This window comes from Somniosus microcephalus, unplaced genomic scaffold, assembly GCF_052327205.1.
Source record: "Somniosus microcephalus isolate GS21.2 unplaced genomic scaffold, FLI_Smic_1.0 unresolved_chr4, whole genome shotgun sequence".
In the NCBI taxonomy this organism is placed as follows: domain Eukaryota; kingdom Metazoa; phylum Chordata; class Chondrichthyes; order Squaliformes; family Somniosidae; genus Somniosus; species Somniosus microcephalus.
Window position 1 is genome coordinate 5,810,359 of NW_028225182.1, and position 72,089 is coordinate 5,882,447.

The following is a 72,089-nucleotide window of genomic DNA, read 5'->3' on the forward strand; positions in this document are numbered from 1 at the left end:
CGGGCTCGGAGCAGTGGCGAGAGTCCCAGTGACCCAGAGATGGAGAGCCAAAGGAAATGCACGATTGTACTGTTCGTTATATCAGGGAATTTCATACTGTTATGGGTGGTGTTTATGGTCTGTTCTATACTGAGGCGGTTGGATTACTTGGGATATCCTGTCCCTCTGCCCACGTTTGTACCTGAAATCGGCTTCATGCTCCAGCTCCTGAGTTGCTGCACCAACACTTATATTTATGCTGTGACCCAGAGGAAATTTAGAGAGGAATTGAGGAGAGGAGTGAAGTATCCCCTCGCAATGATGAACAAATTAAATAGATGAGAAGGCCTAACACTTTTTAACAATATCCTGTATTTTTGTTTCATGTGTAGATTTCACTGGGTTCCATTTGGCCTTTATATTTTCGGAAACATTTCACAATCTGGTCCAGTGTTAAAACGCAAGTTAATATCATAGTTCGGGACCTTCTCGCCTTTTTGCGCAAGGACAGGACCCGGACACAAGCTATCTACAGCTGTGGTTTTAGTAGATACTCGCCCAGGAGTGGGTAGCTGCTTTACTCAGTCTCATGCTGAGGTCGCAGTACAAGGGTGTTTTGGGAATGAGTCCTTGTTGTGACTGATTCCAAAAAATAGACAAATCGTGTGAAATTTCCCGACACTCAGACCGGGTTTAGATCCTCAGAGTTGACAGCTTTATCCGATCTGTGCTAGTCTGTAAAGGAAGACTTGTTTTAAAAATAAAGATCAGAAAAATTTAAGGCAGCAGGATGGTTGCGATATATATTAATCTCTGCCTCGTCACTGGGAAAGATATTGAAAAGGAATCAATCTATATTAAATTCCAGTCAACCCCGTGCGTTCGTCTAAGCCTGTTCTTCATTTTGTACATTTCCGGGCAGGTGCCGTTCTGATTAAAGTGAACATATTGCATCCCATTCAGTGTTATGTGTGTTTTACCTGTTGTTGAATGAAACAGAATGTGACCTGAAATAAATGACATTTTGCCCAGTGATAATTTCGTCCACATATAGAGTTCTTGCCAAATTAGTTGGGAATAATGGCCCGCATTTTCCAATCCCTACGGGTGTGTACGAGTTGTGTACACACCTGTCGGGACCTCATAAGTGCCGGATTCACGCATGTGAAGCTCATGCCCTGAAAACCGGCCCTTCCGATCTGTCAAGCATCCTCTCGGCTGATCATGTGCCTACACAAGAGAAGGGCCACTGCGGGCAGAGCGTTCCGCTTTCTGCAATGTCTCCGCCCGCTGAAATCTCTTTAAAACCTTTTGCCTGGTAAAAGGAGGCGTAAGGCCTGCTTTTACCAGCAAAGAGTTTAAAAAAGTAAAAACATTTTTTTTCACTCATTTATCATTTAAAATACATTTAAAAAAGGTAAGTTTATTTTAACCCCGTAAAATTTATATATCTTTTTGAAATAATTACATTTTTGTTTAAAATATTTAATTTAATGTAATTTTAAATAATTTTAAAAACGTGATTTAAAAAAATATATATTTATTGTTCTGATATATTTTTTCATTGATGCCCATTCATAATTTTGACAGGTCTAAGCTGAGAGACCTGTCAAATATATGAAGGGGGATTCCCTTCTTTCATTGGTTCCCCATGGCGCACGTGATCCCAGGGACGCTTGCGAACCGCGTGTGCCCGTGGGAGACCTGGGCCCTACGCATTTCGTAGAGCAGAGGCTCAGGAGCGGAACTGTCCGGACCTCCGGAGCCCTCAGGTAAGGGCGCATGCAGGAATCCTCTGATTGGAAAATACGGGCCGACATTGCTTAACAACTGGGTTCCTGTGCAGCACACTCCTTGGTCCCAGTATGGGAAACTACCGTGTCCCGTACTGCACATTCAGTGTTACCATTACAGCACTTCCCCATTCCCAATACCGCATACTCCCTGATTCCGAGGCTGCACACTCCCGGATACCGTTACAGCACATTCCCTGGTCACATTACTGCACATTTCCCGCTCCTGCTACAGCAGTAATAGAAAACCACTTGTAGTTCTCCTCCGGAAAAAGCAAGTTACCGGATTTCTTAAGGAAGTGACTAATTTAACTGAACAGCAGTAGACACCTGCAGCAGACCCGAGTTGGCTAGAGTTTGCAAATTTAGATAAGCGTCATACTCTCTGTAAAATGTATATAATGTCTGTGTATTCATTAAACTACTGTTAACACATTATCATGAAATCTTTTAAAATTTTCATTAAAAAAATCTCTCCAGAATAAACTCATTCCACCATCCCTGTTGTTATTTGTGCCGAATCTCAAATATCGGTGTTGGCATCAATAGTCCAGCAAGACTTGAGACTGTGCCTGTTATTATACCTGTCTATGTTGAATAGCTACATACCCGGTGTGTTGAATGGGTTAATACCCAGTGTGTTAAATGGTTATTACCCAGTGTGTTAAATGGTTATTACCCAGTGTGTTAAATGGGTTAATACACAGTGTGTTAAATGGGTTAATACCCGGCGTGTTAAATGGGTTAATATCAGGTGTGTTAAATGGGTTAATGTCCAGTGTGTTAACTGGGTTAATGTCCGGTGTGTTAAATGGGTTAATGTCCGTTGTGTTAAATCGGTTAATACCCGGTGTGTTAAATGGGTTAATACCAGGAGTGTTAAATGGGTTACTACCCGGTGTGTTAAATGGGTTAATACCCGGTGTGTGAAATGGGTTAATACCCGGTGTGTTAAATGGGTTAATACCCGGTGTGTGAAATGGGTTAATACCCGGTGTGTTAAATGGGTTAATACCCGGTGTGTGAAATGGGTTAATACCAGGTGTGTTAAATGGGTTAATGTCCGTTGTGTTAACTGGGTTAATGTCCATTGTGTTAAATCGGTTAATACCCGGTGTGTTAAATGGGTTAATGTCCGGTGTGTGAAATAGGTTACTACCCGGCATGTTAAATGGGTTAATACCAGGAGTGTTAAATGAGTTGATACCAGGTGTGTGAAATGGGTTGATACCCGGTGTGTTAAATGGGTTAATATCAGGTGTGTTAAATGGGTTAATACCAGGAGTGTTAAATGGGTTAATACCAGGAGTGTTAAATGGGTTAATATCAGGTGTGTTAAATCGGTTAATGTCCAGTGTGTTAAATGGGTTAATGTCCGTTGTGTTAAATGGGTTAATACCAGGAGTGTTAAATGGGTTAATGTCCGTTGTGTTAAATGGGTTAATACCCGGTGTGTTAAATGGGTTACTACCCGGCATGTTAAATGGGTTGATACCCGGTGTGTTAAATGGGTTGATACCAGGTGTGTGAAATGGGTTGATACCCGGTGTGTTAAATGGGTTAATACCCGGTGTGTTAAATGGGTTAATACCAGGTGTGTTAAATGGGTTAATACCCGGTGTGTGAAATGGGTTAATACCCGGTGTGTGAAATGGGTTGATACCCGGTGTGTTAAATGGGTTAATACCAGGAGTGTTAAATGGGTTGATACCAGGTGTGTGAAATGGGTTGATACCCGGTGTGTTAAATGGGTTAATACCCGGTGTGTGAAATGGGTTAATACCAGGAGTGTTAAATGGGTTAATGTCCGTTGTGTTAAATCGGTTAATACCCGGTGTGTGAAATGGGTTAATGTCCGGTGTGTTAAATGGGTTGATACCCGGTGTGTTAAATGGGTCAATACCAGGAGTGTTAAATGGGTTGATACCCGGTGTGTTAAATAGGTTACTACCCAGCATGTTAAATGGGTTAATACCAGGAGTGTTAAATGAGTTGATACCCGGTGTGTTAAATGGGTTGATACAAGGTGTGTGAAATGGGTTGATACCAGGTGTGTGAAATGGGTTGATACCCGGTGTGTTAAATGGGTTAATACCCGGTGTGTTAAATGAGTTGATACCCGGTGTGTGAAATGGGTTAATGTCCGGTGTGTTAAATGGGTTGATACCCGGTGTGTTAAATGGGTTATTACCAGAAGTGTTAAATGGATTAATACTAGGTGCGTTAAGTGGGTTGATACCCGCTTTACAATAGCAGACTGTGGAAAGTAAATGAGACAGACTCACTGTTCAGAAAATAATTTCCCAGAATGCCATAATCGAGCTCAGAAGTGTAACCTGTCCCGGTCTTTTCAGCATCCCTGTTCTTCCTGCCAGTGGCTTCTAAGCCAGGGCTCAGAGGAAGGAGCAGTGGAACCCGGGAGAATTAACATAAATATGGGGGATAAGTATTAAGGTAACGATCTAAGGTTATATAAAAAACTGGAACTGTGTATCAGGAGATAGTCACACCAATTAGATTAATTAATTCAGATGTAGTCCGTGGCCAGGGTCAGGATGGTGTGACTAGAAGTGAGGCAGGTACGGGGATCCAGGAGGTAGTGTTGGAGGAGCCGCAGCCCTTGCACTTGTCCAACAGGTTCGAGGCTCTTACTCCCTGTGAGGATGGGAACAGGGACTGTGGGGAGGATGAGAAACCTGGCCACAGCACCGTGGAGCGGGGGACCATTCAAGTGGGGGGAGTTAAAAGAAAAGTTGTAGTGGTAGGGGATAGTATCGTTAGGGGGATAGATAGAGTTCTCTGCAGCCGAGAGCGAGAGTCCCGAAGGCTGTGTTGCCTGCCCGGTGCCAGGGTTAAGGACATCTCCTCTGGACTGGAGAGAAACTTGGAGTGGGAGGGGGAGGATCCAGTTGTCGTGGTCCATGTTGGTACCAACGACATAGATAGGACAAGGAAGGAGGTTCTGCTGAGGGAGTTTGAGCAGCTAGGGGCCAAATTAAAAAGCAGAACAACAAGGGTAATAATCTCTGGATTACTACCTGAGCCACGAGCGAATTTGGCTAGGACAAATAAAATTAGAGAGTTAAATGCGTGGCTCAAAGACTGGTGTGGGAGAAATGGGTTTTGCTTCCTGGGACACTGGCAGCAGTGCTGGGGCAGGAGGGAGCTGTTCCGTTGGGACGGGCTTCACTTGGCCAGTGCTGGGACTAGAGTCCTGGTGGATCATATAACTAGGGCTGTAGAGAAGGCTTTAAAGTAACTAGTGGGGGGGAGGTTCCTAGAGAGCAAATAATACAAATGACAACAGAAAAGGTCATAGACTTAGGTAGCAGTGGGGAAATTAAAAACCAGAGAATGTCAGGAAGGGGCAGAAGGTATGGAGTAAAAGGTAAAGTAATAAAAAGGCCAAAAGCAGGAACTAAGTGTCACAAAACATCTTTGAAAGTTCTCTATCTGAATGCACGTAGCATTCGTAACAAAATAGACGAGTTAATGGCACAAATAACTACATATGGGTATGATCTTGTGGCCATTACAGAAACATGGCTGCAGGGTGACAATGCCTGGGAATTAAACATACCAGGTTATTTAACGATCAGGAAGGACAGGCAGGAAGGAAGGGGAGGTGGGGTGGCAATGTTAATAAAGGAAGGAATCACTGTAATACAGAGAAATGATATTGGGTCAAAAGATCAGGACAATGAAACAGTTTGGGTGGAGGTAAGGAATAATAAGGGGAAAAAAACACTAGTGGGCGTAGTCTATAGGCCTCCGAACTGTGGCAACTCTGTTGGACGGAGTATCAATCAGCAAATAGTTGAGGCTTGTAATAAGGGAGCATCTATAATTATGGGGGATTTTAACTATCATATTAATTGGAGAAATCAAATTGGGCAGGGCTGCCTTGAGGATGAGTTCATTGAGTGTATTAGGGATGGGATTCTTGAGCAGTATGTAACTGAACCGACCAGGGGGCAAGCAACCTTAGATCTGGTCCTGTGTAACGAGACAGGATTAATTAAAAATCTCCTAGTAAAGGATCCTCTTGGAATGAGTGACCATAACATGGTTGAATTCCATATTCAATTAGAGGGTGAGAAGGTTGGATCTCAAACAAGCCTGCTAAGCTTGAATAAAGGAGACTATGAAGGTATGAGAGCGGAATTGAGTAGAGTGGATTGGGAAAATAGATTAAAGGGTAAGACGATACATGATCAGTGGTGTACATTTAAGGAGTTATTTTACAACTTCCAAAAAATATATATTCCACTGAGAAGAAAAGGGTGTAAAAGAAAAGACAGCCATCCGTGGCTAAGTAAAGAAATTAAGGATAGTATTCGACTAAAAACAGGGGCATATAAGGTAGCCAAATCTAGTGGGAGGATAGAGGATTGGGAAAACTTTAAAAGAAAGCAAAAAATAACAAAAAGATTGATTAAGAAAGGGAAGATAGATTATGAAAGTAAATTAGCAAAAAATATAAAAACAGATAGTAAGAGTTTTTATAGTTATATAAAAAGAAAAAGGGTGGCTAATGTAAATGTTGGTCCCTTAGAGGATAAGACCGGGAAATTAATTGTGGGAAATATGGAGATGGCAAAAACACTGAATGAATATTTTGTATCAGTCTTTACAGTAGAGGACACTAAGAATATCCCAACGCTGGACAAACAGGGGGCTATAGGGGGGGAGGAGCTAAACACGATCAAAATCACTAAGGAAGTGGTACTCAGTAAATTAATGGGACTCAAGGCGGATAAATCACCTGGACCTGATGGCTTACATCCTAGGGTCTTGAGGGAAGTGGCGGTAGGGATTGTGGATGCATTGGTAATAATTTTCCAAAACTCCCTGGACTCAGCAAAGGTCCTGGCAGACTTGAAAACTGCTAATGTAACACCCTTATTTAAAAAGGGCAGTAGACAGAAGGCTGGAAACTATAGTTAGCCTAACATCTGTGGTAGGTAAAATTTTGGAGTCCATTATTAAGGAGACAGTAACAGGACATTTGGATAAACATCATTTAATAGGACAAAGTCAGCATGGTTTTATATGAGGGGGAAGTCATGTTTGACAATTTTGCTGAAGTTCTTTGAGGAAGTAACATATAGGGTGGATAAAGGGGAACCAGTGGACATAGTGTATTTAGACATCCAAAAGGCGTTTGACAAGGTGCCACGCATAAGATTATTGCTTAAGATAGAAAATCACGGGATTGGGGGTAATATTCTGGCATGGATAGAGGATTGGCTATCGAAGAGAAGGCAGAGAGTTGGGATAAATGGTTCATTCTCAGACTGGCAATCAGTAACTAGTGGTGTTCCGCAGGGGTCAGTGCTGGGTCCCCAACTCTTTACAATCTATATTAACGATTTGGAGGAGGGGACTGAGTGTAACATATCAAAGTTTGCAGATGATACTAAGATGGGAGGGAAAGTAGTGAGTGAGGAGGACATAAAAAACCTGCAAGGGGACATAGACAGGCTAAATAAGTGGGCCGAGATTTTGCAGATGGAATACAATACTAGAAAGTGTGAGGTTATGCACTTTGGCAGGAAAAATCGTAGAGCAAGTTATTATCTTAATGGCAAGAAACTGGAAAGTACTGAAGTACAAAGGGATCTGGGGGTCCTGGTGCACGAAACTCAAAAGGTTAGTATGCAGGTGCAGCAAGTGATTAAGAAGGCCGATGTAATGTTGGCTTTCATTGCTAGGGGGATAGAATATAAAAATAGGGAGGTATTGCTTCAGTTGTACAAGGTATTGGCGAGGCCGCACCTGGAATATTGCATACGGTTTTGGTGTCTATACTTAAGAAAGACATACTTGCTCTCGAGTCAGTACAAATAAGGTTCACTCGGTTAATCCCGGGGATGAGGGGATGGACATATGAGGAGAGGTTGAGTAGATTGGGACTCTACTCATTGGAGTTCAGAATAATGAGAGGCGATCTTATTGAAACATATAAGATTGTGAAGAGGTTGGATCGAGTGGATGCGGGGAGGATGTTCCCGATGATGGGCGAAACTAGAACTAGGGGGCATAGTCTTAGAATAAGGGGTTGCTCTTTCAAAACTGAGATGAGGAGGAACTACTTCAGTCAGAGGGTGGTAGGTCCATGGAATATGCTGCCCCAAAAAGCTGTAGAAGCTACATCATTACATAAATTTAAAACAGAAATAGACAGTTTCCTAGAAGTAAAGGGAATTAAGGGTTACGGGGAGCGGGCAGGAATTTGGACATGAGTCTAGGTTCGGATCGGTCATGGCCCTGTGGGTAGCGGAGCGGGCCCAGGGGCCGTGTAGCCTGATCCTGCTCCTATTTCGTGTGTCTAATTCTGTTAGATTCAGGAGATGGTTCTGTGATTGTAGATTGGCAGTTAGGATCAGATCAGCCATGATCTTATTGAATGGCGGAGCAGGCTCGAGGGGCCGATTGGCCTACTCCTGCTCCTATTTCTTTTGTTCTTATGTTCTTATGTTCACTGAACCGTGCTCTCTAAGAGATACTTTATCCAGAAGTCACTGATCCCAATAAGCATTTATCATTCTGGAGGTTGCACCTAAATAAATCTTATGCAGAGCCGCTGGTGACCTCGGAGACTCATCAGAATGTGTTATGCTACAGACAGAGGCTGTTACACAGGAACATTTTACCAATAAATACTGGACATGTAAGCTGGCAATTCTAATAAACCCTGGAAAGCAAAATATATAGGCTGTTGATCCCAGTAAATCCCGACAAACCCAATAATATAGCTGGTAATCCAAGTGAACCCAGATAAACCCAGATATCTTGGCTGGAGTTTACAGTAAATTACGATTAATCCATATATATATATAGGCAGTTGTTCTCAATGAGCCCTCATAATCACAGATATATTGTCTGTCGATTCTAGTAATATGTCATAAACCCAGAAATATAAGCAGGCGATCCCGAATAAACCTGTTAGGAGCACAGGAGCATAGCAACAGTAGTAGTAGCCATTCAGCCCCTCGAGCCATTCAAGGGGATCACGGCTGATCTATTGCCTAACTCCATTCACCTGGCTTTGCCCCATATCCCTTGATAACTTTGGGTAACTGAAATCTAATAATGTCAGATTTTAAATTAACAATTGACCCCACATCAAATGTTTTTTGCGGAAGAGAGCTTTATGAGATATTGTATTGAGTGTTTTGCTGAGGTAACAGAGAGGGTGGGTGAGGGCAGTGCATTTTCTGTTGTGTATATGGACAATACAAATCTTTTGATAAAGCTCCATATATTAGGCATGTGAGAAAATTTGAAGCCCATGCAATAAAAGGGTAAGTAGCAGCATGTATATAAAGGGGGCGAAGGGATAGAAAGTAGCGAGTTGTGGTGAAGGGCTGTTATTGCGTAATGTTTGGAGGTGAAAATTGGTGTTCCCTCGGGTTAACTACTCGGACCACTGCTGTGCTTGGCATACATTAACGTCATGGACATGGGGGTATAGGCCCAATTTTGAAAATTGCAGAGGATACAAAATATGTAGCAGTGAAGAAGATAGTAAGAGACTTCAATTCGTGGTGATTGAAGGTCAATCATCACAGCCCAGGACATCGCTGCAGGATTTCCTCATGGTAGTGTCCTAGGCCCAACCATCTTCAGCTGCTTCATTAATGACCCTCCCTTCAAGATAATGTCAGAAATGGGGATGTTTGATGATAACTGCACAGTGTTCAGCGCAATTCACAACTTCTCAGATAAGAAAGCAGTCCAAGCCCGCATGCAACATGACCTGGATGGCATTCAGGATTGGGCTGATATGTGGCAGGTAACATTCGTGCCACAGAAGTGCCAGGCAATTACTATTTCCAAAAACCGAGAGTCTAACCACCATCCCATGATATTTACCAGTATTACCATCGCCGAATCACCTACCATCAGCATCCTGGATGTCACCATTGACCAGAAACTTAATTGTACCAGCCACATAAATACTGTGGCAACAACAGCAGGTCAGAGGGTCGGTATTCTGCGGCGGGTGTCGCACCTCCTGACTCCCCAAAGACTTTCCACCATCTACAAGGGACAAACAAGGAGTGTGATGGAATACTCTCCACTTGCCGGGATGATTGCAGCACAAACAACACGCAAGAATCTCGACACCATCCAGGACAAAGCAGCTCGTTGATTGGCACCCCATTCACCATCTTAAACATTCACTCCCTCCGCTACCAGTGCGCCGTGGCTGCAGTGTGTACCATCTATAAGATGCTTTGCAGCAACCGCTAAGGCTTCTTCGGCAGCACCTCCCAAACCTGCGACCTATTCCACCTAGAAGGACAAGGGCAGCAGGTGCATGGGAACAGCACCACCTCCAAGTTCCCCTACAAGTCACACACCGTCCTGCATCGTCGCTGGGTTAATATCCTGGAACTCCATCCCTAACAGCACAATGGGACTACCTTCACATCACGGACTGCAGCGGTTGAAGAAGGCGGCTTGCCACCACCTTCCCAAAGGTAATTAGGAATGGAAAATAAATGCTGGTCTTTCCAGTGACGCCCACATCCCATGAAATAATTTTTAAAAAGGATGACATAGACAGGCTGTTGTAATGGGCGGACACATTTAGATGAAATTCAATGCTGAAAATTGTGAGTTGATATGATTACAAGCTAAATTGAATAATTTTAAAAGGGTTAACGGACAGATATCACTGGGGGAGTTTGTGAACAATTCGTTGAAGATGGCAGAACAGCTTTAGAATGCTGTTAATAAACCATGTGTGATCCTTGTTTATATAAATAGAAACATAAAGTCCAAACGGCATGAAGTTGTGGATAACCAATATAAAATACTAGTTGGGCTGCAGCTGGAGTATTGAGTCCTATTCTGGGCGCCGCACTTTCAGAAGGACATGAAGGGTTTGAAGAGAGCACAGAAGAGATTTACTTCATTGGTTCCAGTGATGAATGATTGCCGTTAAATGGATAGACGAGAGAAGCTGGAGCTGTTCTCCTTAGAGCATAGACGGCTAAGAGGAAATTTGACAGAGGGTTTTAAAATCAAGAAAACGATTAGATAGAGTGAATAAACAGAAAAGATGAATGAATACAAAAGACAAAGCTGAAGTGTCTGTAACCATCCTGAGAGAAGCCAGACTTCATTCAATTCGATTAATTCCAAGCGATATTAAGAAACAGCTGAGCTCATTAGTTACAGCAAATGCAATGAGCTCCGACAACACTCCGTCTGCAGCACTCAAAGCGTGTTCTCCAGAACTAGCCACGCCTCGGGGAAGCGGCTGTGTTAAGAGATTGAGTAAACTAGGCCTGTAATCTCTTGAATTCGGAAGAATGAGAGGGGATCACATGAAGCATGCAAAATTATTACAGGGTTTGATCGGTTGGATGCTGGGAGAATGATTCCCTTGGCTGGAGAGTCTAGAACCAGCGGACACAGCCTCAGGATAAAGGTTAGGCCATTCAGGACTGAGAGAAGACATTTCTTCACACAGAGAGTGGTGAATCTTTGGAATTCTCTTCCCCAGAGTGCTGTGGAGGCTCAGTTATTGGGTATATTCAAAACAGAAGTGGGTGATTTCTGACTGGTAAGGGCATCAAGGGATATGGCGATAGGGCCGGTGAATGGAATTGAGGCAGGAGATCAGCCATGATCTCATTGAATCCCCTGCACTGCTTAAAAATCTGTTCCATTACCTTTTTTTTCCAGTTCTGACGAAAGGTTATCGACCTGAAACGTTACCTCTGTTTCTCTCTTCGCAGATGCTGCCTGACCTGCTGAGTATCTCCAGCATTTTCTGTTTCAATTCATATTTCCAGCATCTGCAGTATTTTCTCAGTTCGCATTTCTTTCATTGTGCAAAACAAGGATATCGCTTAATTAATGACGCTTTGAAAGCAACATAAAAGTTTAACAAAATAACTACCGACCAACTGGGGGCTCGAACCCACGACCCTGAAATTAAGAGTCTCATACTCTACCGACTGAGCCAGCCGGGCCTGTTGAAACAGCATTGCCTTGTCGCTGATTGCAGTCAGGAACCTTGTGGCTCCGGCCCGGTCATAACAGCATGTCTGAGCCGCGTTTCTGCAAACTACGAAACAAGTTCTCCAGAAGCCCAAGATGTATAAGGAACTCAAGCAGCAAAATCCCTTTCATTAACCACAGGGGTTCAGGCAAATTTCTGATCGCAAATCGCTTTAGTCCTTGTCAATATCTCTTGTCTATTTCCCGGAGATTCCCGATTCTGTCTGTCTCTCTGGCTCTGTTTATTGTGTTTGTGGCCACCTGCGGGTAGATTTTGAACGAATACCTGTGTTTGTGTCTGCTTGTTACTTTAAACAAATGAGGGCATCAGGCGCTTCTGCGCATGACATTGAGGAATCAGGAGAAGGCAGGAGGAATGAAACAGTGTTTGTGGAACGTGTATATATACAAACTACGAACATCTGTGCTTATGTTGTGGACCTGATCGTGCAACGGTAGCGCATCTGACTCCAAATCCGAAAGTCTGCGTGTTCAAATCTAATCGATCTTCCAACTGAGCTATTATCAGCGTTCTATGGTGGCAATTCAAACAGCCCCAAAATGCACTGTTTCCTGACCGGGAATCGAACACCGGGCCGCGGCGGTGAAAATGCCTGAATCCTAACCACTGGACACCAGAAAAGCTCCAGCAAGCACAGCAACGCAGTGTTTCCTGCCTGCTCCTTTGCAATTCAGATCCTTTCGCGCCAGGCAAACTGTTCGGACAAAATGATATTTTTTACATGAGAACACAAAAGACGTGCTCGCGAAAGCACGGCACCAAGTGCGGGTAGGCATCCACTTGAAATCGATTTCCTTCAGTGGTTTTCTCTGGATGTTGTCTCTCTCGGTGCCGGCGAACATTTCATTGATGCATTTGTCCTGAACTGAAGCCTTTTGCCCATCTCGCGGGGTCAGAGCTGCTCTGTCTGTCTATTACCTGCCTGTTACCCTTATCGGGAACAGGCCGCCTGTTCAACAGCAAACCCAGAAAGACAAATAAACAGAAAGATGTGTCTCTCAGCCCCGGTGGCAAAGGTGCAATGGATGTTAATCCAAATAAATCCCCCGTGAGAGTCTGTGTGCATTGGCTTCCTTATAAAATTTGTATTTGAAATGTGCTGGAAAAGCGTAAAATTGGGGAAACATCCTGATGGCCAGTACGGGGATCGAACTCGCGACCTTGTCGTTATTAACACCAGGCTTTCGCCAACTGAGCTAACCGGCCACAATACTCTGAGTTGTCCAAGCTCGAACCCACACTGCGAGATTGTCTTTCAGCCTCACACTGGGTGACCGAGTTACTGCACAATCATTGAACACACCACATCGGTTAAACATTGTTAACTGTTCGTATATACAACTGGGCAGAGTGTAAATCGAAAGTAACAGAAAGACAGCTCTATGGTCTAACAAACCTCATTCTAAAATTTATTATCGCACCACAGCCCCTCCCACAAACACTGTTCCTGTATAAAAGCAGACGGCGGGACCCCGACTGGATTCGAACCTACAGCGGACGGTTGGAGCCGGATATAGCATGTCCGATGTGGTTTCACTCCCATTCGTTTGGGAAACGCGGCATCAGGAGCGTAAAATTTCTCCTCATTCGCTCCTCTTGTAGTGAAGGAGACAGAAAGTAACTAAAACCTGCCGAAATCCGGGACCTTTAGATCTTCAGTCTAACGCTCTCCCAACTGAGCTATTTCGGCTTTACATCAAATGCAGTATTCTGTCGTTCTTTTGGAGGATTTTGTATCCCCGGGTGGAATTGCCCCTCTCGCTCATTCCTCACTTCGGGCAATGTGACCCGACCAGATCGCAGAGCTCAGGTTGTGTTAATGTAAAGCTGCAGTGTTGATAAAGATACAAAGCTGACACAGCACGGGGGGCCTCACCGTGTTGGACACAGCGTGAAATGCAATGACATGATCAAATAAAGTTACAGAGCACAACACATGTGTAAAATTCCCTGTTCTTTTCTCCACAATGATGGGTTGTGAAGGGAGAGACGGGCCGATGTCTCACTGAGGCGCACTGATCACGAGCCATATCAAGTTCAATCTTCAGCTGCAGGTACGGTGCTGAGCCCGACACAGAAGTGAAAATGCCCGTGGTTCTTAGTTCCTCACACAGTGGGCTACTGAGCAATACAGGAAGGGCTAATGAACATCTTAATGCTCAAGTGATCACGGGCCACGGACACTCTGATTCCAGGCTTGCACACGTTGATAAGTTTCAAAATTTGCATTTTTCACACTGGCAATGAATTAATCGATAGCCGTGCCTGTGATAAGCTAAGTTTGTTGGGAGGTGCAGTGGGCAAGAAGATACACGGAAGACTGATGAAAACCGTGACTGCCCTGACACTGTGAGCTGCAGTTAAATGTTGGCAACATTTAAAGTCAGCCAGTCTAAATTTGACAGAAATCATTTCCTGCTGACTTTGAGACAGCACGCATTTTACAGAAATCAAGGATGTTTATTTTGTATCACTGTATGAAGAGTGATGTGGAGCAGCGGTGTGGAAAGTTGAATTAGGGGCGGAGCATTGTTCCGTAAGGGTGCATTGCATGGTGGCAATTCAAACAACCCCAAAACGCACTGTTCCCTGACCGAGAATCGAACCCGGGCCGCGGCGGTGAGAGCGCCAAATCCTAACCACTAGACCACCAGGGAAGCTGCAGCCAGCCTCCTGGCAGCAAGCACATCAGCGCAGCTTTTCATGCTTGCTCCTTTGCAATTCAGATCCTTTCGTGCCAGGCAAACTGTTCGGACAAAATTATATTTTTTACATGAGAACACAACAGACGTGTTCGCGAAAGCACGGCACCAAGTGCGGGTAGGCATCCACTTGAAATCGATTTCCTCCTGTGTTTTTCTCTGGATGTTGTCTCTCTCGGTGCTGGGCGAACAATTCATTGATGCATTTGTCCTGAACTGAAGCCTTTTGCCCATCTCGCGGGGTCAGAGCCGCTCTGTCTGTCTATTACCTGCCTGTGACCCTTATCGGCAACATGCCGCCTGTTCAACTTTCAACAGCAAACCCAGAAAGACAAATGAACAGAAAGATGTGTCTCTCAGCCCCGGTGGCAAAGGATGTTAATCCAAATATATCCCCCGTGAGAGTCTGTGTGCATTGGCTTCCTTATAAAGTTTGCATTGGAAATGTGCGGGAAAAGCGTAAAATTATGAAATCATCCAGATGACCCGTACGGGGGTCGAACCCGCAACCTTGAGCGTTATTAGCACCACGCTCTCACCAACTGGGCTAATCGGCCACAATGCTCCCGTTGGCCAGGCTCGAACCTAGGCTGGGAAATTGTCTTTCAGGCTCACACTGGGTGACCGAGTTACTGCACAAACATTGAACACACCACATCGCTTAAACATTGTTAACTGTTCGTATGTACAACTGGGCAGAGTGTAAATCCAAAGTAACAGAAAGACTGGTCTAACAAACCTCATTCTAAAATTTATTACCGCACCACAGCCCCTCCCACAAACACTGTCCCGGTATAAAAGCAGACGGCGGGACCCCGACTGAATTTGAACCTGCAGCGGACGGTTGGAGCCGGATCCAGCATGTCCGACGTGGTTTCACTCCCATTCGTTTGGGAAACGCGTCATCAGGAGCGTAAAATTTCTCTTGATTCGTACCTTTTGGAGTGAAGGAGACAGAAAGTAACTAAAACCTGCCGAAACCCGGGATCGAACCAGGGACCTTTAGATCTTCAGTCTAACGCTCTCCCAACTGAGCAATTTCGGCTTCACGTCAAATACAGTATTCTGTCGTTCTTTTGGAGGATTTTCTATCCCCGGGTGGAATTGCCCCTCTCGCTCATTCCTCACTTCGGGCAATGTGACCCGACCAGATCTCGGAGCTCAGGTTGTGTTAATGTAAAGCTGCAGTGTTGATAAAGATACAAAGCTGACACAGCACGGGGGACCTCACTGTGTTGGACACAGCGTGAAATGCAATGACATGTTCAAATAAAGTTACAGAGCACAACACATGTGTAAAATTCCCTGTTCTTTTCTCCACACTGATGGGTTGTGAAGGGAGAGACGGGCCGAAGTCTCACTGAGCCGCACTGATCACGAGCCAAATCAAGTTCAATCTTCAGCTGCAGGTATGGTGCTGAGCCCCACACAGAAGTGAAAATACCCGTGGTTCTTAGTTCCTCACACAGTGGGCTACTGAGCAATACAGGAAGGGCTAATGAACATCTTAATGCTCAAGTTATCACGAGCCACGGACTCTCTGATTCCAGGCTTGCACACGTTGGTAAGTTTCAAAATTTGCATTTTTCACACTGGCAATGAAAATAATCGATAGCCGTGCCTGTGATAAGCTAAGTTTGTTCGGGAGATGCAGTGGGCAAGAAGATATACGGAAGACTGATAAAAACCGTGACAGCCCTGACACTGTGAGCTGCAGTTAGATGTTGGCAACATTTAAAGTCAGCCAGTCTAAATTTGACAGAAATCAAGTCCTGCTGACTTTGAAACAGCACGCATTTTACAGAAATCAAGAATGTGTATTTTGTATCGCTGTATGAAGAGTGATGTTGAGCAGCGGTGTGGAAAGTTGAATCAGGGGCGGAGCATTGTTCCGTAAGGGTGCATTGCATGGTGGCAATTCAAACAGCCCCAAAACGCACTGTTCTCTGACCGGGAATCGAACCCGGGCCGCAGCGGTGAGAGCGCCGAATCCTATCCACTAGACCACCAGGGAAACTGCAGCCAGCCGCCTGGCAACAAATCCATCAACGCAGCTTTTCATGCTTGCTCCTTTGCAATTCAGATGCTTTCGCGCCAGGCAAACTGTTCGGACAAAATTATATTTTTTACATGAGAACACAACAGACGTGTTCGCGAAAGCTCGGCACCAAGTGCGGGTAGGCATCCACTTGAAATCGATTTCCTCCTGTGTTTTTCTCTGGATGTTGTCTCTCTCGGTGCTGGGCGAACAATTCATTGATGCGTTTGTCCTGAACTGAAGCCTTTTGCCCATCTCGCGGGGTCAGAGCCGCTCTGTCTGTCTATTACCTGCCTGTGACCCTTATCGGCAACATGCCGCCTGTTCAACTTTCAACAGCAAACCCAGAAAGACAAATGAACAGAAAGGTGTGTCTCTCAGCCCCGGTGACAAAGGATGTTAATCCAAATATATCCCCCGTGACAGTCTGTGTGCATTGGCTTCCTTATAAAGTTTGTATTGGAAATGTGCGGGAAAAGCGTAAAATTATGAAAACATCCTGATGACCCGTACGGGGATCGAACCCGCGACCTCTGGTCCTATTAGCACCACGCTCTCACCAACTGAGATAACCGGCCACAATGCTCCAGTTGGCCAGGCTCGAATCTAGGCTGGGAAATTGTCTTTCAGGCTCACAGTGGGTGACCGAGTTACTGCACAAGCATTGAACACACCACATCGCTTAAACATTGTTAACTGTTCGTATATACAACTGGGCAGACTGTAAATCCAAACTAACAGAAAGACTGCTCTATGGTCTAACAAACCTCATTCTAAAATTTATTATCGCACCACAGCCCCTCCCACAAACACTGTCCCGGTATAAAAGCAGACGGCGGGACCCCGACTGAATTTGAACCTGCAGCGAACGGTTGGAGCCGGATCCAGCATGTCCGATGTGGTTTCACTTCCATTCGTTTGGGAAACGCGTCATCAGGAGCGTAAAATTTCTCTTGATTCGTACCTTTTGCAGTGAAGGAGACAGAAAGTAACTAAAACCTGCCGAAACCCGGGACCTTTAGATCTTCAGTCTAACGCTCTCCCAACTGAGCTATTTCTGCTTCATGTCAAATGCAGTATTCTGTCGTTCTTTTGGAGGATTTTCTATCCCCGGGTGGAATTGCCCCTCTCACTCATTCCTCACTTCGGCAATGTGACCCGACCAGATCTCGGAGCTCAGGTTGTGTTAATGTAAAGCTGCAGTGTTGATAAAGATACAAAGCTGACACAGCACGGGGGACCTCACCGTGTTGGACACAACGTGAAATGCAATGACATGTTCAAATAAAGTTGCAGAGCACAACACATGTGTAAAATTCCCTGTTCTTTTCTCCACACTGATGGGTTGTGAAGGGAGAGACGGGCCGAAGTCTCACTGAGCCGCACTGATCACGAGCCAAATCAAGTTCAATCTTCAGCTGCAGGTATGGTGCTGAGCCCCACACAGAAGTGAAAATGCCCGTGGTTCTTGTTCCTCTCACAGTGGGCTACTGAGCAATACAGGAAGGGCTAATGATCATCTTAATGCTCAAGTTATCACGGGCCACAGACTCTCTGATTCCAGGCTTGCACACGTTGGTAAGTTTCAAAATTTGCATTTTTCACACTGGCAATGAAAATAATCGATAGCCGTGCCTGTGATAAGCTAAGTTTGTTCGGGAGATGCAGTGGGCAAGAAGATATACGGTAGACTGATAAAAACCGTGACTGCCCTGACACTGTGAGCTGCAGTTAAATGTTGGCAACATTTAAAGTCAGCCAGTCTAAATTTGACAGGAATCAAGTCCTGCTGACTTTGAAACAGCACGCATTTCACAGAAATCAAGAATGTGTATTTTGTATCGCTGTATGAAGAGTGATGTTGAGCAGCGGTGTGGAAAGTTGAATCAGGGGCGGAGCATTGTTCCGTAAGGGTGTATTGCATGGTGGCCATTCAAACAGCCCCAAAATGCACTGTTTTCTGACCGAGAATCGAACCCAGGTCGCGGCGGTGAGAGCGTCGAATCCTAACCACTAGACCACCAGGGAAACTGCAGCCAGCCTCCTGGCAGCAAGCACATCAACGCAACTTTTCATGCTTGCTCCTTTGCAATTCAGATCCTTTCGCGCCAGGCAAACTGTTCGGACAAAATTATATTTTTTACATGAGAACACAACAGACGTGTTCGCGAAAGCACGGCACCAAGTGCGGGTAGGCATCCACTTGAAATCGATTTCCTCCTGTGTTTTTCTCTGGATGTTGTCTCTCTCGGTGCTGGGCGAACAATTCATTGATGCATTTGTCCTGAACTGAAGCCTTTTGCCCATCTCGCGGGGTCAGAGCCGCTCTGTCTGTCTATTACCTGCCTGTGACCCTTATCGGCAACATGCCGCCTGTTCAACTTTCAACAGCAAACCCAGAAAGACAAATGAACAGAAAGGTGTGTCTCTCAGCCCCGGTGACAAAGGATGTTAATCCAAATATATCCCCCGTGACAGTCTGTGTGCATTGGCTTCCTTATAAAGTTTGTATTGGAAATGTGCGGGAAAAGCGTAAAATTATGAAAACATCCTGATGGCCCGTACGGGGATCGAACCCGCGACCTCTGGTCTTATTAGCACCACGCTCTCACCAACTGAGATAACCGGCCACAATGCTCCAGTTGGCCAGGCTCGAACCTAGGCTGGGAAATTGTCTTTCAGTCTCACACTGGGTGACCGAGTTACTGCACAAACATTGAACACACCACATCCCTTAAACATTGTTAACTGTTCGTATATACAACTGGGCAGAGTGTAAATCCAAAGTAACAGAAAGACAGCTCTGTGGTCGAACAAACATCATTCTAAAATTTATTATCGCACCACAGCCCCTCCGACAAACACTGTCCCGGTATAAAAGCCGGCGGCGGGACCCCGACTGGATTCGAACCTGCAGCAGACGGTTGGATACGGATCCAGCATGTCCGATGTGGTTTCACTCCCATTCGTTTGGGAAACGCGTCATCAGGAGCGTAAAATTTCTCCTGATTCGTTCCTTTTGTAGTGAAGGAGACAGAAAGTAACTAAAACCTGCCGACATTCGGGATCGAACCAGGGGCCTTTAAATCTTCATATCTAACGCTCTCCCAACTGAGCTATTTCGGCTTCACATCAAATACAGTATTCTGTCGTTCTTTTGGAGGATTTCCTATCCCCGGGTTGAATTGCCCCTCTCGCTCATTCCTCACTTCGGGCAATGTGACCCGACCAGATCTCGGAGCTCAGGTTGTGTTAATGTTGTAAGGGGTTTTCTTCGAGAGGTTTCCCTGAGGTTTCTCTCTCTAGAGGCCTCTCTCTCTTGCACAGTAAAACTTAGAGTGGTTCGACCCACTCACCCCTTAGATTCTATAATCTGGACTTAGGTGCAGGAACTGCAATGCACAGAAGACTCTTGTAGATCAAGTTTGATGAATAAAAATGAAATTTTATTGCAAATGGAAAAATATCAAATCAAAATGCAACAAAGACAAGAGTACGGTACATGGGAGGGAAAAACAAATACAAACAAATCATAACGTCATTATACTAACTAAGGCAAATATAGGCATCTTATACTCTACAAAGATCATCATGAAATAAAGAAACACATGGAGCATCGAGGGACAACAACTCATGTTAATTGTACACTTAAATCCACCCCCTTATTAAACTTAACTAGATCTGATTGTGAAGGGCCAGAAACATGCTCACCAATCCCGCTCGGAAGTGCAAGGTTTTGAAAAAGAGGCTGCTGGGGCTGCAACGACTGTCCGATTTTAAACTGTCCTTTTCTCCGCTCTCTTTGTGACTGTCCGAGCTTGTTGATTCAAGCTTCCTCCAAAGTCTTCTCCCAAGCGGTGTCTTCCTCCTCAAGCTGCGTGTTGTGCCTCAATAATTCCGAGACTCGATGTTAGCGAAACAAAACAAGGCTTTTATTAACTTAGAAAGTTAGAGACCGAACTTCCTCAATCGAGTAGCGTAAGTCACGGGACTTTATGAAGTGGAACAGCCGCGTGACCCCTGGGTGGCAGAGGTCGTTGTGGAGGGTCTGTAGCCGATCCCCGGTGGCGCTGGCACACATCCCTCGTGAGAGGGCGTCAGGGGATTAGTTAAGGGCCCCTGGCCGGTAAATGATGTCGTACTCGAAGGTGGAGAGCTCGATCCGCCACCTAAGAATCTTATCATTTTTAATCTTCCCCCTCTGTTTATTATTGAACATAAACGCTACCGACCACTGGTCGGTAAGTAGGGTGAAGCGTTTGCCAGCTAGGTAGTGGCGCCAGTGGCGCACTGCCTCCATGATGGCTTGGGCCTCCTTTTCCATGGAGGAGTGTCTGATCTCGGGACCTTGGAGGGTCCTCGAGAATGAAAGCTACGGGCCGCCCCGCCTGGTTGAGGGTGGCCGCCAAGGCGAAGTCAGACGCATCACATTCCACTTGAAATGGAGTGTTCTCGTCCACTGCCTGTAGCGTGGCCCGCTCAATATCCTGCTTAATGCTTTTGAAGGTGGCGTGGGCCTCAGCAGAGAGCGGAAAAGAGGATGCTTTCAAGAGGGGGCGGGCTTTGTCGGAGTAGTTGGGGGCTCATTGGGAATAATAAGAAAATAACCCCAGGCACCTTTTCAGGGCTTTGGAAGTGTTGGGCAGGGGCAGCTCCCGTAGGGGGCGCAATCGGTCGGGGTCTGGTCCGATTTCCCCATTCTCCACCACGCTGCCTAGTATGCAGAGTCGCGTGGTGTTGAAAACGCACTTGTCCTCGTTGTAGGTGAGGTTGAGTTTTTGTGCGGTTTCCAGGAACCTCTCGAGGTTCGAGTCGTGATCCTGCTGATTGTGGCCGCAGATGGTGACGTTGTCGAGGTAGGGGATGGTTGCCTGCAAGTGGTGGTCATCGACCATGCGGTCCATCTCCCTCTGAAAAACCGAGGCCCCATTCGTCACCCCAAAGGGGACTCTGAGGAATTGGTAGAGGCGTCCGTTCGCCTCGAAGGCGGTGTACGGGCGGTCCTCTGGTCTGATAGGGAGCTGGTGGTACGCTGACTTGAGGTCGATGGTGGAGAACACCCGGTATTGGGCGATTTGGTTCACCATTTCTGATATGCGGGGTAGCGGGTAGGCGTCTAGTTGGGTGTACCTGTTGATCGTTTGACTATAGTCGATCACCATCCGTTTCTTCTCGCTACCCCTTACCACTACCACTTGGGCGCGCCACGGGCTGTTGCTGCGTTCAATAATGCGCTCTTTCAGGAGCCTGTCTACCTCGGTCGCGATAAACCGCCTGTCCTCCCAGCTGTACCTCTTGCTTTTGGTCGCTATTGGCCAGCAGTTAGGAGTAAGGTTCGCGAATAGCGAAGGCGGCTTTACCTTCAGGGTAGCCAGACCGCACACTGTGAGGGGCGGCTGGGACCCACCGTACTTGAGCGTGATGCTTTGGTGGTTGCACTGGAAATCCAGGCCCAAGATCATGCTCGCACATAGGTTCTTCATGATTAATACTTTAAAATTATCGTATACAGTTCCGTTAATGCCCTATTGTACCGTGCAGTAACCCAGAATGGTCGATGTCTGGGTTTTATCAGCCATAGAGATGGTACCCTGAGCAGGGACCACCTTTAGGGAGAGTTGCTGTGCCAGTTCAGGGTGGATAAAACTCTCCGTGCTTCCACTGTCAATTAAACATTTAACCCGGCACCCGTTTACCTCGATGTCCACCATTGATTTGGATAGCGGGTGCGGCCTGGTCTGGTCCACTGTGACCGATGCCACTGTAGGGCCCTGATCGATACAAGATGGCGTCCACGCTGTCTGCTCATAAGATGGCGGACCCCACGAGGTCGGGCAAGATGGCGTCCAAGATGGCCGCTCCCACGGCGCACACGCGCCGGTGGTGGGTTTTCCGGCGGTTGGTTTTCCGGCGGGGTTCCCTCTGCACACCTTCCCGAAGTGCCCCTTCTTACCGCACTTAAAGCAGGTGGTGCCTTTCGCTGGGCACAGGTTTCTGGTGTGTTTTGGCTGCCCGCAGAAGTAGCAGTTGGGTCCCTGACGCGTCGCGGCTGTCGTAGGGCTTCTGGGGGGAGAGCGGGGCCCCGCCGGTGTCGGGCTGCTGGGCGGGGAAGATGCCTTCCAAGATGGCGGCGCCCTCGGTGCACACGTGGCGGCGTAGACGGCGCGGGCTGAAGAGTAGGCGTCCGAGTTTCTCTGGGCCACATCCAGGGATCGCGTGGTGTCCGCAGCCTGTTTCAGGTCCAACCCCATTTTTTCCAGCAGTCTTTGCCGGATGTAAGTGGAGCTGAGGCCTGTGATAAAGGCATCGTGAACAAGATCGTCAGTGTACACTGCGGCTTTTACATCTCGGCACTTGCAGTCTTTGCCAAGCATTTTCAGGGTGCTTAGGAACTCCTCCACCGATTCCCAGGTCGCTGTGCGCGAGTAGCGAGCAGATGCCTAGCATACACCTCATTCGTCGGCTGCTGGTAATGCGCCTTTAAGATGTCGCAGGTGGCCAGGTACGTATCGGCGTCTTGGATGAGGGGGTAAACCCGGTGGCTTACCCAATTCCGCAGAATACCGAGTCTCATCCTCGCAGCGTCCGTAGCGTCTTTGATGGCTGCGGAATTGTCCAGGAAGAATTCCATACACTCAAACCAGTGTCCGAAGCGTGCTGATGCGTCCAGAGCATGTTGATCCAAATCCAAACATTCGGGTTTCAGGAGTTGATCCATAGTGTTGAAAAATAAGTTAATAAAATTGATGTGCCTCAATAATTCCGGGACTCGATGTTAGCGAAACAAAACAAGGCTTTTATTAACTTAGAAAGTAACACGTAAGAGAGAGAGGTATCTTCCTTCTGGAGACTGAGGCCAGACTGAGCTAGCTTACAAAAGGGGCCAGGTATGGGCGGAGCCCTACACACACTGCACATTCCAGCACATTCCAATAAACAATACAATGAGGACTGGGGGAAGGGAAATGACACTGAAACCGACCACAGTCACAGGCAGTGATGAATGGAATATTTCATCACACTGCGTTCCGGGGTGCTGCGTCCTGGTCCTGTGTCTCAACTCGTCCAAGCTGTCCCTGGGGTCGTTGCCCCTGTCGAGTCGTGTCCCACTGCCGTGTCCTCCAAGCTGCTTGTTCAGCTTGCCTCGAGTGTCGCTTCCAACCCGGTGCTTCTGCTTGTTTCAACTGCTGAAAAGTCTCTTCAGTTATACCTTTCTTCCCGAGGCTTCACTTCCCCCCCCCAAAATCAGGTGAGTCTTTGTTTTAACTTTTGGTGGGCTTTGAGCACAGCGGGGCAGTTATTATATTTTAAATCATTTTAAGCGGCTGGTAACAGGCCCATCTCTGGTTTGAAATGCCTTTCATTGTTGTTAAATTTCGTGCTGATCCTGTTACCGAGCCCTTGGTGTTGTCCTCATGAATAAGTTATTGTCTCTTTCATCTGGGTCAACATTTAGATGGCCTCTGTCTCCAGCCAGATCTTGAGTGGATCTGCATCTAATCCATATGCAAGCCTGTGGGTCTGGCTTTGTCCTCTCAGAAACAGCTTCCAGAACTTGCTATGGGTTCAATCCACATAGTTGTCTGAGGTTGTGCAGGAACCATTTTAAAGTGTCCTAATAAGCGGGTCACATGATACGGCGGCCATTTTGTATGCCCCTTTTTCTGGGCTTCTTTTAAAAGTCTTTAAAATCATGGCCTCTTCTGCCCATTGATCCTTATTAATATGAAATCCAATTTTGCGAATCCTACATTTGCAAGCTGCATTCGGCTGGCATACTTGTTGAAATTGAAAGCAGTGCTTCTTGAAACGTAGGCATTGCACTTCGTATTCTCGAAAAAAGTTAATAATTGCTTATCTTTCGTGCAGCAGTGCCTTGCAAAGATTACACACATTTTACCTGGCAGGACTGCAAGACAAGCTGCTATGAGCAGTATGAAAAAGAAGCAGAGATTTGTGAACCGCTAGCCATCAAGGCAGCTGTGTGATTTGCTCAGAACCGAGGCTTAGCAGAGGGGTAAGTGAGCAAGCTGAAGTTAAGGATGAGAGCAGGCCGAGACAAAGTATAATGGTGGTACGGTAATGTTGTTGATTTTGAGAAAAGAATCTAATGACTTTTTCAGCAACGGTTCCATGGTGTTATGGTGAGCACTCTGAATCCAGCGATCCGAGTTCAAATCTCGGTAAAACCTGAATTCTTGTTGTCCCAGCTGCTGGAAATTTGGGACATACAAGCTTGGCATCTGCATACCAACCACGGTTACTGGACCGTTTGCTGCCTGAATCAATGACGGCTGATTTAATTGTTCTCAACATCAGATGATAGGCTCAACCTCTCATTCCCAGTTCCAAATAAGCGCGGCAAGCAAAATGTGTGTTGTCCAGTGCTTCGTTTGACTGCACAGCAGATTGCTCAACATTTTCTTTGCAAACTGTATTCGGCTGGCATATTGTTGAAATTGAAAGCACTGCTTCTTGAAACGTAGGCATTGCACTTCGTATTCTCGAAAAAAGTTAATAATTGCTTATCTTTCGTGCAGCAGTGCCTTGCAAAGATTATACACATTTTACCTGGCAGGACTGCAATACAAGCTGCTGTGAGCAGTATGAAAAAGAAGCAGAGATTTGTGAACCGATAGCCATCAAGGCAGCTGTGTGATTTGCTCAGAACCGAGGCTTAGCAGACGGGTAAGTGGGCAAGCTGAAGTTAAGGATGAGACCAGACCGAGACAAAGTATAATGGTGGAGACGGTAATGTTGTTGATTTTGAGAAAAGAATCTAATGAACTCTTCAGCAATGGTTCGATCACCTTATGGGCCATCAGAATATTTTCATCATTTTATGGTTTTTCATAACATTTGAAATATAAAATTTATAAGAGAACAAATCCATACCGTATCTCACGGGGGAATTATTTGGATGAACATCCATTGCACCTTTGACACCAGGGTGGAGAGACACATAGACCATAGAATCATAGATTAATACAGCACAGATGGAGGCCATTCGGCCCATCAAGTCTGCACTGTTACATTGGAAGAGTTCTCCAATTAGTCCCACTCACCTGCTCTTTCCCCACAGCCCTCCAAATTTCTCCTTATCAATATTCCCCTTTTGAAAGTTACTATTGAATCTGCTTCCACCGCCCATTCAGGCAGCGCATTCCCAATCAGAATAATTCACAGCGTAAAAAAATTCTCCTCATCTCCCCTCTGGTTCTTTTGCCGGTTATCCTCAATTGGTGTCCTCTGGTTACCGACCCTCCTGCCACTGGAAACAGTGTCTCCTTATTTACTCTATCAAAACCCCTTGAAATTTTGAAAACCTCTATTAAACTTCCTCTTAACCATCTGAGGAAAAGAATCCCAGCTTCTCCTGTCTCTCCACATAACTGAAGTCTCTCATCCCTGGGACCACTCTGAGACTTCAAACCGAGGCTCTCGCTCTATGTGTCTGTTGCTCTCTCTTTGTCTCTATCTGTCTCTCTCTCTCTGTCTATTGCTCTTTCTATGTCCGTCTCTTTCTCACTCTATTCACAGCTGGACTTTTGCTCTGACAGGTTCTGTGTATGTTAATATAGTTGTGAAAGATGTCATGTGGGAGACCGATGGTTCAATTCCCCGACAGGGCAGATGATTTTTAACATCCCCAATTATAAACCGTTGGACATCACCTTAAAATGCTCCTTTTTGAACAGAAAAAAATAACTAAATGAATTTTAAAAGATGTACTGGCATATGAAGAAATGTATAACAATTTCCTGCAACATTTCCTCGTTAGTATAGTTTCCCTCTCCCTTTTGTGTGGGGCACGGAGGAGGGAGAGAGGGACAGAGCAAATGAGATTACGCACAAATCGCTGGGGTTTGGGACTAAGCACGACTTCTCTTTCAAAGAGACAGCACAGGCACGACGGGCCGAATGGCCTCCCAATGTAATGCAAGCCTCCGTAAATCAATGAAACTCAGATGGATATCTGAGACATACACACACAAAGAGACACATGTCTGTGTCTGTGTGTGTTTGAGCATTTGTCTCAAACACTGCATAACTACTTCCTCTACCACGTCCTTGATAGTATAGCGGTGAGTATTCAATTCCCCGACAGCTTCTCTCTGTATGTTTCATAGAAACATAGAAGATAGGAGCACGGGTAGGCCATTCGGCCCCTCGAGCCCGCTCTGTCATTTAATGAGATCATGGCTGATCATCCAAATTCAGTACCCTGTCGGTGCTTTCTCCCCATATACCTTGATCCCTTTAGCCTCAAGAAATATATCCAACTCCTTCTTGAATATATTTAATGAATGTGCCTCAACTGCCCCGTGCGGCAGAGAATTCCACAGATTCACCACTCTCTGGGTGAAGAAATTCCTCCTCATCTCAGTCCTAATTGGCTTACCCCCTATGCTTAGTCTATGACCACTGGCTCTGGAATCCCCCGCCATCGGGAACATGCTTCCTGCATCTAGTTTGTCTAGTCCTGTTAAAATTTTATAAGTTTCAATGGGATCCCCTCTCATTCTTCTTAACTCTAGCGAATATGAGCCTAATCAACCCAATCTCTCCTCATACGTCTTTCCTGCCATCCCAGGTATCTGTCTGGTGAATCGTTGCTGCACTCTCCATGGCAAGAACATCCTTCCTCAGATAAGGCGACCAAAATGGCACACAATACTCAAGGTTTTTCTCTCTGTCTCTTAGAAAAGCGCAGATGGAAATAGATTGCAAGTGGATGCCTACCCGCAACTGGTGCTGTGGTTTCCTGAACACGTCTTTTGTATTCTCACCTGAAAAATGTCATTTTGTACCAAAGGTTTGCCTGGCGTGGAAGTAATCTGAATTTCACAAAATACACTTCCTTGCCTTCTGCACAATGCCTGCTGTTTCAAAGTCATCAGGAAATGACTAGAACTTTCTATCAACATTTGGAACAAGACACTTTACATGTTGTCTACATTTAACTGCAGCTCACAGTGTCAGAACAGTCACAGTTATCAATAGTCTTCCATGTATCTTCTTTCCCACTACATCTCCCTAACAAACTTAGCTGATCAGAGCACGGCTATCAATCAATTTATTGCCAGTGAGAAAAATGCAACATTTGAAACATAGCAACGTGTGCAAGACTGGAATCAGAGAGTGCCTGGGCACTGATAACTTAACCTGAGCATTAAGATATTCATTAGGCCTGAGCCCTTCCTGTATTGCTCAGTAGCCCACTGAGTGAGGAACTGAGAGACAACAGGCCGGGCATGGAGCCTGGGCATTTTCAGCTCTGTGTGGGGCTCAGCACCATACCTGCTGCTGAAGATTTAACTTGACATCATTTTAGCTTGGCTCAAGATCAGTGAGTCAAAACAGGACAGAAGGAGGCCATTCGGCCCATCGAATCCGTGACGGCTCTCTGTCGAGCAACCCAGTCAGTCCCATTCCCCGCTCTCTCCCCGTAGCCCTGCAAGTTTATTTCCCTCTAGTGCCTATCCAGTCACCCCTTGAAAACATTGAGTGTCTCCGGTTCCATCAGGTTGGGGCGGAAACATTTTGTAAAATATTCCCCATTAAAAATGAATTAACATGAAAAAGTTAATTAGTTTTGTGGTTAAATATGAATAAAATAAAATCTCTTAAAACACGTATATTTGCTCTGTGCAATTCTGGACCATCAGCAGCAGCATAATTGTATTCAAGCACAATCTCGTCGGGCATATCACTCCACCATTACCCTCAATCCAGGGGACCAAACCTGGCTCAGTGAGATGTGTAGAAGAGCAGGCCAGGAGCGGCACCAGGCGCACCTAAAAATGAGACCATTCCAAACTGGTGAAACTGGATATGGAACCAAGGCGGGCCAATGCAGCTCAGATACAGATTATCCAGGATCTAATTGAGTGAAGGAACAGGGCTGAGGGGCTGAATGGCCTCCTCATGTTCCGATTAGTCTGTCACCATTAAGAAAATGTTTGGAATGGCTTTCTCGGATCCCAGTGGATGATCTCATACTCACCGACATTGTACCCATTGTTACAGTTTATCCCACGATCTTGCAGCCAAAATACACATTTTGAAAACCTGGAAAAAGTTAATGCACCGTCCTTGGGTGGGCTCGAATCACCAACCTTTCAGTTAACAGCCGAACGCACTAACACAATTGCGCCACAGAGACTGGCTGAAATATTGATTACAACATATACTAAAGCCAGAGATTACCGAGATAAAACCTCAGGTCACAGAGAGCAAGATAGCAACTGTCCAGACTCTGTTTACTTGTGCAAATTAAAAAATGTAACCTTCCTTGTCGGAGGGACTGAGGTTGTCATTTCAATGTTTTCAGCTGATTTCACAGGCGATCCCCAGCTCTGAATCCCCCAGCAGAGAATTCAAGGAGAGTTTGATATAAATGAGATTCAACATTAGTATCCGAACATTACTCTTGATTCGGGACTCTGATCTCTCTCCAGCATGTCGCTGCTGAAGATTGAATTTGATATAATTTCACCTTGTCTCGTGATCAGAGCGGCTCACTGAGACTTCGGCCATCTCTCCCTTCACAACCCATCAGTGCGGAGAAAAGAACAAGGAATTTTACACGTGTGTTCTGCTCTGTAACTTTATTTGGACATTTCAGTGCATTTCACGCTGTGTACAACACGGTGAGGTCCCCCGTGCTGTGTCAGCTTTGTATCTTTATCAACACTCCAGCTTTACATTAACACAACCTGAGCTCCGAGACCTGGTCGGGTCACATTGCCCGAAGTGAGGAATGAGCGAGAGGGGCAATTCCTCCCGGGGTTAGAAAATCCTCCGAAAGAATGACAGAATATTTAATTTGCTGTGAAGCCGAAATAGCTCAGTTGGGAGAGCGTTTTAAAGGACCCTGTTTCGATCCCGTGTTTCGGCAGGTTTTAATTATATTCACCTCCTTCCCTATAAGAGGAGCGAATCAGGAGCAATTTTCCATTCTCGCACGGGCATCTCCCAAAGGAAATGGGAGTGAAAACCACATTTTACTCATTAGATCCTGCTCCAACCGCTCGCTGCAGGTTCGAATCTAGTCGGGGTCTCGCCGACTGTTTTTATTCCGGGACTGAGGGAGGGGCTGTTCAGCGGTGGTGCGATAATCATTTTTAGAATGAGGTTTGTTAGATTAAAGAGCTCTTTTACAGTTACTTTCGATTTACACACTGCCAAGTTGTATATAGGAACAATGTTTAAGCGATGTGGTGTGTTCAAAGTTTGTGCAGTAAATTGGTCAGCCAGTGTCAGCCTGAAAGACAACCTCGCAGCCTGGGTTTGAGCCTGCCCACGAGCGCATTGTGGCCAGTTAGCTCAGTTGGTGAAAGCGTGGTGCTAATAACGCCAAGGTCGCAGGTCCGATCCCTGTACGGGCCATCGGAATATTTTCATAATTTTAGGCTTTTCTCGCACATTTCAAATACAAACTTTATAAGGAAGCCGATGCACACTGAATCTCATGGGGGATTTATTTGGATTAACATCCATTGCATCTTTGCCACCGGGGCTGAGAAACACATCTTTCTATTTATTTGTCATTCTGAGTTTGCTGATGAACGTTGATGGGATGTGGGAGTCGCTGGCTAGGCCTGCATTTAGTGCCCATCCCTAATTTCCCTTGAGAAGATGGTGGTGAGCCGCCTTCTTGAACTGCTGCAGTCCATATGGTGTAAGTACACCCAAAATGCTGTTAGGAAGGGAGTGCCAGGATTTTGGCCCAGCGACAGTGAAGGAACGGCGGAGGATTGGCTCTCTAACAGAAAGCAGAGAGTTGGGATAAATGGTTCGTTCTCAGATTGGCAACCAGTAACTAGTGGTGTTCCGCAGGGGTCAGTGCTGGGTCCCCAACTCTTTACAATCTACATTAACGATTTGGAGGAGGGGACCGAGTGTAACATATCAAAGTTTGCAGATGATACAAAGATGGGACGGAAAGTAGTGAGTGAGGAGGACATAAAAAACCTGCAAAGGGACATAGACAGGCTAAGTAAGTGGGCAGAGATTTGGCAGATGGAATACAATACTGGAAAGTGTGAGGTTATGCACTTTGGCAGGAAAAATCATAGAGCAAGTTATTATCTTAATGGCAAGAAACTGGAAAGTACTGTAGTACAAAGGGATCTGGGGGTCCTAGTGCACGAAACTCAAAAAGTTAGTATGCAGGTGCAGCAAATGATCAAGAAGGCCAATGGAATGTTGGCTTTTATTGCTAGGGGGTTGGAATATAAAAACAGGGAGGTATTGCTGCAGTTGTACAAGGTATTGGTGAGGCCGCACCTGGAATACTGCATACAGTTTTGGTGTCCATACTTAAGAAAAGACATACTTGCTCTCGAGTCAGTACAAAGAAGGTTCACTCGGTTAATCCCGGGGATGAGGGGGTGGTCACATGAGGAGAGGCTGAGTAGATTGGGACTCTACTCATTGGAGTTCAGAAGAATGAGAGGCGATCTTATTGAAACATATAAGATTGTGAAGGGGCTTGATCGGGTGGATGCGGTGAGGATGTTCCCAATGATGGGTGAAACTAGAACTAGGGGGCATAATCTTAAAATAAGGGGCTGCTCATTCAAAACTGAGATGAGGAGAAACTTCTTCACTCAGAGGGTGGTAGGTTTGTGGAATTTGCTGCCCCAGAAAGCTGTGGAAGCTACATCATTAAATAAATTTAAAACAGAAATAGATAGTTTCCTAGAAGTAAAGGGAATAAAGGGTTACGGGGAGCGGGCAGGAAATTGGACATGAGTCTGGGTTCGGAATGGTCATGGCCCTGTGGGTAGTGGAGCGGGCCCAGGGGCCGTGTAGCCTTGTTCTGCTCCTACTGTGTTCTAATTCTGTTAGATTTCAGGAGATGGTTTTATTCCTGTTCCTGGCTGGGGTGGAGATCGCCTTTACAGAAGGTAAGTACTGTAGAAAATATAGGGACAGAGTGATCTCCTGGAAGAATTTCGATCGCCTAGATGGGTCGGAGAGGAATTTCCCAGATTTTTTTCTCCCAAATTGACCATTGGGTCTTTATCTGGTTTTTCGCCTCTCCCGGGAGATCACATGGGTTCGGGTGGATGCAGAGTGATAGAAGATTTGAGGTCAGGATCAGATCAGCCATGATCTTATTGAATGGTGGAGCAGGCTCGAGGGGCCGATTGGCCTACTCCTGCTCTTATTTCTTATGTTCTTAAACAGGTCCAAGTCAGGATGGTGTGTGGCTTGGAGGGGAACTTGTAGGTGGTGATGTTCCCATGCGTCTGCTGCCCTTGTCCTTCTAAGTGGTAGAGGTCGCGGGTTTGGAAGGTGCTGTTGAAGGAGCTTTGGTGAGTTGCTGCAGTGCATCTTGTAGATGGTACACACTGCAGCCACAGTGTGCTGGTGATGGAGGGAGTGAATGTTGAAGGTAGAGTGGATGGAGTGCCAATCAAGCGGGCTGCTTTATCCTGAATGGTGTCGAGCTTCTTGAGTGTTGTTGGTGCTGCACTCATCCAGGCAAGTGGAGAGTATTCCATCACACTCCTGATTTGTGCCTTGTAGATGGTGGAAAGGCTTTGGGGAGTCAGGAGGTGAGATACTCGCTGCAGAATTCGTAGCCTCTGGCCTGCTCTTGTAGCCACAGTATTTATATGGCTGGTCCAGTTCAGTTTCTGATCAATGGTAACCCCAGGATGTTGATAGTGGGGGATTCAGCGATGGTAATGCCATTGAATGTCAAGGGGAGATGGTTCGAATCACGCTTGTTGGAGATGGTCATTGCCTGGCACTTGTGTGGTGCGAATGTTACTTGCCACTTGTCAGCCCAAGTCTGAATGTTGTACAGGTCTTGCTGCATATCGACATGGACTGCGTCAGTATCTGACGAGTCTCGAATGGCACTGAACAGTGTGCAATCATCAGCGAACATCCCCACTTCTGACCTTATGATGGAGGGAAGGTCATTGTTAAAACAGCTGAAATGCGAGGAGCATTTGTAATAAGGTGGATGAATTGGCTGCACAAATAGAGGTAAACGAATATGATTTGGTTGGGATTACGGAAACGTGGCTCAAGGATGGCCAAGACTGGGAACTCAACATCCAGGGGTATTCGATATTCAGGAAAGATAGGCAAAAAGGAAAGGGAGGTGGGGTAGCATTACTGGTTAAAGAAGGGATTAATACAATTGCAATGAAGGACATTAGCTCTGATGATGTGGAATCTGTATGGGTATAATTGAGAAATACTAAGGGGAAAGAACATTTGTGGGAGTGGTATATAGACCTCCCAACAGTAACACAGAGGTTGGGGATGGCATTAAAAGGGAAATTAAAGAAGCCTGCAATAAGGGCACAGTAGTCATCATGGGTGACTTTAATCTACATATAGATTGGGCCAACCAAATTAGTAACAATACTGTGGAGGAGGAATTCCTGGAGTGTTTACAGGATGGTTTCATGGACCAATATATCGAGGAACCAACCAGAGATCAGGTCATCTTAGACTGGGTATTATGTAACGAGAAATGATTAATTAGCAATCTTGTTGTACGAGGCCGCTTGGGTCTGAGCGATCATAATATGATCGAATTCTTCATTAAGATGGAGAATGAAGTAATTGACTCAGAGACTCGGGTCCTCAATTTAAATAAAAGAAACTACGATGGTCTGAGGAGCGAGTTGGGTAGGATTAATTGGGGAATGGCACTCAAAGGTTTGACGGTGGATAGGCAATGGCAAACATTCAAAGACCGAATGGATGAGCTACAGAATTTGTTCATCCCAGTTTGGCATAAAAATAAAACAAAAAAGGTGACTCAACCGTGGCTAACAATGAACATTAGCGATAGCATAAGATCCAAGGAGACAACATATAAATTGGCCAGAAAAAGCAACAATCTTGAGGTTTGGGAGAAGTTTAGGATTCAACAAAGGAGGACAAAGGGATTAATTAAGAAAGGGAAAATAGAATATGAGAGTAAGCTATCAGGGAACATAAAAACTGACTGTAAAAGCTTTTATAGATATGTGAAGAGAAAGAGATTGGTGAAGTCAAGCGTAGGTCCCTTACAGTCAGAATCAGGGGAATTTATAATGGGAAACAAAGAAATGGCAGACCAACTAAATTCATACTTTGGTTCTGTCTTCACAAAGGAGGACACAAATAACCTCCCTGAGATGCCGGGGATCATAGGGCCTGATGAAAGGGTGGAACTGAAAGAAATCAGTATTTGTAGGGAAATGGTGTGAGGAAAATTGATGGGACTGAAGGCCGATAAATCCCCAGGGCCTGATAATCTACATCCCAGGGTACTTGAGGAAGTGGCCCTAGAAATTATAGATGCATTGCTGATCATCTTCCAGAAATCGATAGACTCTGGAACAGTACCCATGTATTGGAGGGTAGCTAATTTTACCCAGCTATTCAAAAAAGGTGGTAGAGAAAATGCGGGGAATTATAGAACGGGAAGCCTGACATTGGTAGTGGGGAAAATGCGAGAATCTATTATAAAAGATGTATTAGCAGAGCACTTGGTAAGCAGTGACAGGATCGGACAAAGTCAACATGGATTTACAAAAGGTAAATCATGCTTGACTAATCTACTGGAAATTTTTGAGGATGTAACTGTTAAAATAGATAAGGGAGAACCAGTGGATGTGGTGTATTTGGACTTTCAGAAGACTTTCGATAAGGTCCCACATAAGAGATTAGCGTACAAAATTAAGGCACATGGGATTGGGGTCAAGGTATTGACTTGGATAGAGAATTGGTTGACGGACAGAAAGCAAAGACTTGGAATAAATGGGTTGTTTTCCGAGTGGCAGGCAGTGACTAGTGGGGTACCGCAAGGATCGGTCCGAGGAAACCAGCTGTTCACAATATATATTAATGATCTGGGTGAGGGAATTGGATGTAGTATCTCCAAATTTGCAGATGACACAAAGCTGGGTGGGAGGGTAAGCTGTGAGGAGGATGTCGTGAAACTCCAGTACGATTTGGACAGATTGGGTGATTGGGCAGAAACATGGCAAATGCACTATAATGTGGATAAATGTGAGGTTATCCACTTTGGAGGCAAAAACAGGAAGGCAGATTATTATTTGAATGGCAATAGATTGGGAGAAGGGGAAGTGCACAGAGACCTGGGTGTTCTTGTGCACCAGTCGCTGAAGGTAAGCATGCAGGTGCTGCAGGCAGTTAAGAAGGCAAATGGTATGTTGGCCTTTGTAGCAAGAGGGTTCGAGTACAGGAACAAGGATGTCTTGCTACAGTTGTACAGGGCCTTGGTGAGACCACACCTTGAGTATTGTGTGCAGTTTTGGTCGCCTTACCTGAGGATGGACGTTCTTGCCATGGAAGGAGCGCAGCGAAAATTCACCAGGCAGATACCTGGGATGGCAGGAATGACGTATGAGGAGAGATTGTGTCGATTGGGATTATACTCACTGGAGTTTAGAAGATTGAGAGGGGATCTCATCGAAACCTATAAAATTCTGTCAGGCCTGGACAGACTAGATGCAGGAAGGATGTTTATGATGGCCGGGGAGTCCAGAACAAGAGGTCATAGTCTAAGGATAAGGGGTAAGCCATTTAGGACTGAAATGAGGAGGAATTTCTTCACCCAGAGAGTGGTGAACCTATGGAATTCTCTGCCACAGAGGGCGGTGGAGGCCAGTTCATTAAATATATTCATAAAAGGGTTGGATATATTTCTTAAGGCTAAAGGGTTCAAGGGATATGGGGAGAAGGCAGGGACAGGGTACTGAATTTGAATGATCAGCCATCATCTCATTGAATGGCGGAGGAGGCTCGAAGGGCCGAATGGCCCACTCCTGCTCCTGTCTTATACGTTTCTATGTTTCTATGGATGGGCCTAGGACACTGGCCTGAGGAACTCCTGCAGTGATGTCATGTGATTGAGATGAATGAGCTCCAACAACCACGGCCAACTTCCTTTGTGCTAGGTATGATTCCAACCAATGGAGAGTTTTCCCCTTGATTCCCATTAACTTCAGTTTTGCTAGGGCTCCTTGATGCCACACTCGATCAAATGCTGCCTTGATGTCAAGGGCATTCACTCTCACCTCACCACTTGAGTTCAGCTCTTTTGTCCATGTTTGGACCAAGGCTGTAATGAGGTCAGGAGCTGAGTGAACCTGGCGGAACCCAAACTGGGCGTCAGTTAGTAGGTTATTGCTGAGTAAGTGCTGCTTGATAGCACTCTCGACGACACCTTCCATCACTTTGCTGACGGTTGAGAGTAGACTGATGGGACGGTAATTGGCCGGGTCGGATTTGTCCTGCTTTAGTAGACAGGACATGCTTGGGCAATTTTCCACACAGGGAAAGAAATTCGCCCCTGGGGGTTCACCTGGAGCAAGATCCAATATCATTCATTCCGTCCTGGAGCGGAACCGGGGCATTTCGGGTGTAAGGCGAGCGTGATAATTGCTACAGTCCCAAAACCTCTGCTCAGTTTGTCAGCCGCGAGTCAGAAGGATGTTTTAAGGGAGAAGATGACCCGCTGACTCACCTCTCTGCACTGATTGAGATTGTGTCGCTTCTCCGTCAAACAACATCACTTCTGTCCCACACTGAAAGCTCTCAATCCTTCTCCTCTGCTCGCTTTCTATTCAAGTAATTGGACAATGAATCAATATTAAGTTTCCCTCGGGCATTTGCTGGTGAATTTACTGATAAAACCGGGTAATTGATAGGAAACTTGAGCACAGGCAGGGTCCTTGCGACAGACCAGTCCGGCTAGCCCAGTCGGTGGAGTGTCGGATACTTCATCCCCACGGCGGGGAGTTTGCGTTTTACATTTTTGGGCTGATTTTAAAGGTGATTCCCAGCTCGGTCAATGAGTGTTTCATATAAATGCGATGCAACAAAATAAGAAAATCTCTCCTTGATTCCGGAATCTTGTCTCTCTCCAGCCGCCCGCTGCTAAAGATTGAACTGACTTTAATTTCACCTTGGCTCGGGGTCAGTGCGGCTCAGTGGGCCTTCGGCCCGTCTCTCCCTTCACAACCCATCAGGGCCGAGAAAACAACGGGAAATTTTACAAACGTGTTGTGTTCTGTAACTTTTTATAAACACTTCAGTGTATTTCACTCTGTGTCCAAGACTGTGAGGTCTTCCCTGGTGTGTCAGCTTCCGGTGTTTATAAACACTTCAGGTTTCCTGATAATATTGTTGAATCGCATTTTTTGAAAGAGTCATTGACCGAGGGGTGCCGGGGGATTTAGAGCTGGGGATCGACTGTGAAACCAGCCCAATAATTTGAAACACAAACCGCTCCTGAGATTAAGAGTCTCAGGCTCTACCGACTGAGCGAGCCGGGCCGGTCTGACCCCGCGCACTGCTTGTGTTACAAACCATGAACCAGTTTCCCCTCAATTCCCAGCTTTACCAGTAAATCGGCCAACAATAGCCCGAGAGAACCTTATTACTGATACTTTATCCAATCACCTTAATATGTGTTTTCTGGTTAGCAACACTTCTGCCGCTGGAGAATGTTCTCCTTTACTTTATTAAAACTCTTCATGACATTGAACACGTCGACAAAATCTTCCCTTATCATCTCTGCTCTGAGGAGAACAGCCTCTTCTTCTCCACTACTCCACGGAACTGAACTCCCGCATCCGTCCTAAAGCGCAGTGCCCGAATTACACTCAATACTCCAAAGGTTTGGTATAACTTCCTTCCTTTTGCCCTCTATGCCTCTGTTTATAAAGCCCAGGATTCCATTTGCTTTTCTAACACAAGACAAGATGCTGCGGATGCTGGAAGTTTGAAAAAAAAATAGAATTTGCTGAAAATACTCAGCAGCTCTGAATGGCAGGTGAGTTTGAAAAAAAGCGAATTGGGTTTGAAATAGTGTCTGAGGGTTCCATGGTGTAATGGTGAGCACTCTGGACTTTGAATCCAGCGATCCGAGTTTAAATCTCGGTGGAACCTGGTTCCCTCTTGTCCCAGCTGTTGTAAAAGTAATTTTGATGGCAGCTGTGTGATTGGCTGCTCAGCAGCGGGAAAGTGTAGATGCTGAAGGTAAGGATGAGAAAAGTCCGGCCCAAAATGGAATGGTGGAGTTAAGATTGTCCAGTTCTTCCAATATTGCTGCTGGACGGGGTTTACAAGTAGCCTTGAGAGGGCAGTGATGTATCGCCATTGCAGTGCTGGTCCCCGCCACAAACTCCGTTCCTGAGTCACCGACTTCATCCCAATCCCTGGCCACTGAGACTGAACCAGACAGCTTGCAACCTTGGTATTTGATCCCGAGATGAGCTTCTGCCCAAGACAGTCTACTTCCACCTCCGTAACATCGCCCGACTCCACCTCTGCCTCAGCTGATCTGCTGCTGGAACCCTCATCCTTGCCTTTGTCACCTCCAGACTTGACGATTCTAATGTACTCCTGGAAGGCCTCCCATCTTCCTCCCTGATGTGCCTCAATAATTCCGAGACTCGATGTTAGCGAAACAAAACAAGGCTTTTATTAACTTAGAAAGTAACACGTAAGAGAGAGAGGTATCATCCTTATGGAGACTGAGGCCAGACTGAGCTAGCTTACAAAAGGGGCCAGGTATGGGTGGAGCCCTACATACAGCACATTCCAATAAACAATACAATGAGGACTGGGGGGAAGGGAAATGACACTGAAACCGACCACAGTCACAGGCAGTGATGAATGGAATATTTCAGCACATTCACCCCTTCTATAGATTTAGTCTGTTCGGGGGTTTGATAGTCCTCTGCGCCCGACGTGGCTGTTGTGGTGCCGCGGGTGTCAGCTGGGTGCCCCCGGTAGCCTCCTGGGTCTCTGCCGGGGGTGCCGCCAGGGTTGTTGAAGGGGTAGTTGGTGGGAGTGCCGTTGGTCGATGTTCTTCCGGGGGTGCTGAAAGAGTAGTGGGTGGGTAAGAGTTGCTGTGATCGTTGTTGCTGCTATTGCCGTGGTTGTTGTCGATGCCGGCTGGGGCGACGTCTTTTATGGACACGGTGTCCTCCCTTCCGTCGGCGTGCCGGACATATGCATATTGGGGGTTGGCGTGGAGTAGGTGTACTGGCTTCACGAGAGGGTCCGTCTTGTGGCCCCTCACATGCCTTCGCACGAGTACCGGACCTGGGGTGGAGAGCCATGATGGCATGGATACACCTCAGGTGGATTTCCGGGGAAAGACAAACATTCATTCATGAGGCGTGGCATTAGTGGCCGTACACAATAGCGACCGTATCGAATGGAGCACATCCGAAAGGACTTCCTGCCAGCGGGAGATAGGGAGGCCCTTGGTCCTTAGAGCTAGAGTGACTGCTTTCCATACTGTCCCGTTCTCTCACTCCACTTGGCCATTACCCCGGGGGTTGTAGCTGGTGGTACGGCTCATGGCGATCCCCTTGGACAGCATGTACTGGCGTAGCTCTTCACTCATGAAGGACGCCCCCCTATCCGTATGGATGTAGCTCGGCATACCGAACAGGCAGAACAGGCTGTTGAGGCATTTAATGACCGTGGCGCTGGTCATGTCTGGGCAGGGGAAGGCGAATGGGAACCGGGAGTATTCGTCCACAATGTTCAGGAAGTAAACATTGCGGTCGACGGACGGGAGGGGGCCCTTGAAATCTAAGCTGAGCCGCTCAAAGGGCCGTGTAGCTTTGATTAAGTGGGCTCTATCTGGGCGGTAGAACCGAGGCTTGCACTCAGCGCAAGTGCGGCAGTTCCTGGTCAGAGACCGAACTTCCTCAATCGAGTAGGGTAAGTTACGGGACTTTATGAAGTGGAACAGCCACGTGATCCCTGGGTGGCAGAGGTCGTTGTGGAGGGTCTGTAGCCGATCCCTGGTGGCGCTGGCACACATCCCTCGTGAGAGGGCGTCAGGGGATTCGTAAGGGCCCCTGGCCGGTAAATGATGTCGTACTTGAAGGTGGAGAGCTCGATCCGCCACCTAAGAATCTTATCATTTAATCTTCCCCCTCTGTTTATTATTGAACATAAACGCTACCGACCGCTGGTCAGTAAGTAGGGTGAAGCGTTTGCCGGCTAGGTACTGGCGCCAGTGGCGCACTGCCTCCACGATGGCTTGGGCCTCCTTTTCCACGGAGGCGTGTCTGATCTCGGGCCCTTGGAGGGTCCTCGAGAAGAAAGCTATGGGCCGCCCCGCCTGGTTGAGGGTGGCCGCCAATGCGAAGTCAGACGCATCACTTTCCACTTGAAATGGAGTGTTCTCGTCCACTGCCTGTAGCGTGGCCCGCTCAATATCCTGCTTAATGCTTTTGAAGGTGGCGTGGGCCTCAGCAGAGAGCGGAAAAGAGGATGCTTTCAAGAGGGGGCGGGATTTGTCGGAGTAGTTGGGGACCCATTGGGAATAATAAGAAAATAACCCCAGGCACCTTTTCAGGGCTTTGGGAGTGTTGGGCAGGGGCAGCTCCCGTAGGGGGCGCAATCGGTCGGGGTCTGGTCCGATTTCCCCATTCTCCACCACGCTGCCTAGTATGCAGAGGCGCGTGGTGTTGAAAACGCACTTGTCCTCGTTGTAGGTGAGGTTGAGTTTTTGTGCGGTTTCCAGGAAACTCTCGAGGTTCGAGTCGTGATCCTGCTGATTGTGGCCGCAGATGGTGACATTGTCGAGGTAGGGGAAGGTTGCCTGCAAGTGGTGGTCATCGACCATGCGGTCCATCTCCCTCTGAAAAACCGAGACCCCATTCGTCACCCCAAAGGGGACTCTGAGGAATTGGTAGAGGCGTCCGTTCGCCTCAAAGGCGGTGTACGGGTTGTCCTCTGGTCTGATAGGGAGCTGGTGGTACACTGACTTGTGGTCGATGGAGGAGAACACCCGGTATTGGGCGATTTGGTTCACCATTTCTGATATGCGGGGTAGCGGGTAGGCGTCTAGTTGGGTGTACCTGTTGATCGTTTGACTATAGTCGATCACCATCCATTTCTTCTTGCTACCCCTTACCACTACCACTTGGGCACGCCACGGGCTGTTGCTGCGTTCAATAATGCGCTCTTTCAGGAGCCTGTCTACCTCGGTCGCGATAAACCGCCTGTCCTCCCAGCTGTACCTCCTGCTTTTGGTCGCTGTTGGCCGGCAGTTAGGGGTAAGGTTCGCGAATAGCGAAGGCGGCTTTACCTTCAGGGTAGCCAGAGCGCACACTGTGAGGGGCGGCTGGGACCCACCGTACTTGAGCGTGATGCTTTGGTGGTTGCACTGGAAATCCAGGCCCAAGATCACGCTCGCACATAGGTTCTTCATGATTAATACATTAAAGTTATCGTATACAGTTCTGTTAACGTCAATTGTACCGTGCAGTAACCCAGAATGGTGGTTGTCTGGGTTTTATCAGCCATAGAGATGGTACCCTGAGCAGGGACCACCTTTAGGGAGAGTTGATGTGCCAGTTCAGGGTGGATAAAACTCTCCGTGCTTCCACTGTCAATTAAACATTTAACCCGGCACCCGTTTACCTCGAAGTCCACCATTGATTTGGATAGCGCAATCGGCCTGGTCTGGTCCACTGTGACCGATGCCACTGTAGGGCCCTGATCGATACAAGATGGCGTCCACGCTGTCTGCTCATAAGATGGCGGACCCCACGAGGTCGGGCAAGATGGCGTCCAAGATGGCCACTCCCACGGCGCACACGCGGCGGTGGCGGGTTTTCCGGCGGTTGGTTTTCCGGCGGGGTTCCCTCTGCACACCTTCCCGAAGTGCCCCTTCTTACCGCACTTAAAGCAGGTGGTGCCTTTCGCCGGGCACAGGTTTCTGGTGTGTTTTGGCTGCCCGCAGAAGTAGCAGTTGGGTCCCTGACGCGTCGCGGCTGTCGTAGGGCTTCTGGGGGGAGAGCGGGGCCCCGCCGGTGTCGGGCTGCCGGGCGGGGAAGATGCCTTCCCAGATGGCAGCGCCCTCGGTGCACACGTGGCGGCGTGGACGGTGCGGGCTGAAGAGTAGGCGTGCGAGTTTCTCTGGGCCACATCCATGGATCGCGCGGTGTCCGCAGCCTGTTTCAGGTCCAACCCCGTTTTTTCCAGCAGTCTTTGCCGGATGTAAGTGGAGCTGAGGCCTATGATAAACGCATCGTGAACAAACTCGTCAGTGTACACTGTGGCTTTTACATCTCGGCACTTGCAGTCTTTCCCAAGCATTTTCAGGGTGCTTTGGAACTCCTCCACCGATTCCCCAGGTCGCTGTGCGCGAGTAGCGAGCAGATGCCTAGCATACACCTCATTCGTAGGCTGCTGGTAGTGCGCCTTTAAGATGTCGCAGGTGGCCAGGTACGTATCGGCATCTTGGATGAGGGGGTAAACCCAGTGGCTTACCCAATTCCGCAGAATTCCGAGTCTCATCCTCGCAGCGCCCGTAGCGTCTTTGATGGCTGCAGAATTGTCCAGGAAGAATTCCATACACTCAAACCAGTGTCCGAAGCGTGCTGATGCGTCCGGAGCATGTTCATCCAAACCCAAACGTTCGGGTTTCAGGAGTTGATCCATAGTTTTGAAAAATAAGTTAATAAAATTGATGTGCCTCAATAATTCCGAGACTCGATGTTAGCGAAACAAAACAAGGCTTTTATTAACTTAGAAAGTAACATGTAAGAGAGAGAGGTATCTTCCTTCTGGAGACTGAGGCCAGACAGAGCTAGCTTACAAAAGGGGCCAGGTATGGGTGGCGCCCTACATACAGCACATTCCAGCACATTCCAATAAACAATACAATGAGGACTGGGGGGAAGGGAAATGACACTGAAACCGACCACAGTCACAGTGGGTGATGAATGGAATATTTCATCACACTCCCTCCATAAACTTCAGCTCATCCAATCCTCTGCTGCCCGTATCCTAACTCGCACCATGTCCCGTTCACCAATCACCCCGGGTCTCACTCACCTACATTGGCTCCCTTCAGGCGACAGTTCAGTTTTCAAATTCTCGTCCTTGTTTTCAAATCCCTCCATGGACTCGCCTCCCCCTATCTCTGTAACCTTCTCCAGCCCTACACCCTCTGAGATCTCTGCACTCCTCCAATTCTGGGCTCTTACACATCCCCGATTTTAATCCTTCCACCATCTGCCGTGGTGGGATTGTGAGCTCAGGTCTCCAGATCATCATGAAGTCTGCGGCTGAGGAACAGTTTGTGGCGGGACCAGCACTGCAATGGCGATTCATCGCTGCCCCCTCAAGACAAACCTCTCCAGCAGCAAGCACTGGACAATTTTCTCCCCACCATTCCACCTTTCCTCTGGATTACAGGTCGAGTAACATAATCACTGTGCCGCCAAGCCCCATAATTAATTGATTGAAGAATCGTTAATGAGCAGCGCAGAATCTGAACCAGGAAGAGTCAGTGGGAACAGTGAATTCAATGTCCAATCAGGCACAGAAAGAGAAATAAAGAGAGGAAAATAAATGTTGGATTAAGAGATAGAAAAGATAGAGACAAAAGCAAAAACATTTTTATAATATAAAAAATCTTCAACAAAAATTTATATCTGAAGGAATGAGATTCCACACTTATATAAGTTAATTTTCAGTGCTAGGGAGGTTGCTTGGTGGAAATTAAGACGACTTCGACTGAAATGGACGGGGTTGATGCGATGTGTGAAATATGGTGACGATCTATGGTTATTATCCGAGATGACGCTGCAGGTTCCTTTAAAGATCTCCCGCGGATCCACTGAAACCAGTCGAATGTGTAGCTTTGAGAGGGGCTTTCTGCACCATCAGGGCAGGAAACGGGAGTGAGGGAGGGACACTGTCGGTATCTGTGCTGTGGTTGAGTCTGTGAAGAATGGTCCGGGATCACATAATGTACAGCCTCTATGAAATATTTTATTTTATTCATATTTAATTACAATATGTTTTCTTCCATTGTTCATATTTATTAAATTGCAATAGGAAAGGTTTATTTTCAGTTTGAACCAGGCACCATTTCTAGAACATAAAGTTTCCCCCCAGGATCGAGCCGGAGACTTTTCGCCTGTGAGGTGAACATGATAAACCGCTACACTACGGCAACCTCTGCTTAGCTAAACATCCAGAAAGAACTGTTCAGCGAGAAGGTGAAATGCTGAATTCCAGAGTCTGGATTTATTTCCTTTCACTAACATTTCTCTGACCGAAACTGCACAAGTCAAAAATGTTCCTTTCAAAGTCATTAAACTCTGGAATTTCCAGATCGCCCCCGAATCTTCTGAATCAGATGCCTCCAGTTTTCCCACTCAATCAATGTCCCTTTGCAATTTTCTGCTCCTATCCTCACTAATTACTGTGCCCCTGTCAGACTTGGTTTACGGTTATCGATCGTAGGATCTGGAATGCACTGCCTGAAAGGGTGCTGGAGGCAGATTCAATCGTGGTTTTCAAAAGGGAGTTGCATAAGTAGCTGTATGATTGTCTGATTCACTGAGATCACCTCTCGTTCTTCTAAACTCCAGGGAGTATAGGCCCAATCTACTCATTCGCTCCTCATAGGACAGCCCTCTCATTGCAGGAATCAGTCTAGTGAACCTTCTCACACCCCATCTAAGGCAAGTATATCCTTCAAAAGGTAAGGTGACCAAAACTAAAATACGGTTTTATCTGCTGGTAGTAAGCGAGCAAGGATCTGCGAGATATTGCAGTTTGTACAAGTGTTCCCTGGTGGTCTAGTGGTTAGGATTCGGCGCTCTCATTGCCGCGACCCATTGGTTCTTACAAAACTGTTTAATAAAATAATTCAAGTCTGTGAGACACTTAATAATTCTCTTAATCGACCCACTGCTTTTTGTTACACACTGAAGGGAATGCTAACATGTTTTCCAGGTGAGAGTCAAACTTTAGTAACATTTTTGTAGAATCAGACAGCACAGAAGGATCCCATTAAACCCCATCGTGCCTGTGCCAGCTCTCTGAAAGAACTATTCAATGAGTCCCACTGCCGTGCTCTTTCCCCATAGCCCTGCAAGTGTTTCTTTTTCAACTACATTTCCCTTTTGAAAGTTAATGTTGAATCTATGATTCTATGACACTGTTTTTATTTTTACAAGGCCTGGTTCACAGTTTTGAATATTGTCCATACGCCGCAAGTTTAATTGTTGTTCAGAAGCTGCTCGACCTGTTGTGTATTTGGAGCAGTTTCCCAGTTTATTTCCCTGTGATGTGATGATTGTGGGGGCTCGGTGCCTGTAACTGGATTTGCTGCAGTCCGCCGGCAGCAGGTGGTGAAAGCGGGCCAGAGACAGTGACTGACAGGTGAGCTAGATTTCCTTACACACCTTGGAATTCAGGAGAACCTGGTTCATGGTTTGCAAAGCAAACTGCTAAAATAAAGTGTGTAAAATGTGAAGGGAAAAAATTCATAACATGCAAAGCATGGAAATTACTGTGTGAAATGGGCCTCGGATAATATTAATGTCAATATTTTTCTGCCTGACGTGGTGGTGGAAGCAGATTCAATATTAACTTTCAAAGGGGAAGCAAATTGAAAAAGAAACACTTGCAGGGCTTTGGGAAAAGAGCAGGGCAGTGGGAATAATTGGATCGCTCTTTCAAAGAGGCACAGGCACTGTGGGCCGAATGGCCGCCTTCTGTGCTGTCTGATTCTACGATTCTATAATAAGTTATCGCAGTTTGTCTGTCACCCAGTAAACTTGTTATTAATTCCTGCAGTGAGCAACACAATGTTGTGGGTTGATTAATGATGATTGAAACAATTATAAAGGGTCTGACTGACTTGAATTATCGCTTAACGCCTTCGGTTAACAAAAATCTCTTCCCCCATAACCCCGCTGACACTCCTGCCAGTGGAAACTGTTGCCCCTATAATTTTGAACAACTCTCTTAAATCTCCCCTGAAATGTGATTAATGGAGGTCAATGTGGGCAAATGTCAGTCATCCACTTAGAAAGATCAGTCAGTCTATGATCTGAAAACATTGGTGTGGAGATGCCGGAGTTGGACTGGGGTGGACAAATGTAAGAAGTCACACAACACCAGGTTATAGTCCAACAGCTTTATTTGAAATCACAAGCTTTCGGAGCGCTGCTCCTTCTTCAGGTGAAGTGGAGAAATGCATAAAGACACAGTTTATATAGTCAGAGAATCATGTCAGATGTTTACAGGTAACCTTTCCAACTGCCATTTATCGCACCTCGGCAGAGAGATAATCACAGCAGTCAAAGGTGTGAATGGTGTCCAAACAGGTCAGTCAGGGAAACATTACATCAAAGAACAATGAGGTTGGGTCACAAGGAGTCAAATATTGCAGATGCTGGGGTTTGTATGAAAAACAAAAAAACAGACAAAAAACACTTTTTTTGGCTGGAAATCACAGCAGGTCCGGCCGCATCTGTGTAGAGAGAACAAGCCAATGTCGACTCGAGTCTGGATGACCCTGCATCAGGTGGGGTTACATGTAGCGTGACATGAACCCAAGATCGCGGTTGAGGCCGTCCTCATGAGTGCGGAACTTGGCTATCAGTTTCTGCTCAACGATTTTGCGTTGTCGTGTGTCTCGAAGGCCACCTTGGAGAATGCTTACCCGAAGATCGGAGGCTGAATGTCCTTGACTGCTGAAGTGTTCCCCGACTGGGAGGGAACACTCCTGCCTGGTGATTGTTGCACGGTGTCCGTTCATCCGTTGTCGCAGTGTCTGCATGGTCTCACCGATGTACCATGCTCCGGGGCATCCTTTCCTGCAACGTATGAGGTAGACAACGTTGGCCGAGTCACATGAGTATGTACCATGTACCTGGTGGGTGGTGTCCTCACGTATGATGATGGTATCTGTGTTGATGATCTGGCATGTCTTGCAGAGGTTGCTGTGGCAGGGTTGTGTGGTGTCGTGGTCGCTGTTCCCCTGAAAGCTGGGTAATTTGCTGCGAACGATGGTCTGTTTGAGGTTAGGCGGCTGTTTGAAAGCGAGAAGTGGAGGCGTGGGGATGGCCTTAGCGAGGGGTTCATCGTCATCGATGACATGTTGAAGGCTGCGAAGAACATGGCGTAGTTTCTCTGCTCCGGGGAAGTACTGGACGACGAAGGGTACTCTGTTGGTTGTGTCCCGTGTTTGTCTTCTGAGGAGGTCTATGCGATTTTTCGCTGTGGCCCGTCGGAACTGTCGATCGACGAGTCGAGCGTCATATCCCATTCTTACAAGGGCGTCTTTCAGTGTCTGTAGGTGTCCATCGCGTTCCTCCTCGTCTGAGCAGATCCTGTGTATTCACAGGGCTTGTCCATAGGGGATGGCTTCTTTAACATGGTTAGGGTGGAAGCTGGAGAAGTGAAGCATCGTGAGGTTGTCCGTGGGCTTGCGGTAGAGTGAAGTGCTGAGGTGTCCGTCTTTGATGGAGATTTGTGTGTCCAGGAATGAGACTGATTCTCTGAAAACATTGGCAGAGAATATTTTTTTTTCTGTGAAATAGCCGGTCCTGTTTAATTTAACAGAAGTTGCCCCAGATCCCTGCTCTCACAAGCAATGAACATTTGAAAGCATTCTCCTAAAATATGATGTGTAAAATGAGATATGGGTTAAAAGTTCAGCACATGCAAGAGCAAAATAATTCACTGTATTTCGACTGTCCCTCAGTAACCATATTTTAATGCATTTCATTCTGCAAAAGGAAGTTATTGGTTCAATAATGGTAATTAAATCAATTCTTATTTTATCGCATTAGATGCATGTAATTAATTTAATAAAATTACTTCGCATTAATTAATTAAAAACGGTGATAACAGAATTAGTTCCCTAACCGGGAATCGAACCCGGGTCGCAGTGTTGAAAGGAATCGGTTATGAATCGTTTAATGTTGTCCTAGAAAAATTTCACACTGCTAAATTAAAATCACGGTTACAATGTGTTTCGATGTAACAGAGGATTGAAACTGACAATACAAACGCTAGGCAGCGCCCGCGGTAAGACAAAGAATGAGCTCAAAGGTATCAGGGCCCGTGAAGTCTGGTCAACGTCAAGCCCCTCCTTTCTTATTCAGAGACGTGAAAGGGAGTCAGACGCCACAAACTTTAATTAAAAGCACAAATACGAGTAACACTTACTTCCAAATCTTTTCACTGTAAAATTATTTCACTTTATTTCAAAGCTGATCGCGTTGAATCTGAAATTCAGTAAAATGGGATTTTATGTTCAAGACTGATTCTACTTTCTGTGCACGGTAAAAATAACCGGTCTCGTTAAATTTGACCAAAGCTCCCCAGATTCCTGGTGTCATCAGCAATGACCATTTTTAAACCAGACTCCTAAAGTACAGTGTGTATAATGAGATATGGGCAACGGTACAAATTATTGAACGATCGTCTCTACCTCAGTTAGCAATTCTTTCATTGTGCAAAAGAAGATTATTGGTTAATTAATGATGCTTTCCCGTGAAAGCAACATAAAAGTTTAACAAAATGCTTTCGCCCAACGTGGGGCTCGAACTAACGAACACTGAAATGAAGAGTCTAACAGTCTGACGACTGAGCTCGCCGGGTCTGATCACTTTGAACGTCTTTGTCGCTGATTGCAGCCAGGCGCCTGGTGGCTCCGCTCCAGGGGTTTAACTTGTTCTGCAGACCAAGAACCAGGTTCTCCTGAATTCCAAGGTGTGTAAGAAAATCAAGCATCAAAAGCCCTTTCATTAACCACAGGGCTTCAGGCAATGTTCTGATCGCAAAGCACTTTTAGACACAAAACTACGGCATCTTTCCAGCAATCTGAGAAGCAGAGTTCTCATCTTCAGTTTCTTCAGGTAATCCACTCCCCAGGTCATTACCTTCTTTATTCAGGGCTATGGGTGGAACCAAGTGCCGAGAGAGGACAGGTGGGCTGGCAATAGCAGCAATCTTTATAAACCCCAGTATATCCTGCTCTGTGTTGATAGTTTTCGGGACAGGCTCCAGTTCTTCATCAATGATGACAGGTTTTGGTCTCGGAAACATCTGCTTGTCAATATCTCTTGCCTATTTCCCGGTGTTTCCCGATTCTGTCTGTCTCTCTGGCTCTGTTTATTCTATGTGTGGCCACCTGTCGGTTGATTTTGAACGAATAACTGTATTTGTGAATAGCAAAATTAAATACATGAGGGCATCAGGTGCTTCTCTCCCTGACAGTGGGGAAACAGTGAGACAGACTTTAGAGCAAGGATCTGGTTATTGTGAAACAGCAAAGAAAATATTAACTCCGGGATTATCCAAAAAAACGATGACCTCGACGTGATTTGAACACGCAGCCTTCTAATCTGGAGTCAGACACGGGACCGTTGCGCCCCGAGCTCCACAGTGCAAACAGCGATGTTTGTATATATACACGTTTCACAAACACTGTTTCATTTCTCCTGCCTTGGAGTAATGAACGGGCTTTAAAATCCCCGCCCACTCGAGTCCCCCGGGTGTCAGACAGCATCAGAAGCAGCGCTCACCTGTCACTCACCGTCTCACGCCCGCTTTCATCACCTGCAGCCGGCGGACTGCAGCAAATCCAATTACACACACCGAGCCCCCACAATCATCACATCACAGGGAAATAAACTGGGAAACTGCCCAAAATACACAACTGGTCGAGCAGCTTCTGAAAAACAATTAAACTTGCGGCGGGAAACAATATTCGGAATTGCAAACAAGGCTGTGTAAAAATATAAACTGTGTGTGTGAGCCGAGGCCCGAAGCGCTGGAATTCCCTCCGAAACATCTCCGCCTCTCTTTCCTCCTTTAAGACGCTCCTTAAAATCTACCACTTTGATCAAGCTTTCGGTCACCTGTCCTAATATCTCCTTATGTGGCTCGGTGTCAAATTCTGTCTGATAATCGCTCCTGTGAAGCGCCTTGGGACGTTATACTACTTTAAAGGTGCTACATAAATGCAAGTTGTTGTTGTTATGTATATGTGTGTGGTGTTTATATGTAAAATGGGTGTTTATAGAATGAGTGCGATGCTGTGCACGTGTGTCAGTTGTAAATAGTGGTGAACGGTTATTTTTCAGACTGGAGGGAAGTATACAGCGCTGTTCCCCAGGGATCGGTATTAGGTCCAATGCTCTTTCTCATATACATTAATTACCTGGACTTGGGTATACTGGGCATAATATCAAAGTCTGCAGATGACAGGAAACTTAGAACTATAGTAAATAATGAGACGGAAAGTAACAGACTTCATGAGGACATCTACAGAGTTGTGAAATGGGCAGAGACACAGCAGATGTAACACAGAGAAGTGTGAAGTGATCCATTTTGGTGGGATGATTGAACTGAGGCAATATAAACTAAATGATACAATTTTAAATCGGATACAGGAACAGAGAGACCTGGGGTGTATTTATCTATCTCTGAAGGTGGCGGGACAAGTTGAGAATGCTGTTAAAAAGCACACGAGATCCTTGGCTTTATTAATAGAGCCACAGAGTACAAAAGCAAGGAAGTAATACTGAGCCTTTATACATCATTGGTTAGGCCTCAGCTGGAGGATTCTGGGCACAACATTTTAGGAAGGATGTGAAGGCAGAAAAGATTTACAAGCTTGTTTCGGGGGATGAGAGACTTCAGTTAGGTGTATGGATTGAGACGTTTTCGTTGTTCTCCTCAGAGTAGAGATGTATTCGATGAGATTTGATAGAGGTGTTCAAAATCAGGAGCGGTTTGCATGGGCAAGGAAACCTCCTGCTGATTACCACCTACCGCCCTCCCTCAGCTGAAGAATCAGTACTCCTCCATGTTGAACATAGATACATAGAAGATAGGAGCAGGAGTCGGCCATTCGGCCCCTCGAGCCCGCTCCGCCATTTAATGAGATCTTGGTGTGGAGATGCCGGAGTTGGACGGGGTGGACAAATGTAAGAAGTCACACAACACCAGGTTATAGACCAACAGCTTTATTTGAAATCACAATCTTTCGGAGCGCTGCTCCTTCGTCAGGTGAAGTGGAGAAATGCATAAAGACACAGCTTATATAGTCACAGAATAATGTCAGATGTTTACAGGTAATCTTTCCAACTGCCATTTATCACACCTCGGCAGAGAGATAATCACAGCAATCAAAGGTGTGAATGGTGTAAGCTGTGCCTTTATGCATTTCTCCACTTCACCTGACGAAGGAGCAGCGCTCCGAAAGCTTGTGATTTCAAATAAAGCTGTTGGGCAATAACCTGGTGTTGTGTGACTTCTCACATAATGAGATCATGGCTGATCATCCAAATTCAGTACCCTGTCCCTGCTTTATCCCCATATCACTTGATCCCTTTAGCCTCAAGAAATATATCCAACTCCTTCTTGAATATATTTAATGAATTGGCCTCAACTTCCCTGTGTGGCAGAAAATTCCACAGGTTCAACACTCTCTGGGTGAAGAAATTCCTCCTCATCTCAGTCGTAAGTGGCTTAGCCCTTATCCATAGGTTGTGACCCCTGGTTCTGGACTCCCCCGCCATCGGGAACATCCTACCTGCATCTAGTCTGGCTAGTCCTGTTAGAATTTTATAAGTTTCAATGAGATCCCCTCTCATTCATTCAAACACTAGCGAATATATGCCTAATCGATCGAATCTCTCCTCATACGTCATTCCTGCCATCCCAGGTATCAATCTGGTGAATCTTCGCTGCATTCTCTACATGGCAAGAACATCCTTCCTCAGATAAGGTGACCAAAACGGCACACAATAGTCAAGTTGTGGTCTCACCAAGGCCCCGAACAACTGCAGCAACACATCCTTGCTCCTGTACTCAAATCCTCTCGCTATGAAGGCCAAATTACCATTTGCCTTCTTAACCGCCTGCTGCACCTGCATGCTTACCTTCAGCGACTGGTGCACAAGGACACCCATGTCTCCTTGCACTTCCCCTTCTCCCAATCTATTGCCGTTCTGATAATAATCTGTCTTCCTGTTTTTGCCACCGAAGTGGATAACCTCCCATTTATCCACAATATACTGCAATTGTCATGCATCTGCCAAATCACCTAACCTGTCTAAATCATACTGGAGTTTCTCTGCATCCTCCACACAGCAGAGACACTCACCTAGCTTTGTGTCGTCTGCAAACTTGGAGATATTACATCTAGTTCCCTTGTCTAGATCATTTATATATCTTGTGAATAGCTGGGGTCCTAGCACCGATCCCTGCGGTACCCCACTAGTCACTGCCTGCCACTCAGAAAAACACCCGTTTATTCCAACTCTTTGCTTCCTGTCTGCCAACCAGTTATCTATCCAAGTCAGTACATTACCCCCAATCCCAGGTGCTTTAAATTTACACGCTAATCTCTTATGTGGGACCTTACCAAAAGCCTTCTGAAAGTCCAAATACACAACATCCTCTGGTTCTCCCTTATCTATTCTACCAGTTACATCCTCAAAAAATTCCATTGGATTAGTCAAGCATGATTTACCTTTTGTAAATCGACGTTGACTTTGTCACTGTTTTCCAAGTGCTCTGCTATTACATCTTTTATAATTGACTCTATTATTTTCCCCACTACCGATGTCAGGTGTACCATTCCATAATTCCCTGTTTTCCCTCTACCACCCTTTTTAAATAGTGGGGTTACATTAGCTATCCTCCAATCCATGGGAACTGTTCCAGAGTCCATAGAATTTTGGAAGATGACCAGCAATGCTTCTACTATTTCTAGGGCCACTTCCTTAAATATACTAGGATGTAGATTATCAGGCCCTGGGGATTTATTGGCCTTCAATCCCATCAATTTTGCTAATACCATTTCGCTACAAATACTGATTTCAGTCAATTCCTCCCTCTCATTACACCCTATGTTGCCCGACATCTCTGGGAGGGTACTTGTGTTCTCCTTTGTGAAGACAGAACAAAAGTATGTATTTAATTGGTCAGCCATTTCCTTGTTCCCCATTATACATTCCCCTGATTCTGAGTGCAAGGGACCTATGCATGACTTCACCAATCTTTTACTCTTCACATATCTATAGAAGCTTTTGCAGTCAGTTTTTATGTTCCCTGCAAGCTTACTCTCATAATCTATATTCCCCCTATTAATTAATCCTTTTCTCCTCCTTTGCTAAATACTAAACTGCTCCTAATCCTCAGGTTTGCTGCCTTTTCTGGCCAAAATATATGAACACCACTTGGAGGAAGAACTGAGAGTGCAAGGGCACAGAATGTACTCTGGGTGGAGGACTTCAATGTCCAACACCAAGAGTGGCTCAGCAGCACCACTACTGACCGAGCTGGCCGAGCCCTGAAGGACATAACTGCCAGTCTGGGGCTGTGAGAGATGGTGAGGGAAAAACCTCCTTGACCTCTTCCTCTCCAATCTACCTGTCGCAGATGCAGTGACCACCGCAAAAACACTATAGATACGAAGTCCGCTCTTCACACTGAGAACAGCCACCTTTGTGTTGTGTGGCACTACCACTGTGCTAAATGGTATAGGTTCAGAACAGACTAGCAGCTCAAAACTGAGCATCCAGGAGTCGCAGTGGGCCATCAGAAGCAACAGAATTGTATTCCACCACCATCTGTAATCACATGGCTAGGCATATCACTCATTCTGCAATTACCACCAAGCCAGGGGACCAACCCTGATTCAACAACGAGTGTAGAAGAGCATGCCAGGAGCAGCACCAGGCGTACCTAAGAATGAAGTGCCAACCTGGGGAAGCTGCAAAACAGGACTTAATACCAGACGCAGCATGCAATAGACTGGGCTAAGCGATCCCATAATCAACAGATCAGATCAAAACTCTGCAGTCCTGCCACACCCAGTCGTGAATGTTGGTGGACCATTAAACAACTAATGGGAGGAGGAGGCTCCAAGAATATCCCCATCCTCAATGATGGTGAAGCCCAGCACGTGAGTGCAAAAGACAAGGTTGAAGCATTTGCAAACAACTTCAGCCAGAAGTGCCGAGTGGTTGATTCATATCGGCCTACTCCCGAGATCCGCACCATCACAGAAGCCAGTCTTCAGCCAATTCAATTCACGCCACGTGATATCAAGAAACGGCTGAGCGCACTGGATACAGCAAAGCATATGGGCCCGGACAACATCCCGGCTATAGTGCTGAAGACTTGTGCTCCAGAACTAGCCGCCCATCTGGCCAAGCTGTTCCAGTGCAGCTACAACACTGGCATGTATCCCACAATGTGGAAAACTGCCCACAAAATGTAGGAGAAATCCAACCCGGCCTTTTACCGCCCCTTCAGTCTATTCTCAATCATCAAGAACATGAAGGAAGGTGTCATCGACAGTGCTATCAAGCGGCACTTACTCACCAATAATATTCTCACTGATGCCCAGTTTGGGTTCCGCCAGGAACACTCGGCTCCAGATCTCATTACAGCCTGGGTCCAAACATGAACAAAGGAGCTGGATTCCAGAGCTGAGGTGAGACTGACTGCCCTTGACATCAAGGCAGCATTTGACCGAGTCTGACATCAAGGAGCCCTAGTAAAACTGAAGTCAATGGGAATTAGGGGGAAAACGCTCTACTGGCTGAAGTTAGACCTAGCACAAAAGAAGATGGTTGTGGTGGTTGAAGGTCAATCATCACAGCTCCGGAACATTCCTGTAGGAGTTCCTCAGGGCCGTTTCCTAGGCCCAGCCATCTTCAGCTGCTTCATCAATGACCTTCCCTCCAACATAAGGTCAGAAATGGGGATGTTTCCTGATGACTGCACAGTGTTCAGCGCCATTCGCAACCCCTCAGATAATGAAGTCGTCCATGCCGGCATGCAACACGACCTGGACAACGTTCACGCTTGGGCTGATAAGTGGCAGGTAACATTCACACCACAGCAGTGCCAGGCAATGACTATCTCCAAGAATCGAGAGTCTAACCTCCTCCCCTTGACATTTAATGGCATTACCATTGCCGAATCCTCCGCTATCAACATCCTGGTGTCCCCATTAACCAGAAACGTAACTGGACCAGCCACATAAATACTGTGGGAACAAGAGCTGGTCAGAGGCTGGGTATTCTGTGGCGAGTTTATCACCTCCTGACTGCTCAAAGCCTTTCCATCATGTACAAGGTGCAAGTAAGGAATGTGATGGAATAATCTCCAATTGCTTGGATGAGTGCAGCTCCAACAGCACTCAAGATGCTCGACACCACCCAGGACAAAGCAGCCCGCTTGATTGGTACCCCATCCACCACCTTAAACATTCACTCCCACCACCACTGGTGTACCGTGGCTGCAGTGTGTACCATCTACAAGATATACTTCCGCAACTCGCAAATGCTTCTTCGGCAGCACCTCCCAAACCCGCGATCTCTTCCACCTAGAATGACAAGGGCAGCAGGCACATGAGAACACCACCACTTCCAAGTTCCCCTCCAAGTCACAAACCTTCCTAACGTAGAAGAATATCGTCGATCTTTCATCGTTACTGGATCAAAAACCTGGAACTCCCTGCCGAACAGCACTGTGGGAGCACCATCACCATATGGACTGCAGTGGTTCAAGAATGCGGCTCACCACCATCTTCTCAAGGGCAACTAGTGATGGGCAATAAATGCTGGCCTTGCCAGCGATGGCCAGATCCCATAAACTCTTAAAAAAGAAAGAAAGGCAGTTTGCTAGGCCCAACCATCTTCAACTCATATCCATCCAAAATAAGGACAGAAATGGGGATGTTCCCTGAAGACTGCACAGAAGGGAATGCAATGGATGTTGTCCACCGGGATTTTAGGAAAGCGTTTGACAAAGTACCACATAGAAGGCTGGTTAACAAAATTGATGCTCGTAGAATAGGTAGTCAGTGGCAGCTTGGATAAGGAACTGGCTTAAGGACAGAAACCAGCAAGTTGTGGTAAATAGCTGTTTTTTCACACTGGAGGAGGTTCACCAAGGGTCAGTGCTGGGGCCATTACTTTTGTGATATTTATAAATGACCTGGATATTGGAATAAAGAGTAGAATTTATAAATTTGCCGATGACACCAAACGTGGGTGTATAGCAAACAGTGAGGATGATACCAATTGACTGCAGCAGGAAATAGAAAGCCTAGCTGAATGGGCAGACAAGTGGCAGATGGAATTTAATACAGAGAAGTGTGAGGTGATGTATTTTGTCAGAAGGAACAGTGAGAGGCAATATACACTTAATGACACAGTTTTAAGAGTGTGCAGGGACAGAGGAGCCTGGGGGTAAATGTGCTTTGGACCTTGAAGGTGGCAGGACATATGGAGAGAGTGGTTAAAAAAAACATATGGGATCTTGGGCTTCATAAATAGAGGTAATGTGTACAAAGGTAGCGAAGTTATGTGGAACCTTTATAAAGCACTGGTTAGGCTGCAACTGGAGTACTGCATCCAGATCTGGTCACCACACTTTAGGAAAGATGTGAAGGCCCTTGAGAGGGAGCAGAGGAGATTTACCAGAATGGTCACGGTGATGGGGGATCTTAGCTACAAGGACAGGTTGGAGAAGCTGCATTTGTTTTCATTATAACAACAAAAACGTGTATTTATATAGCACCTTTCACGTAGTAAATCGTCCCAAGGCGCTGCACAGGAGTATTTAAAGACAAAGGCGGTTATGGGGTGATTTGATAGAGGTGTACAAGATTAGAATGAGCTTGGATAGGTTAGATGGGGAAAGGCTGTTCCCACTAGTTCATGTTAATGGACTCGGGGACACAGATTTAAGGTATTGGGCAAGAGATACAGGGGGGACGTTCGGTAAACTTTTTTTATACAGTGAGTGGTGAGGACCTGGCATTCGCTGCCGACGGAACTGGTGGAAATGGAGACACTCAATGTTTTCAAGGGGAGACTGGATAGGAACTTGAGAGAAATAAATGTACCGGGGTACGGGGATAGAGTGGGGGAATGGGACTGAATGGATTGCTAAACAGAGAGCCGGAACAGAATTGATGGACCGAATGGCCTCCTTCTGTGCCGTTATGACTCTATGACGATGAACTATAGAGTAGTGATAATGGGGGCTTCAACTCCCCTAATATATCTGAGACTCAGGCTAAATATAGAAAGTTCAGAGGAGAAGTGGAAAGGAAAATAAGAGGGAAAAGACAGGGTATGAGAATAGAATGACAACTAACATAAAAGGTAATCCAAAAGTCTTCTATATGCATATTTTACCAAGGTTACCAAACTAAGATAGTGGCAGAGTAAGTAGTGCGGATGGGAGCAGGAAATTGCAAAGGGACATAGATTGAGTGGGTAAAATCAAAGGCATCTGATTCAAAAGATTCGGGAGAAGGAATTTAGGGACGTTAATGAGTTTGAAAGGAACATTTTTGACTTGTGCAGTTTTGTTCAGAGAAATGTTAGTGATGGGAAATTAACCCAGGATCTGGGATTCACCATTTCACCTTCTCGCTGAACAGATCTTTCTTGAGGAGTTGGGTATCAGTTGTTTCCATAGGTTAGCAGTTATCACATTTGCCTAACACGCGAAAGATCCCCGGTTCGAACCCGAACGGAAGCATTATGCTCGAGAGTATTATTTATGTGAAATTAATTAATACACAGTGTGTAAAATCAGATAGGTGATGAAACTTCATCAATGAATAAAGTTTCACAAATTATTAAAGTTTAGTTATTGAAGGTTCGACTGTCCCTCAGTGTGAGCATTTCTTTCATTCTGCAAAAACAACGCTATCGGTTAATGAATGGTGATCAAAACAATTAAACCACTAAACTACCAGAAAACACATTAAAGCGTTTATCACAATTGCTGACATTTCTTCTCTTTTTTCTTGTGTTTTTTCAGCTCTTGGTCCTTTTCAGCTCCTGACTGCGGATATTCCTCTGATTAAACGTGAACAAAATGCAATATCTCGCAGCCCCGGCCTCGGTTAACACCAACAGATCTAAGCCGCATTTCAGACGCGGAAACAAACCCGTTAATTATTCGCTCTTCCCCAGCTCCAGAGCTCAGATTGTTATTGTCCATCCCAGTGACCCGGGCCAAACCTCCCCATACACCGAACACAGGCTCAGGAAAACCCCGGGGGAGATGATAACCGGATCACTGAGCCTTCGAGCAGCATTAAACAAGCACCCGGACTGAAACATTTTAAATGCGGAAGTGAGAACTTGCGAGCGAGTTTTCTAGCATTGAGGAGCGGTCTAAGGCGTCTGCGTTTAGGTCGCAGTCTCTTCTGGTAGGCGTGTGTTCAAATTCCACTTCTGACATTGTGCATATTTAATTACTAAGTGCAACTCATTTCTTTTGACGCCACTGTGAAGCGCTTTGGGACATCCCTCAAAAGTGGGATTCAGCGGTTCACCTGCTCGCTGAACATTCCCATCTGTCCTGGTACTGAAAGTGGAGACGTTTCCGCAGTGTAGGAGCTATCAGGTGCGCAGAAACATTTTGTTGGAACTTGCTCCTCATGCAGGTCATGGGGCGTGTTTGGGCTCCTGTGAAAGGACATAAGAACATAAAAACGAAAGAATTAGAAGCAGGAGTAGGCCCTATGGCTCCCGAGCCTGCTCCGCCATTCAATCAGATAATGGCTGATCATCGACCTTAACTCCACTTTCCTGCCTATCCCCATATCCCTTGATCCCACTACAGCCCAAAAATCAATCGACCTCAGCCTTGAATATACTCAACGAATGAGCATCCACAGCACTTTGGGGCAGAGATTTCCAAGGATAGTGGCTGCAAATATTTAAATCTAACAATCGCTGATGTCACAAGCACTGAACATTTTTAAGCAAACTCCTAAAATAGAGTGTGTAAAATCAAAAGTGATAAAAGTTCATGACATGCAAAGCATGGAAATCACTGTGTGAAATGGGACTTGGATAACATTAATATCAATATTTTTCTGCCTGACATGGTGGTGGAAGCAGAATCAATGTTAACTTTCAAATGGGAAATAAATTGAATAAGAAACACTTGCAGGGCTTTGGGAAAAGAGCAGGGCAGCGGGAATAATTGGATCGCTCTTTCAAAGAGCCGGCACAGGCACTATGGGCCGAATGGCCTCCTTCTGTGCTGTCTGATTCTATGATTCTATATTAAGTTATTACAGTTTGTCTGACACCCAGTAAACTTGTTAGCAATTCCTGTAGTGAGCAACACAATGTTGTGGGTTGATTAATGATGATTGAAACAATTATAAAGAGTCTCACTGACTTGAATCATCCCTTATTACCTTTGGTTAACAAAAATCTATTGGGGCAGAAATTCCTCCCCAAACGCGTGAGTACAGAAGGGGTACTCACGCGTCTGGCCGGAGGAAATGCCGGTTTTCAGTATGCACAGCGCATGCGCTGAAAACCGGCATTTCCTCTCCTCTAACCCAAGAGGTGAAGAGGCTAGCGCGTGCGCTGTAGGGGGCAGCGCGTGCGTCTTGGATTTCCTCTGTTTTGGGGGATTTGCGCATGTGTAAAGGCCTCCGGTCTTTACGCTTGTAAAAAGCACACGTAAGTATTTATTTTTACAGGTAAGTGGTGTTTCAGTGTAATTTAGAATTTTTTTCCCCACAGGTTTATTATTTTAAACAATCTACAATAAGGTAAGTTTAGTTTTAGAACCTTTTTATTAAAAATTTATTTTTTTCCAAAAAAAAATATTGTTTAAATTATTTTTTTTAACTTATTTATACTTAATTTAATGATTGGGATGTTTTTTAAAATGTTACTTAAAGTTTAAGTAGTGTTTTGGAGTGCAGTACTTCTCATGAGTTTGACAGTTCTTACTCTCAAACTTATGAATGAAGTTTCCCCTCCCCTGATTGGCTGAACAGTCCTCACCTGATCCCAGCCGGCACATCGCACTAACTACGCCACTGGATCAGGTTAGCACAGCGCGCCGACATCAGAACCTGGCCACTGACAGGAAATCCACTGCGGTCCAGGTTTCAGATGTCGGCGCGCAGGGTGAGCGCACATCGGGGGCTTGCACGCGCGGCAAGCCCCCGACACCAAGTTCTGGGCCATTAATCGCAGATTAAAATGAACAATGGATGTAACATCTTTGAAAGAGCTATCCAATTGTCCCACTCCGCTGCTCTTCCCCCATAGCCCCGCTGACCCTCCTGCCAGTGGATACTGTTTCCCCCATAATTTTGAACAACCCTATTAAATCTCCCCTGAACTGTGATTAATGCAATTCAATGTGGGCACGTGTCAGATCATTCACTTTGGGTCTAAGAAAGATCGGTCAGTGTTTGGTCTGAAAAAACTATGTCAGAAAATATTTTTTCTGTGAAAAAAACGGTCCTGTTTAATTTAACAAGAGTTTCCCAAATCCCTGCTCTCACAAGCAATGAACATTTTAAACTATTCTCCTAAATTACAATGTGTAAAATGAGATATGGGTTAACAGTTCAGCACATGCAAAGAGCAAAATAAATGACTGAAGCTTCGACTGACACTCAGTCACCATATTATAATATTTTTCTTTCTGCTAAAGAAGGCTGTCGGTTAATTAATGGTGATTAAAACATTTCTTATTTTTTCACATTAGTTGCATGTTATTTATTTACTCAAATGTCTTCGCTTTAATTAATTAAAACCGGTGATGTCAAAGTTACTTCCACTAACCGGGAATCGAACCCGTCACACTTACGGATCAGTATAGCTTATTGAATCATGTAAAGGTGCCCTCGAAAAATATCACTCTGCTAAATTAAAATCACGGCTGCAATTTGTTTCGGTGTAAAATAAGGGGATTGAAAATGTCAAAAAAAACGCCAGGCAGCACCCGCGGTGAAACAGGGCTTGAACTTAGAATTAAGTTGGTGCTGCGAAGTAACCGCTGAGCTAAAGCTGACGCCGATCAAAGAGCGAAACACCGCTCAATATAAAGGATGAGCTCACAGATATCAGGCGCAGTGCAGTCAAATGTCAAATCCCTTGTTTCTTATTCAACAGAGGAGGAAGAGACATGAACGGGAATCAGAAGCCACAAACTTTAATTAAAGACACAAATACTTACTGACAAATCTTTTCACTGTAAAATTCTTTCACTTTATTTCAACGCTGACTGCGTTTAATCTGAATGTCAGCACCATGGGATTTTAAGTTCAGAACTGTTTCTATTTTGTGCGCATGGTAGAAATAACCGGTCCTGTTCAATTTGAACAAAGTTCCCCAGATTCCTGGTGTCATCAGCAATGACCATTTTAAACCAGACTCCTAAAGTACAGTGTATAAAATGAGATATGGGTAACAGTACAAATCATTGAACTGTCGACTCTCCCTCAGTTAGTATTTCTTTCATTGTGACAAAGAAAATTATCGGTTAATTCATGAGGCTTTACAGTTAGAGCAACAAACAAAAAGTTTAACAAAAACCTTCAACCAACGTGGGCACGAACCCAGGAGCCTGCTACCGACTGAGCTCGCATGGCCTGATCACTTTGACTGTCTATTATCACTGATCAATAGTGGCACAGTAATTAGTGTGGATGGGAACAGGGAGTTGCAAAGGGACATTGATTGACTGGAAAAACTGAAGGCATCTAATTCAGAAGATTCGGGGGCGACGTGGAAATTCGAGAGTTTAATGACTTTGAAAGGAACATTTTTGACTTGTGCAGTTTCGGTCAGAGAAATGTTACTGAAAGGTAATGAATCCAGAATCTGGGATCCAGCATTTCACCTTCTCGATGAACAGTTCTTTCTGGATATTTAGCTAAACAGAGGTTTCCATATTGTAGTGGTTATCACGTTCACCTCACAAGTGCAAACTCCCCGATTCAATCCCGGGTGCAAGCATTATGTTCGATGAATGGTGCCCGGTTCAAAACTGGAATGTAAACCTTCCCCATTAAAATTGAATAAATATGAAAATGGAAGAATTCATATTGTAATGAAATATCAATAAAATAAAATATTTCATAGAGCCCGTATATTATCTGAGCCCACACCACTCTTCACAGTCACAAACTCAGCACAGATACCGAGAGTGTCCCTCCCTCACTCCCGTTTCCTGCCCTGATGGTGCAGAAAGCCCCTCTCAAAGCTGCACATTCGACTGGTTTCAGTGGATCCGCGGGAGACCTTTAAAGGATCCTGCAGCGTCGCCTCTGCTAATAATGATAGGTCGTCACCATATTTCACACACCACCGCAACTCCGACCAGTTCAGTCTAAGTCCCCTTTTTAACAGTCTTAATTACTGCCAAATAACCTCTCTGGCACTGAAAATATATTTTATTAGTGTGGAATCTCATTCCTTCAGATATAAATTGTTGTTGAATATTTTTTATATAATTAAAATGTTTTTACATTCTTCTATTTTTTTTTCTCTCTCTCTGAATCCAACCTTTAGTTCCCTCTCTTTATTTCGCTTTCTGTGCCTGATTTGACATTGTTCTGTTCTAACAGATCCTGGTTCAGACTGTGCTGTTCATTAACGAATCTTCAATCAATTATTTATGAGGTAGGGCGGCACAGTGAGTTTGTTAATCGACCAGTATTCCAGAGGAAAATTGTAATGGTGGGGAGAAAATTGTCCGGTGCTTGCTGGTGGAGAGGTTTGCCATAGGGGGCAGCGATGAATCGCCATTGCAGTGCTGGTCCCGCCACCAACTGTTCCTCAGCCGCAGACTTCATGATGATCTGGAGACCTGAGCTCACAATCCCACCACGGCAGATGGTGGAAGGATTAAAATCGGGGATGTGTAAGAGCCCAGAATTGGAGGAGTGCAGAGATCTCAGAGGGTGTAGGGCTGGAGAAGGTTCCAGAGATAGGGGGAGGCGAGTCCATGGAGGGATTTGAAAACAAGGACGAGAATTTGAAAACTGAACTGTCGCCTGAAGGGAGCCAATGTAGGTGAGTGAGACCCGGGGTGATGGGTGAACGGGACATGGTGCGAGTTAGGATACGGGCAGCAGAGGATTGGATGAGCTGAAGTTTATGGAGGGAGGGAGATGGGAGGCCTTCCAGGAGTACATTAGAATCGTCAAGTCTGGAGGTGACAAAGGCAAGGATGAGGGTTTCAGCAGCAGATCAGCTGAGGCAGAGGCGGAGTCGGGCGATGTTACGGAGGTGGAAGTAGACCGTCTTGGGCAGAAGCTCATCTCGGGGTCAAATACCAAGGTTGCAAAACTGTCTGGTTCAGTCTCAGTGACCAGGGATTGGGATGAAGTCGGTGGCTCGGGAACGGAGTTTGTGGCATGGACCAGCACTGCAATGGCAATACATCACTGCCCTCTCAAGGCTACTTGCAAACCCCGTCCAGCAGCAATATTGGAAGAACTGGACAATTTTAACTCCACCATTCCATTTTGGCCCGGCCATTTCTCATCCACACCTTCAGCGTCTACACTTTCCCGCTGCTGATCAGCCAATCACACAGTTGCTATCAAAATTTATTTTATTTGTCCCCAGCTGGGACAAGAAGAAACCTGGTTCCACCGAGACACAGATCGCTGGATTCAAAGTCCAGAATGCTCCCCATTGCAGCATGAAACCCTTATACAGCATTTCTGAGGCCAATTCGCTTCATTTCCAACTCACCTACCATTCACAGCTGCTGAGTTTTTCAGCAAATTCTGTTTTTATTTCAAACTTCCAGCATCCGCAGCATTTTGTCCTGTGTTAGAAAAACAAACGGAATCCTGGTCTTTATAAACAGAGGCATAGAGGGCAAAAGGAAGGAAGTTATACCAAACCTTTGGAGTATTGTGTGTAATTCGGGCACTGCGCTTTAGGACGGATGCGAGATTCAGTTCCGTGGAGTAGTGGAGAAGAAGAGGTTGTTCTCCCCAGAGCAGAGAAGATAAGGGGAGATTTTGTCGACGTGTTCAATGTCATGAAGAGTTTTAATAAAGTAAACAAGGAGAACAGTTTCCAGCGACAGAAGTGTTGCTAACCATAAAACACATATTAAGTGATTGGATAAAGTATCAGTAATAAGGTTCTCTCGGGCTTTTGTTGGCCGATTTACTGGTAAAGCTGGGAATTGAGGGGAACTGGTTCATGGTTTGTAACACAAGCAGTGCACGGGGTCAGACCGGCCCGGCTAGCTCAGTCGGTAGAGCCTGAGACTCTTAATCTCAGGGGCGGTTTGTGTTTCAAATTATTGGGCTGGATTCACAGGCGATCCCAAGCTCTAAATCCCCCGGCACCTCTCGGTCAATGACTCTTTCAAAAAATGTGATTCAACAACATTATCAGGAAATCTGAAGTGTTTATAAACACCGGAAGCTGACACACCAGGGAAGACCTCACAGTCTTGGACACAGAGTGAAATACACTGAAGTGTTTATAAAAAGTTACAGAACACAACACGTGTGTAAAATTCCCCGTTGTTTTCTCGGCCCTGACGGGTTGTGAAGGGAGAGACGGGCCGAAGTCCCACTGAGCCGCACTGACCCCGAGCCAAGGTGAAATTAAAGTCAGTTCAATCTTTAGCAGCGGGCGGCTGGAGAGAGACAAGATTCCGGAATGAAGGAGAGATTTTCTTATTTTGTTGAACCGCATTTTGATGAAACACTCATTGACCGAGCTGGGAATCGGCTTTAAAATCAGCCCAAAAATTTTAAGCGCAAACTCCCCGCCGTGGGGATGAAGTATCCGACACTCCACCGACTGGGCTAGCCGGACTGGTCTGTCGCAAGGACCCTGCCTGTGCTCCAGTTTCCTCTCAATTCCCCGGTTTATCAGTAAATCCACCAGCAAAAGCCCGAGGGAACCTTATTACTGATTCATTGTCCAATTACTTGAATAGAAAGCGAGCGGAGGAGAAGAATTGAGAGCTTTTAGTGTGGGACAGAAGTGATGTTGTTTGACGGAGAAGCGACACAATCTCAATCAGTGCAGAGAGAGGTGAGTCAGCGGGTCACCTTCTCCCTTAACACATCCTTCTGACTCGCGGCTGACAAACTGAGCAGAGGTTTCGGGACTGTACCAATTATCACGCTCGCCTTACACCCGAAATGCCCCCGGTTCCGCTCCAGGGCGGGATGAATGATTTGGAACTTGCTCCAGGTGAACCTCCAGGGGTGAGTTTCTTCCCCTGTGTAAAAGCGGCGACAATTGTCGGTCCCTGTTAAACTGAACAACGGCTGCACCAGATTCCCGGTGTGATAAACACTGAACATTTTTAACCAACTCCTCAAATACCGTCTGTAAAATTAGAACTGATGACAATTCATCACAAGCAAAAGACAAAACACTTAAAAAAGTTTTGCCTGTCACTCGGTGACCATGTTCGGATTTCCTTCTGTCTGAAACAGAAAGTCGATTCATCATTTAGAACAATTGTTCATCTTTTTACAGAGTTTAATGAGTTTTGTGAAATTCAGATAATAAAGTGTATGAATACAAAAGTTAATCCCGACCTGCATTTGTAAACCACAGTTCACTTCTGTGATGCTCTTGCTACAATCAACGGCGGTAGAGTTTCTGCAGTGTAGTGACTGTCACATTCCCCTCGCGCACGAAATAGTCCGCGGTTCGATACCGGGCGGAAACATTAAGAAAACCTTCCCCATTAAAATTGAATGAATATAAAATAATGGAAGAACTGATTTTGTGGTTAAATATCAATACAAGTAAAAATCTCAACGAACCCGTATATTTTCTCAGTATATTTCTGCACAGACTCAAACACAGCACAGATGACAGTGTCCCTCCCTCACTCCCGTTTCCTGCCCTGACGTTGCAGAAAGCCCCTCTCAAAGCTGCACATTCGACTAGTTTCAGTGGATCCGCGGGTGATCTTTAAATGATCCTGCAGCGTCGCCTCGGATAATAACAATAGATCGTCACCATATTTCACACGCCGCAGCAACCCGGTCCATTTCAGTCTAAGTCCCCTTTTTAACTCTTTCGCTCCAGGCAAACTGTTTGTACAAAATTACATTTTAGGTGAGATCACAAAAGACATGTTCGAGCAACCACAGCACCAAGTGCGGGTAGGCATCCACTTGAAATACACAATGAGGTGAAATATTACCACAAGCTCCTGATGTACATGTTTCCATGTCTAAAATGCACGCACCGAACAATGCAGGTCCTGGGAAACCTGCAAATCCACGCAGGGCTGCCCTGCATCACTTGAAACAACAGTCAGACACAAGATTCTGCCAGTTTCCAATGTCTTCTCCTTCTGCTCCTATCACTTCTTTCCCTCCAGCTGCCTCTGCTCCTCCAGCCTGCAGGTGAATTAGATGCTTGATGTAAACGCAGCGGGTTCATGACACAAACCCTTCCCTTTCCCTCCGAGAGGATGACGCACTGTTGCTTGCTCCGTAGCCGCAATAGCTCAGTTGGGGGGAGCGACTTGAAGATTTATAAAAGTACAAAAGCAAAATACTGCGGATGCTGGAAATTTGAAATAAAAACAGAAACTGCTGGAAATACTCAGCAGGACAGGCAGCATCTGCAGAGAGAGAAAAAGAGTTAACGTCAGACGAACGGTCATCGACCTGAAACGTTAACTCTGTTTTTCTCTCCACAGATTTAATAATGGTCCCGGATTCAATCCCGGGATTCGGCAGTTTTCAATTCATTTGAGTTTCTTTCCGCTGCCATTCTCGAACTGAACGATTTAAACTGGAATTATTTCTCCGGCACTGAAAGTTTGGCGATTTAATAGAGAAACATCAAGCACGGGAAATATTTATAACGTTTTAGATTGATTGATTTCCTTCTGTGCTTTTCTCTGGATGTTGTCTCTCGGTGCCGGCGAACATTTCATTGATGCATTTGTCCTGAACTGAAGCCTGTTGCCCATCTCGCGGGGTCAGAGCCGCTCTGTCTGTCTCTTACCTGCTTGTGACCATTATCGGGAACAGGCCGCCTGTTCAACTTTCAACAGCAAACCCAGAAAGACAAATAAACAGAAAGATGTGTCTCTCAGCCCCGGGGACAAAGGTGCAATGGATGTTAATCCAAATAAAGCCCCCGTGAGATTCTGTGTGGATTGGTTTACTTATAAAGTTTGTATTTTAAATATTTAGAAATAGCGTAAAATAATGAAAACATCCTGATGGTTTATATGGGGATCGAACCCGCGAGCTTGGCGTTATTAGCACCACGCTCTCACACAACTGAGCTAACCGGCCACAAAGCACCCATTGGCCAGGCTTGAACCCAGGCTAGGGAATTATCGTTCAGGCTCACATTGGGTGACCGAGTTAATGCACAAACATTGAACACACCACATCGCTTAACCATTGTTAACTGTTCGTATATACAACTGGTCAGAGTGTAAATCAAAAGTAACAGAAAAGAGCTCTTTAGTTTAACAAACCTCATTCTAAAAACTATTATCGCACCACCGCTGAACAGCCCCTCCCTCAGTCCCGGTATAAAAACAGCCGGCGGGACCCCGACTGGATTCGAACCCCCAGCCAGCGGCTGGAACCGAATTCCCGGTTCAGATGTGGTTTCATGCTTATTCCTTCAGGAAACGCGGGTTCAAGTGCGAAAAATCTCTCCTGATTCGCTCCTCTTATAGTGAACGAGGCAAAAAGTAACAAAAACCTACCGACACCCAGAATCGAACCTGGAATCTTCAATCGAACGCTCGTCCAACTAAGCTGTTTTCGGCTTTACGGGCTGTGGTAGGTTCGTTGTTCTACATTCAGTTTCTACTGACCCCCACATAGAGCAGACAGGGCAGAGTCCCATCATTGGCCTGTGCTCTGGGGTATCTGGTTCCCAGGGCACCCAGTGAAGCGACCGCGTGTATATTTGATCTCCACATTGATGAACAAATACAACAGCAAAAGAACTCGTGGGAAGATTCCAACAGTTGTGAGAAACCCAGACACCATGTTAATATCTCACCGTCACCATTGGTTGATGAACCGATCTAATGGCTCAAAGCGGGTTTTCACATCAATTTGTTTAACGGATTTTCTTTCAGCGACTATTTCCATGTTCCGACAATGAAAGTTACATTTCTTTAATTTGGACAAGTAAACAGACTGGACAGTCTCTGTGACCTGGGGCTTTAGTACATGTTGTAATCGCTACTTCAGTAGGTCTCTGTGGCGCAATCGGTTAGTGCGTTCGGCTGTTAATCAAAAGGTTGGTGGTTCAAGCCCACCCAGGAACGGTGTTTTAATATTTCCAGGTTTTCAAAATGTGCATTTTGGCTGCAAAATCATGGGATAAACTGTAGCACTGGGTACAATGTCGGTGAATATGAGATCATCCACTGGGATCCGAGAAAACCGTTTCGTAACATTTTCTTATTGGTGACAGACTAATAGGAACATGAGGAGGCCATTCAGCCCCCCAGCCCTGTTCCTTCATTCAATTAGATCCTGGATAATCTGTATCTCAGCTGCATTGGCCCGCCTTGGTTCCATATCCAGTTTCACCAGTTTGGAATGGTCACATTTTTAGGTGCGCCTGGTGCCGCTCCTGGCCTGCTCTTCTACACATCTCACTGAACCAGGTCTGGTCCCCTGGTTTGACGGTAATGGTCGAGTGAGGGATCTGCCAGGCTAGGAGGCTACAGATTGTGGTTGAATACAATTCTGCTGCTGCTGATGGTCCAGAATTGTACAGAGAAAATACAAGTGTTTTATGAGATATTTTATTTTATTATTATTTAATCACAAAATTATTTCAACTTTTTCATATTGATTCAATTTTAATGGGGAATATTTTACAAAATGTTTCCGCCGGTTTCTAATGGGACCTTTCGTGTGTTAGGTGAATGTGATAACCACTACACTATGGAAACTCTGCTCCATGAGCTGTCATTAGAACATCACAGAAGAGAACCGCAGTCTACAAATGCAGGTAATAGAATCATAGAGTCACAGAGTCACACGGCACAGAAGGAGGCCATTCGGCCCATAGAGTCTGTGCTGGCTCTCTGTAGAGCAATCCAATCAGCCCCATTCCCCCGCTCTATCCCAGTATCCCTGCAAGTTTATTTCCCTCAAGTGCCTATCCAGCCTTCCCTTGAAAACTGAGTGTCTCCGCTTCCACTACTTCCGTCGGCAGTGAATTCCAGGTCCTCACCACTCGCTGCGTAAAAAAGTTTTCCCTCACATCCCCCCTATATCTCTTGCCCAAAATCTTAAATCTGTGACCCCTATTCATTTTTTCTGTTAACTATTCCAAGGAGCATCCCAAAGGTTTTAAATTGGGGATGTTAAAAAGCATCCTTTCCATCGGGGAATAGGAAGCCCGGTCTCTCTCATGACAGGCAAAGATACTCACAACTCTGCTAAGGAGAACTAACAAATACAAATACAAAATCTGTCAGAGCAACAGTCGAGCTGTGAACAGAGTGAGAAAGAGACAGAAGAGACGGACATAGAGAGAGAAAGAGACAAAGAGAGAGACAGAGACAAAGAGAGACAGATGGACACGCAGAGCGAGATCCTCAGTTTGACGTCTCACAGAGTGGGCCCAGGGATGAGGGATTTCGGGTATATGGAGAGACTGGAGAAGCTGGGATTCTTTTCCTCAGACGGTTAAGAGGAAATTTAATGGAGGTTTTCAAAATAAGGAGAATCCAGTGGCAGGAGGGTCGGTAACCAGAGGACACTAATTGAAGATAACCGGCAAAAGAACCAGAGGGGAGATCAGGAGAATTTTTTTACGCTGCGAGTTATTGTGATTGGGAATGTGCTGCCTGAAAGGGCAGTGGAAGCAGATTCAATAGTAACTTTCAAAAGAGAATTGGTTAACTATTGAAAAGGAGAAATTTCCAGGGCTGTGGGGAAAGAGCAGGGGATTGGGACTAATTGGAGAGCTCTTTCAATGTGCCAGCGCTGACTTGATAGGCCGAATGACCTCCTTCGGTGCCGTATCTATCTATAATTCCATGGTCTATGAGTCTCTCCGCCCCGGGGTCGAATGTGCCATGGATGTTCATCCAAATAATTCCCCATTGAGATTCGGTGTGGATTTGTTTCCTTATAAAGTTTGTATTTTAAATTTCATGAAAAACCGTAAGTTGCTGAAAATATTCTGATGACCCGGACAGGGATCGAACCCGCGACCTTGGCGTTATTAGCGCCACACTCTCAGCAATTGAGGTAACCGGCAACAAAGTGCCCCTCGGATCGGTTCGAGCCCAGGCTGGGTGATTGTATTTCAGGCTCACACTGGGTGACAGAGTTACTGCACAAACAATCAACACACCACATCGCTTAAACATTGTTAACTTTTCGTACATAAAACTGGGCAGAGTGTAAATCGAAAGTAACAGAAAAAGATTAAAGAATCTATTAAACTTAATTCTGAAAGTTATTATCACACCACCGCTGAACAGTCCCTCCCTCAAACACTGTCCCGATATAAAACTAGCCGGCGTGACCCTGAGCTGCTGTCACCACAACCGGACTCGAACCTGCAACCGGCGGCTGAAGCCGGATCCACAGGGTCAGATGTGGTTTACATATAAGAACATAAGAAATAGGAGCAGGAGTAGTCCATTTGGCCCTTCAAACCTGTTCCGCCATTCAATAAGATCATGGCTGATCTTCTATCTCATCTCCACTTTCCTGCACTATCCCCATATCATAAGAACATAATTGATTCCTTTAATATTCAAAAATCTATCGATCTCTGTCTTGAATATAGTCAACAGCTTCCACAGCCCCCTGGGGTAGAGAATTCCAAAGATTCACCACCCTCTGAGTGAAGAAATGTCTCCTCATCTCAGTCCTATATGGCCAACCCCTTACTCTGAGACTGTTACCCCTGGTTCTAGACTCCCCCAGCCACGGGAATCATCCTCACCGCATCCAACCAGTCAAGCCCTGTAAGAATTTTGTATGTTTCAATGAGATCACCTCTCATTCTTATAAATTCTAGAGGATATATGTTTATGCACTCTATGGATAGATCTGTATTTTTGTGTACAACCATGAATGTTTTTCGATGCTTTGGCAACATAAGATGTACCTTGTCATGCCAATAAATTGATTTGAATTGAATTGAATTGAATTGAATATAGGCCTAATCTACTCAATCTCTCCTCATAGGACAATAAACCCAGCCCAGGAACCAGTCTGGTGAACCTTCGTTGCACTCCCTCTATGGCAAGTATATCCTTCTTGAGGTAAGGAGATCAAAACTGTGCACAATACTTCAGGTATGGTCTCACCAGGGTCCTATATAATTGCAGTAAGAAGTCTTTACTCTTATACTCAAATCCTCTTGTAATAAAGGCCAACATACCATTTGCTTTCCTAATTGCTTGCTTAACTTTCCATGATTCGTTTACAAGGACACCCAGGTCCCTCTGAACAACAACATTTCCCAATCTCTCACCATTTCAAAAATACTCTGCTTTTCTGTTTTTCCTACCAAAGTGGATAACTTCACATTTCTCTAGATTATATTCATTTGCCATGTTCTTGCCCACTCACTTAGCCTGTTTATACCCCCCTGAAGCCTACTTGCATCCTCCTAACAACTTTGTATCATCAGCTTACATACAACTTACATCCCCATCCAGCTTTGTATACAACATTTGGTCCCCTCATCCTATTGGTCTGGGAGGCGCGAGTTCAAGATCGGAAAATCTCTCCTGATTCTCGCCCCTTATGGTGAAGGAGAAACAAATTAAACAAAATTGGCGAGACCCTGGATTGAACCAGGGACCTTTAGATCTTCATTCTAACGCTATCGAATTGAATTGTCGCCGGGCAGCAATGGCGGACTGCAACTCCCACAATGCCGAGCGACAGCGAAAGGGCCCTATCTCTGTGACACAGGCCGCACTGCACTCTGGTGGCTGAGCTCGCACATGCGCACCTGAGGCACCCGATGTGCCGCCGCTTTCTCTCTGCGGCGCGGGACAAACTTTCAGTTTCTCCGTTAACAGTGAGCGGTGATTTTGCTGGAAATTGACGACACTTTCCCTTTTAATCGCGCGGTTTCATGGCCGTAAACAGCGCGCATGCGCAGTGAGCTGGGTCACAGCAAGATGGCGAAAGGGCGGCGAGTGACGCCACAATGCTGGCTGACGTCAGAAGGCCGCTGATTGGCGGTTCGCTCCGGGGCCGAGGGTCAGGGGTGAGGGGGCGGCTCCAGTCTCCGGCTAGAGAGCGAGCGGGCGCTGACATTAGAGAGAGGGTATCCCCGGAAAGCGGGAGCCCGGGGCAACCTGCGTTTCACCAGCGCCTTTCACAGCCTCAGCCCGGCCCAGAGCCTCACACACAATGGGGGGATTGTGAAGGGAGCTCACTCCAGGAAATGCGGCAGGTACTGTGGGCACAGCAAATCCCAGACACAGCACTGTGGGCACAGCAAAATCCCACACACAGCACTGTGGGCACAGCAAGATCCCACACACAGCACTGTGGGCACAGCAAGATCCCACACACAGCACTGTGGGCACAGCAAGATCACACACACAGCACTGTGGGCACAGCAAGATCCCACACACAGCACTGTGGCCAATGGCCAAATAATCCACTTTAGTAATGTTGATCAAGGGAGAAATATTGGCCCCGGACCCCGGGGAGAACTCGGCCACCCTTCTTCGAAATGGTGCCGGGGGATTTTTTACATCCACCTGAGAGGCCAGTCAGGGCCTCGGGTTAATGTCCCACCCAAAAGACGGCAGCTGCGACAGTGCGGCACTCCCTCAGCACCACACTGCAATGTCAGCCTGGATTTTGTGCTGAACTCTCTGGAGGGGGGCTTGAACACACAACCTTTATGATTCTGGAAGCGAGAGAGTGTTACCAATGAGCCAAGGCCGAC

At 46.0% G+C, this 72,089-nt stretch overlaps 3 non-coding genes across 3 annotated transcripts; 1 reads left to right on the top strand and 2 right to left on the bottom strand.

The window, feature by feature from the left end:
* Positions 1-14,399: 14,399 nt before the first annotated feature.
* trnae-cuc (transfer RNA glutamic acid (anticodon CUC)) lies at positions 14,400-14,471 on the bottom strand. Its single transcript has one exon. It is a non-coding gene; the product is annotated as a tRNA-Glu (tRNA).
* A 1,017-nt stretch (positions 14,472-15,488) lies between these two features.
* On the bottom strand, positions 15,489-15,561 carry trnaf-gaa (transfer RNA phenylalanine (anticodon GAA)). Its single transcript has one exon. It is a non-coding gene; the product is annotated as a tRNA-Phe (tRNA).
* A 21,861-nt stretch (positions 15,562-37,422) lies between these two features.
* trnaq-uug (transfer RNA glutamine (anticodon UUG)) lies at positions 37,423-37,494 on the top strand. Its single transcript has one exon. It is a non-coding gene; the product is annotated as a tRNA-Gln (tRNA).
* The last annotated feature ends 34,595 nt before the right edge of the window (positions 37,495-72,089 follow it).